The 68,031-nt window shown below is 37.3% G+C and overlaps 9 protein-coding genes across 14 annotated transcripts; 8 read left to right on the forward strand and 1 right to left on the reverse strand.

Annotated features, from left to right (window-relative positions):
* Nucleotides 1-754: 754 nt before the first annotated feature.
* Nucleotides 755-4,914, forward strand: LOC114719834 (pentatricopeptide repeat-containing protein At5g15010, mitochondrial-like). The gene is made up of 4 exons (XM_028905379.1): nt 755-869; nt 1,627-1,728; nt 2,014-3,740; nt 3,879-4,914. The coding sequence occupies exons 1-3, from the start codon at nt 755-757 to the stop codon at nt 3,576-3,578; spliced, it is 1,782 nt and encodes a 593-aa protein (XP_028761212.1). The 3' UTR covers nt 3,579-3,740; nt 3,879-4,914.
* A 6,042-nt stretch (nt 4,915-10,956) lies between these two features.
* On the forward strand, nt 10,957-15,434 carry LOC114719830 (nucleoside-triphosphatase-like). The gene is made up of 9 exons (XM_028905376.1): nt 10,957-11,215; nt 11,326-11,454; nt 11,560-11,616; nt 11,708-11,800; nt 13,943-14,148; nt 14,230-14,321; nt 14,433-14,647; nt 14,746-14,935; nt 15,081-15,434. Exons 1-9 carry the CDS (start codon nt 10,991-10,993, stop codon nt 15,221-15,223), a joined length of 1,350 nt encoding a protein of 449 aa, XP_028761209.1. The 5' UTR covers nt 10,957-10,990; the 3' UTR covers nt 15,224-15,434.
* Nucleotides 15,435-19,830: 4,396 nt separating this feature from the next.
* LOC114719833 (nucleoside-triphosphatase-like) lies at nt 19,831-24,237 on the forward strand. Its single transcript, XM_028905378.1, has 8 exons — nt 19,831-20,127; nt 20,208-20,336; nt 20,430-20,486; nt 22,135-22,230; nt 22,983-23,280; nt 23,394-23,605; nt 23,706-23,895; nt 23,997-24,237. The coding sequence occupies exons 1-8, from the start codon at nt 19,870-19,872 to the stop codon at nt 24,137-24,139; spliced, it is 1,383 nt and encodes a 460-aa protein (XP_028761211.1). The 5' UTR covers nt 19,831-19,869; the 3' UTR covers nt 24,140-24,237.
* A 6,045-nt stretch (nt 24,238-30,282) lies between these two features.
* LOC114719831 (NAC domain-containing protein 1) lies at nt 30,283-31,589 on the forward strand. Its single transcript, XM_028905377.1, has 3 exons — nt 30,283-30,484; nt 30,590-30,894; nt 30,980-31,589. Exons 1-3 carry the CDS (start codon nt 30,322-30,324, stop codon nt 31,574-31,576), a joined length of 1,065 nt encoding a protein of 354 aa, XP_028761210.1. The 5' UTR covers nt 30,283-30,321; the 3' UTR covers nt 31,577-31,589.
* Nucleotides 31,590-33,522: 1,933 nt separating this feature from the next.
* Nucleotides 33,523-36,020, forward strand: LOC114719839 (ricin B-like lectin EULS3). Its single transcript, XM_028905391.1, has 4 exons — nt 33,523-34,314; nt 34,563-34,685; nt 35,224-35,452; nt 35,722-36,020. Coding segments are annotated over exons 1-4 (933 nt in total). The 5' UTR covers nt 33,523-33,735; the 3' UTR covers nt 35,724-36,020.
* Nucleotides 36,021-43,548: 7,528 nt separating this feature from the next.
* Nucleotides 43,549-45,637, forward strand: LOC114719829 (NAC domain-containing protein 87-like). The gene is made up of 3 exons (XM_028905375.1): nt 43,549-43,895; nt 44,044-44,324; nt 44,504-45,637. Exons 1-3 carry the CDS (start codon nt 43,706-43,708, stop codon nt 45,215-45,217), a joined length of 1,185 nt encoding a protein of 394 aa, XP_028761208.1. The 5' UTR covers nt 43,549-43,705; the 3' UTR covers nt 45,218-45,637.
* A 6,007-nt stretch (nt 45,638-51,644) lies between these two features.
* LOC114719836 (U11/U12 small nuclear ribonucleoprotein 65 kDa protein) lies at nt 51,645-57,381 on the forward strand. 6 transcript variants are annotated; one of them, XM_028905383.1, is made up of 14 exons: nt 51,645-51,897; nt 52,357-52,424; nt 52,534-52,732; nt 53,078-53,149; nt 53,397-53,621; nt 53,948-54,029; nt 54,169-54,351; nt 54,731-54,922; nt 55,096-55,266; nt 56,182-56,269; nt 56,446-56,504; nt 56,811-56,876; nt 57,159-57,279; nt 57,371-57,381. In XM_028905383.1, exons 2-13 carry the CDS (start codon nt 52,385-52,387, stop codon nt 57,240-57,242), a joined length of 1,461 nt encoding a protein of 486 aa, XP_028761216.1. In that variant the 5' UTR covers nt 51,645-51,897; nt 52,357-52,384; the 3' UTR covers nt 57,243-57,279; nt 57,371-57,381. The 6 variants fall into 6 exon arrangements, with proteins under 6 accessions (XP_028761216.1, XP_028761215.1, XP_028761217.1 ...); XM_028905382.1 differs by lacking the exon at nt 57,371-57,381 and having other exon boundaries at nt 57,159-57,311; XM_028905384.1 differs by lacking the exons at nt 52,357-52,424; nt 57,371-57,381 and having other exon boundaries at nt 51,646-51,897; nt 52,497-52,732; nt 57,159-57,311.
* An 896-nt stretch (nt 57,382-58,277) lies between these two features.
* Nucleotides 58,278-60,266, reverse strand: LOC114719837 (tyrosine-specific transport protein 2-like). The gene is made up of 3 exons (XM_028905388.1): nt 59,036-60,266; nt 58,821-58,996; nt 58,278-58,356 (listed from the first exon to the last, which is right to left on the reverse strand). The coding sequence occupies exons 1-3, from the start codon at nt 60,176-60,178 to the stop codon at nt 58,278-58,280; spliced, it is 1,398 nt and encodes a 465-aa protein (XP_028761221.1). The 5' UTR covers nt 60,179-60,266.
* Nucleotides 60,267-62,070: 1,804 nt separating this feature from the next.
* On the forward strand, nt 62,071-64,292 carry LOC114719838 (thioredoxin-like 1-1, chloroplastic). Its single transcript, XM_028905389.1, has 4 exons — nt 62,071-62,567; nt 62,740-62,916; nt 63,030-63,194; nt 63,614-64,292. The coding sequence occupies exons 1-4, from the start codon at nt 62,289-62,291 to the stop codon at nt 63,941-63,943; spliced, it is 951 nt and encodes a 316-aa protein (XP_028761222.1). The 5' UTR covers nt 62,071-62,288; the 3' UTR covers nt 63,944-64,292.
* The last annotated feature ends 3,739 nt before the right edge of the window (nt 64,293-68,031 follow it).

The following is a 68,031-nucleotide window of genomic DNA, read 5'->3' on the forward strand; positions in this document are numbered from 1 at the left end:
TTCTCCGACGGTATAATTATCACCCAATAGTCCTCCATTTTTTTTGCCCAAAAGCCAATGGTTTTGCTTTTCTGAAAACTATGATTTTAGGTTTCAAAACCATGACTTCATCAATTTCTTATCTGTTTGGCAAATTTTGGATCCAAACCATGCATTTTTCTGCTGTCTGCCAAACAGGCCCTGTGACTGAACACCGACGATTCCAGCAAAATATCATGCTTCCTCTAACTGTTGGGACACGGATGGATCTAACAATTATTCATGTGGCTTAAAAATTTTATTGTTTTAGAAAATAAGTGTATAAAAAGGAAAAAAAATCTAATGGTAACCGCCTTGAGATTTTATTTTTAGGGTGGCAAGTTATGATAAATCCATTTATATACATTCTAAATTTTAATAAGAGACTTCGTGAATTTCGTTAAGATGTGGGTAACATAGGACAAACTTCGGTAAATTTTACAGATGAATTTATAAATATACACGTCTTTTAATAATTGATAATAACAAAATAATAATTATCATATTTCGTATCTAAGTTTATAAATGTGTGTACGATCTAATCCCTAAAAATAATAAAATAATAAGTATTTATATGAAATCCTAAAATATATTATGAAACATGAAAGAAATGGGCATTTTTCAAGTCCTAAATCCGAATGCTCACTCTGAACGACGCCGTTGCTACGGGAAAACACCGCTAAAGCCAGATTAGGGGAGAACCCCCTGTTCTCGCCGGTCTTGAGCCTCTCCTCGAATGCTCTGGGTTGGGTCTCTCGCCGTCGCCCCACCAGCCCACCGTCATTCGTCAAGTGGCTTCTTGCCTCACAAGTTCGAGGCTTTTCATCTTTCTTGTCTCTCACCCTCCCCAGGTGAGTTGAGTGCCGTTCATGTATTTTGGAAATTTTTTGTTGTGGCTTTTTTTTTTGGACATTACTCTTGCTGCTGGAATAAATCAATTCACATGGTCCTTTAATCTAGATCATTGGCATTCGGGCATCTGAAATAGATATAATACTTTTTCAAGAGAATTTTAATCTAAATGTCCAGGTATATTTGATGCTCAACATCTGATTTGGATTGATGGTAAATGCATCTCGACAATATTGATCAGCTTGGACTAAACACAATTTGAGAATCTATTGTTCTTTTCTGCTCCATACCCTTTCTTACTCCACGAGACTAATTGTGACAATAGAGCTCTTGGATTTGTTGGATTAGCTACCGGCTGTATAGTGATTTAGTTTGATATTTGTATGTGTAGTTAACTAGTTATGATCTCTATTTGTCTCAGCCTTATAAGTTATCTGGTAAAAATGGATTTTTTGTTTTTAACTTGAATGCAAAACTGTATCCTCTCTCTTCTCTTCACTTGAATTTTTAGAAAGTTGTAATTGTTGTCCTCTCAAATGCAGAGCTTTTTAACTTAAACGGAAAAGTTGTATGCCCAGGAAGGACTATTTTCCTTTATTGATGTTTTCCCCCCTTTTCCAATGCCGGCTCGTTGGCTTGCTCCTTTAACTTGGGCATGCTGCTTTGATGGTGCTAATATTCATTCTTTCACAATATGTTTGCAGACTTTGGCTCTGTACCTACTAGCGAGCTGCTGACTCTGACATTGTGATTGAGTTTCTGCAAAGCATTTAAAAATCTTATTCCAGGGGGCACTAAGATTTGCAATATACAAACATTTTGTGCTCCATGATATCAGTTTGGATTGCATTTCTTTCGGTAATTCTCACATACTTCCACTTCAGTTTTACAAATGAAGTGGTGATCTACCTATGCAGTCCTTTCATTATATGTCAGAGCCTTTTTTATCATCATATTTCTATTTTAACATACAGCAGTGATCTTTGCATTTCTAATTTCTACCACACATGATCACAATTAGATCTAAGCTATCTGTTTTTTCTCTAATGGTACCATGCATTTATCAAAACTTACTTCCAGTTAGTTTCAATCATATAGTTGAGCGGCCCCTGACTTCTGCCTTCAATCCCCCTTACCCTTTAGAGTCTGACTCCTCCACCACTCCAACAAAGTTGGGTTTTTCGCTTCTGTTCTTTTGTTCTTCATCTCCAACCAGAAACTTTGGGTGGTCAACTGATTCCCCTAAACTCAGATTGGATGAGGCCTTAGGTGATGAGGAGGAAGATGAGGATAAAGATAAAGATTATGAAAGGAATGATACCCACGTTGGCCACTGTAGGGACGGTCTTGCTGAAGATGTGAAAACCATTTTGAATATAATACATAACTCAGGGCGCAGAGCGTCTGAAATTGAATACAAGCTTGAGAAGTGCAATATTACAACATCATCTGAGTTGGTTGTGGAGATCCTTTCAATAATTCGCAATGATTGGGAAGTAGCTTTCACTTTTTTCTTGTGGGCCGGCAAGCAACCAGGTTACACTCATTCCATTCAGGAGTACCATTCTATGATATCTATCCTTGGCAAAATGAGAAAGTTTGACATTGCTTGGGCATTAATTGAGGAGATGAGAGGAGGTAAATCTGGTCCATCTCTTGTCACTCCTCGAACTCTCTTGATCATGATTAGACAACATTGTGCTGTACGTGATGTTGGGATGGCTTTAAATACATTCTGTGCTTATAAACAATTTAACTTTCAAGTTGGATTAGAGGAATTTCAAAGCCTTCTTTCTTCGCTTTGTGAATACAAGAATGTACTAGATGCTGAGCACCTATTCTTCCGCCTTAAAAGTGTATTCCCATTTAATACCAAGAGCTTTAACATTATCCTCGATGGATGGTGTAATGTGATTGTTAGCACATTTCATGCGCAGAGAATTTGGCAGGAGATGAGTAGGAGAGGAATCAAATATGATGCCGTCTCATATGCCTGTATTATGTCTTGCTATTCAAAAGCTTTTAAACCTGTTAAGGTGCTGAAACTTTTTGACCAGATGAAGAAAATGAACATTACTCCAAATAGGAAGGTTTATAATGCCGTCATTTTTGCTCTCGCAAAAGGTAGGTGGGTAAAAGAAGCTGTCAACCTTGTGAGAACTATGGAAGATGATGGAATTGTTCCAACTGTTTCTACGTACAGATTGTTGATCAAGGCTCTTTGCAAAGCTCACTTGATTGAAGAAGCTAAAGTAATTTTAGATAAGATGGCGGGGAAGGGCCTATCCCCTACAATTCAGACTTACCATGCTTTGTTCCGTGTTTTAAGGGCTAAAGAGGAGGCATTTGAACTTTGGATCAAGATGAGAGAGGCGGGTTGCGAACCAACTATTGAGACTTACATAATGTTAATAAGGAGGTTTTGCCAATGGCGCCAGCTTAATGTTGCCCTTAAGTTATGGAGTGAGATGAAGGAATACGGGTTCAACCCTGATCGTAGCTCTTACGCTGCACTGATTCATGGCTTGTTTTTGAACGGAAAATGGGAGGATGCTTACAAATATTATTTAGAGATGCGAGAGAAAGGCTTCCTCCCAGAACCTAAAGTTGAGAAAATGATTCAGGTATGGGTGTCTAGGAGACAGCAATCAGAAGATCCAATGGCAGTCTTGCTGCGTTCTCATCTAGGGCATAATACTGTGAGATAGAAACACAAGGTTACACCATATAAATTTGATCAATAAAAATGTCGTTCACCAACATGAGACCAGAAGAGTACCAGGAGGCCGGTTTCTCTTCTTGGGATCAGTAGATTCATATGGTACAGAAAGTCCCAGAGGTGGCATTCTCTTTGGAGATTACACTCGTCGGTAAGCAACCTTGTTAAGTTGATTTTATGGTTCAGCCCGAAACTGATTCAAAAGCTCTGTTCTCTATTTTGACTTCCACTTTTAACAGACATCTCGAAGTATGGATTTTATTCTAACGGCCTTTTTGGTTGCTTGCAGGGAATTCTTGTATAGAACTTCTGATCAAAATCAGAATGCACACACCAATATTAGACAGGGAATTGCCAGTGAAGACGTTTGAAATTTGTGCATCTTTGGGGGATTTTCCATCAGTTTCTTCCAAGTCCAAGCATGGTTTTTTGGGCTCCCCAAAAACAATGTGTGATTTCCTCAGCTCCACGTGCAAACAGTGCACGGAGGAAGCAGCCATCCTGGAAAGCCGTACAGGAAGCAGTTCCCAGCCAGCCATCCCCTACCCATCAGACGGTCAATAAATAAGGGAAAGAAGTAGAAGGCCCGCGGGTCGTGAACTTCTTTTCCTGGAGAAGTACTCCGCTCTCTTTCATTCTTACAAACCACAGAACGTCCATGTTCTCTTAATTGTTTAAAAACAGTTTCCCAGCCTTTGTCGTGCTGTGTAATATGCATGCAGGCATGATATGAACATCAAGTTTCGCTAGAACTCGGTAGAGCCGAGAGGACGTTCTGCTTCTACATATCCTCCAAGGCTGCTCAGAGACGAGAAAGCTGTGGAGTTCGAGTATAGGAATCAAGCACACGACCAGGTTCTTTAATGCCGACCTTTAGGATTGGTGCGTGATGAATCTTGCTCAAAATATAGGGAACTGCGAAGGAAGCTGGGCTGACTTCTTCACCGTGACCTGTTGGCTGCTTTGGAGATACCGCAATGAACGCCAGAGCAACGTGGTGGAAGGTCCCAGGCTGAGAATGCTTGAAGGGAACGCCCCTCCTCTTGAGATTTGGGCTTGCATGTTGGGTCGCGATTGGGAGGTGGCACTACATCATCTGGAAAGAGAAATTATCAAGGAAGCGGACTGCCTCGCTAAGCGTGCCCTGGGTCACCCTCCCCGGATGTCTGGGCTTTGTGGCATGATTGGTAGCCGGGAAGGAAAAAGAACTTGATTTCCTCTGCATCTGACATCATCAATTTGGGCCTCTCGAGAAATTGTCGTTACCACTATTTCCTACAGCCCGTGCCTATCGGCTTCCGATTGAATTTTATAACTTTTACAAACTCGCCGGCCTAACTGAACTCGTGAAACTTCTTTGAGGTGGTGTTTAGAAAGAATACCCTTAAAATTCTTTTAAAAAATACTTCTTAACAAAACGGTAAATTTTTTCACATTTAATTTGTATACTCTAAACCTACTTTTAAAACTATGGTTAATTTCCATGCAAATATTTCTTAAATCAATTATCACTATCTCCACGTTTGTTCATTATTTGCTTGTTTATTTGTTTTCAGAATAAAATATAGTGTGTGTTTGGATTATTTTTTGGAGAACAATACTTGAAAAGAATATATTTGGAAACTGTGGCTTGCCTGAAAGTTGTACCGGTGTGCTTCACTGAAATTATGTTTTTGGGCCCTAGAATTGATTTTGGATTTTAATGGGTGTTTGGGTAATCTGTTTTCAAGCCATGGCTTACATTTTTTTTTTTGAAAAAAAAAAAAAGGTTTTGGCATCCAATCTAAGCATGCTTTTTCAGTGCTTTTTCAGTGAATATTGGTAATGGTAGCGGGACTGTCATTCCTGCGGAAAATATACTCCTAGTTTAACTTTTTATTGCATTTAAATTGTTGGTTTAATCTTTTAATTTTAAAAATATCTTTTTAATTCTCTGATATTATGGTTTTTTCAAACAATCATTATTATTTTGGAAATTAAATTTAATACGAAAAAGTATTTTATTGACATTTAAAATTTGAACATCAATATATTTGACAGGGTTAGGGTTAAAAAGTTTTTAAAATATTTTATAAAATTAAAGAATCAAAATAAAACCACCAATCATTAGTATAAAGGTACTAATATTTAATTCCCGATAATATTTGGCAAAAAAATATATCTAATTAATAAATCTGATTCTTCCTTGCAGATGTTTTTGTACTTCGGTAATGAATTAGGCGATGATAGGGCATAAATACATTCGTGCGAATCGGTGGGTGAAATCACTCCGACTCTTCAGACTTCGGGGACTGAGTTTGTTCAGATTTGTTTGAGCACCAACCCCAACACAAGTCATAATAATTATAAACAGACAAATTTATCACGAGGGAGTAGTCAAAATCAACGAAGAAAGGCATGCCTATAGTTTTTTTTTACTTGACTTTAGAAAGATAGCCCCTATTATTTTATTTTATCACGGCCAAAAACGTGAATATCGTTTCACATCAGCGGACAATATACGATTGCTTCATTGCCAAAAAAAGTTATTTTATGCTTTATTATTGATTATCGCGATTATTTTATTACCCTCGTGATTGGTTATCTTATTATTCTAATCCCATGTTTGACGGGAAAGTCTTGGAAGATCCCTCCTTCGGGATTAAAAAACTGGAGGTTAAAAATCTTCCATCCTTCTACCTTCAAATTGATTGATTTTGGAGAAAAATGTGTTAAACTTTGGTTATAACCATGAAACAGATTCCAACCCTTCTTTTATCCCCTACGTCAAGTCACAAACTAATGGATTGGGTGAGTCAATGTATTAAAAGCGTTTTTCATAATTGGATGAATTAAGAAAATACTACAAAACATTTACAACTCAGTAAACTATAAAAACGAGGTACATTTACTGATAAAAATGGTAACATATGATTAACGATAATTAACGATTTTTAGCAAGGCATAAATGAAACTAGTAATAAATACGTGGCATATCTATCGCATCGAACAACTCAGGCTCTTCGTGGTGCTGGGTTTTTTCAATCGAAAAATACTTACATGCTCTGAGGGTACCAGATCATCTATACTCTCTCCAATCAAAATATAACAGCTCATATAATTGGTATCAAAGCCGCCAACTTTTATGTTATTTGCTTGTTTTATATTGCTTTACTTTTGAAATAATAATGTATCTAAAGTAAAATCCAATTTGCATAAACTATTTTAATTAGTTTATTCATCAAATCTCTCTCTTATCCTAGAGAATCTTGTCTTTTTTTCGTAAGAAACTGTGTCGCTAACAGGTAACAGGGGGTTTCGTGTGGCTGCTGCACTGGTGAAGTCTTAGCCTCTCCATAACCTCTCTCTCCCTTTCTTGAAACGGGGCGGCAAGAAACACAATAAGAGCAACCATCGCTTTTTTTATCCTATCTCTGGTGATAAAAACAATCTGATTTTCATCTCAGGGAGAAATGTCAGAAGCAAGAGTACCAACCTCAACCTTTGGAGAAAGTTGACTACAATGAAACTAACAATGAGGTTGGAGGTAAAAAGAGGAGGAACGAAGAAGTTAAAGACGTCGGAGTTGACCGAACAGTGTAGAAACCATGGAGTCTGAGACCGAAGAAATTGATTTCCTCGACAGGTACGATTGAGACCGAAGGCAAAGCCATCAGCTAGTTTGCTAACTAATCAAAAGCGACCACATTTAGCAGCGAGGTGCCATCAACAAATAACAAGAGAAGAAAAAGAGTGGTTACCCAACAACCCTTATTAGCAACGGAGCTTCATAATACTCCTCCGGTCCTTATTATAAGACCCCATTTGACTTTTTATTTGGTCCTAATTATAAGACCCCAATCCATTTTGTCTCTTATATTTATGCATTTTTTTCCAAGATAATCCTTATAATAATGATAGTTTTAGCCAATATACTTAATTAGTAAGGATATTTTAGGAATGACAATACTTATTTATTATAAATAACCAACTTAACTTACTTCCTTAATCTCTTCAAATAAGTCAATTGGGTCTTATAATTAGGACCGGAGGAGTAGAAAATACTCCTCCGGTCCTTAATATAAGACTCATTTAACTAATTTGATTAGATTAAGGAAATTAGGTAAGTTAGTTAATTATAAGAAAAGTGACACATTTTTCTTAAAACACCATAATCATCTTTCTTAATAATCCCTCTCTCTCTTCTACTTGATTATAGTTGAGGGAATATCTATAGGGGTAATTTAAAAAAATTGATAAATATGAAAAATAGGTCTTATATTTAGGACCAAAACCAACTCACTAATTGATCCTATATTAAGAACCGGAGGAGTATGAGGTTTTCTATTTTGTCGAAGAAGATGAAGATGGAGGAGAGATTTAATTAACGAATTGTGAAGTAAAATAATTTATTCAAATTGGTATTTCACTTTAAAAGCATTATTTTTCAAAAATAAAATAATATAAATTAAGTAAAACACATAAGCTAGTAGTTAGGATAAAAATGAGTGAGCTGTTGCATTTTAGTTAGAGAGAGTATAGATGATGTGATACTCTTAGAGAGGATGTTGTAAGAATTTCTCTTTTTTAATCTTGCCTCAGCACAACTGTGGTGGGGACACCAAAGAAGTCATTATTGTGAACGGACAAAATCACTACGAAGACCGGCGCTTGCCATTATTATTTAATCGTGTACCGCGGCCAAAAGAAAGAAACGTGAATGTCATGGTTGCATCCCACTCATTACCTCATTCCTGATTTTTACTGATCATCGTTATTATTTTATTTTTTATTGATTAGTTTATTACTCTAATCCAATGTTTGGTCAGGAAGTTTTTTTTTTCCTTCGAGTATAAGTATCCTCTTTCTATAAACAATTATGACTGATCGACCCTCCTTTCTGTTTGTATTAAAAAAATGGTGGTTAATTCACCAAAAACAAAAATGGTGGTTAAAAATCTTAGGAAAAATTATAAAAAAAAGACTGTCAGAATAAAAAAATTACATATAGCACTTATCTACAAAAATTATTGTTACCATACATACTATTGTTGTCAAAACTTATACTAATATTATTATGAGTTCCTATTTATAATTTTTTTTTTATTTTGACAGTTGTTTTTAAATGATTTTTCCAAAATCTTACCTCCTCCTCCCTTCAAATTGAGGAGCTTTGGCCAGAGTGTTGCATTCTAGCTATAATTTATTTATCTCTTGGGCCAGACAGTAAATGATTAAATTTTCTTAACTAAGGGTTCAGTTTCACTTCTAATTTTATTTTGTACACTAGTATCCTGATATTTTTTTTGCTAAGTATAGATAAGTTTCTATTCAAAATACTGTTGAGCACTAAATGCAGCCGCATCTCTCAGTGGGAATTCAAACCTGTGAAGAATCAACCCTTTCTGTTAAAACTAACCTTCGTTGGCAGTTCCTATTTTTTTTATTTGTACAATATTGCAGCAAAATAAAAAATTATAGACAAAATTGTGCTATTAAAAAAAACTAAAATAGAGAAATAAAATTATAAATTTCCTGTTGAACCCGAAAAAAGGGCAACAAGGAACAAATCTGAGCTTCCTTTTTTTTTTTTTACGGAAAGGAACAAATCTGAGCTTGCATAAAATGAAACCACGTGAAATCATATGTGAATGCAAAATATTAAATATTAAGGTGCGAGTCGATCCGCGACCCGAGAAGGGCAGATCCAGCACTCCCCTTTGTTTTTATTGGTAATTGAAAGGGGGCCACAAGGCCTGTCAATCAATCTTGTTCCCTCCAAATTAAGGGTGTGTTTGCAATCACATCTAGACCTTCAAACTGACTTCTTTACCGGCAAAAAGAGCTTTTTTTGATTTGGGATGTGTTTGGAATCACATTTTTGCAATCTGACTTCTGTCACTGAAACGGACTTATACAATAAGCTCAAAAAAGCTGCTTTTATCCAATCTGACTTCTGTAAAAGTCAGATTGAAAAAAAAGTTACTTCTCTGCCGCTAATCCAAACACACCTTAAGTCCAGCCCCTGCTTTTCCCACCACCTCCACAAAATTTTCCCCTCCCAATTTTTTTTCTTTTTTTTTTGTTGGCGAACAATTTATCCCACCAAATTAATTAATTACTTAATTCCGATATGGTCAGATTATATTTTCTTTTTGCCCGCATGGTCAGATTATATTTAAGGGAAAGTGACCCCAATAGTGAGTAACCAATACGTGAAATTTAATTATTTAATGAAAAAACGAATAACTCATAAGCAGCCCCAAGAGGCAAATCAAATACCTTGCTTCATTAACGTCTATATCAGAAAGCTTGGATGGCCTGTCAGTGATTATGATCTTAATGAGTACTCTAAACTCATCAAATTTGAATCGTCTATATCTTATTTAAACAGTCCTGATTTAAAAAGAATTATTTTTTAAAAGAATTATAGTTAATAGATTATCTTTATTGTAGATTCTATCTATATTAAAATAATCATTTTAAATAAATAAAAATAAAAATGAAATCAAATCCAAATTATCTAAATAAAAATATAAATAACCTAAATTTGATAAGTTTAAGATGCCTGTGAGCACTGGTTGCGAAATGTTGTTTTGGATGTACTAATAATCAAACTTTTACACTGTCGTGTTGGGTGTTGAAAAGTAAGACGAAAAGAACACGTGAGCCCTACATGCTCTTTTTTGTCTTTTCAACTTAAAATCGTTTCATTAATTTTTTTCACGTTCTCTCTCTCTTTCTCTCTCTGTAAAATATAGTTTAAATACAAATATTGATATGATATAATTTTAGAAAATTTTAATAGTAAAATGTAAAAATGACATAAAATAATTATAAATTTAAATCAAAATTATATCTCGCTTCATTTAGTGACATATTACTGAAATTATTTATTCATACATATGAAAAATCAATTTTATTATGTGTAAATTAACATTATTCTAGAAATAGCACGGTTACCTTTGTTGAATTTAATAATTTTTCTTCTCCATTTTCTCGTGCTTTTCCAAGTGTAGGAGAGAAAAAATCGATCACCCTCCCAACTTGGCACTTCTCAACATTCCCCCCCCCCCCGGGTAGTTATAGAAATTTATAATTTGTGGGCCTTCAGATGTAATTGTTTCTGCCTTCTAGAATTAGTGCGAAAGGATAATCTCGTAATCATAATAAAGTTGACTCTGCATATATATCATATATATCACGCCAGATAAGTAAATAAATAAATTCCATATGTACGTCCGCACATGACAATTGTTTATTGAATTGGTTTTCGCTAAAAGGATCAATAATTGAATAAAGCATAAGAGGTGATCATAAAGCTAGAACTATATTTCATCTCTATATAAAGGAGGCCGTGGGGATGGGCTTGAGGCGAAGTTAGAAACAGAGATAGAGAGAGGCGGGTGAGGGATTGGCATAATGGAGTCACAAGTGTTAACTGCGTTAATGCTAATAATATGCTTAGTTCCTTGCTGCTCTTCCCAGATGCAACCGATGCTGCTGCATCGTAAATCTCCGAAACCCACAACCTCCTACGCTGTCATCTTCGACGCCGGTAGTACTGGTAGCCGTGTCCATGTCTTCCACTTCAACCAGATCCTAGACCTCCTTCCCATCGGCCAAGATCTTGAGTTTCTCGACAAGGTCTCCTTTCTTACTCTCACTTTTTCTTTAATACTAATAATTACCTTCGTTTGCTTCTTTGATCGCTTCACTGTAATATGATGCATGCATGGTGTTCTTCTTGGCTGCAGGTTAAACCGGGTTTGAGTGCATATGCTGAGAACCCAGAAAAAGCTGCTGAATCTCTCATTCCACTTTTAGAGGAAGCCGAGAGTGTTGTTCCCAAGAGGGTGCACCACAAGACTCCCCTCAAACTTGGGGTATGCCTCATCAAATCAGAGTCAAAATATATATGTTATGCTTTTCTGATAATATATATGGATCAACGTACGTAACTGTGTATTTATGCATGTGTACAAGTGCAGGCAACCGCAGGTTTGAGACTTCTGAAAGGAAATGCTTCTGAATTGATCTTGCAGGCGGTAACGAATTGATTTTGTTGCTCCATCACCATCAGTCTCTCTTCTTATAATATTCGCAGTTTTCATTAATTCTCATACCTCTGTTTATTAGGTCAGGGATATGTTCAAGGAAAGAAGCACTTTAAAACTCGAGCCTGATGCTGTTGCTGTTATTGGTGGAACCCAGGAAGGCTCTTATCTATGGGTATGATTCGTGAAACCTCTATCCATAGAGTTGTTTCTAGTTTAAGTTCAAAACGACGATCCGTTCATGGAAACACACTTTTTTTTTTGGGTTCTATTTATAAGATATAGAATAAAAAGAAAAAAATTTTCAGTTCTATTTATAGGAAGAAAGAAAAACTTTTCATATAAATAATACATTTTTTTATCTATCATTTATTATTATGTTCATTTTGTTCTAAAAAAGTATGATAGGTAAAATTAAAAAGTTGTTAAATTTCAAATAAAATTTAATAAAATTTAAAATTTTATTTTGTATATGTGAAACAGGTTGAAACTGAGTCCCGTGACTGAGTGGAATTTAAATTAGTCATTACATTATACGCTTCAAAATTTGGTCACTGCTTAGATGCAAGTGTCGGGTTCTTAATTACGGCCTATGGTATTAGATAGGATAGTACGAATTTGGCAAGGGGGAAAAAAAAAAAGATAAGATAGTACGAATTCAGAAAAGCATCCCAGTAGACGCGTGATCCAGAGTCCAGCCAGCTAGAGCCAGGAAAACGGGTCGAGCCCATCGGGCCGGTCCATTTAAGTCCTGAAATTATAAAGGCCGAGTTTAATATTTTTTTCTTAAAATAAAAAATAAGCCCTGAAAGGCTAGCCCTGAAGGGCCGAGGACTTAAAAGGGCCAACTCTAGAGGGCCGAGGGCCGGCCCTTTTAAGCCCTTTTATAATTTTTTTTATTTTTTAAATTTTTTTATATAATATTAATGTTATTAATTTTTTACATTGTTAATAATATTTCAAATATTTAGTTATTATTATCATTTTAAAATTAAATTTAGTTTTAGACAATAATTTATCCAATTAAATTTTAAAAAATAGGTTAATTTGGACTTTAATAATGATTTGATTTATATTATATGCGTTGATATTTTTAAACTATATATATATTTGATAATAGAATATTTTTATACTTATATAACTTGTGACTCTATAATTTGAATTAGAAATTCATGAGTTTCAACAACAATGTTTCTCACATTAAAGTAAAATAATAGTTAGATTGTAAAATTTAAAAATAAAATTCTTATAAAGAAGAAAAACTTGATATTTTTGTTACGACAAAAAAGCATACTTACAAAGAAAAGTAATTAATTATAGTGATGATGAAATTTCAAAAGATTAATGATAGTGTTTATTTATTGCACAATTGCATTATAGATAAAACTTTTAGATGTTGTTATCTTGTTAATGAATGTTTTAGATGTTCTTAGATGTTGATGAATATTTATATATGATGATATTTTATATTTGTGACTTAATTTTATTCATATTTATGTCTTTTATTAATAATTTTATTGGTTTATTTTTATATTTTTATAAAAAAACATGATAAATATAAAAAATAGTATTTTTTCTTAAACGGGCCAAAAGCCCGCAGGCTGGTCCTGTAGCTTAAGGACCGGGCCTAGCAAATTAGGGTATTTTTAAAATTTTAGTTCTGAAAAGCCGGCCCTTTTAAATCCGTCAGTCCTAAAGGGCCGACCCTGGTTCCCAGCTCTACAGCCAGCTCAGTAAATTAAAGAGCCCTGCCTCTGGGATTCTATTTACGTACTACAGGCTACAGTCAACCGAATAATATTACCCCTTTGGAGAAGAATATTGTACAGCTGTACACAACGACGTCCTTATCCCCAGATCGATCCACGCTTAGATTACATTGTGGGATTTATTAATCAGAACCCTCGGCTCTAACAAAGATGGCCAAAGAACGAAAAATTTGTTCGTTATATCACTCGTATTCTTATTATTTATGACTTGGAAAACAGATTTTAGTCTTTTTTTTATTTGTTATTTATATTTTTTTAATGTTTTATTTTTAAGTATGTTCTTATGAAGTATAATAAAGATGAAGAAAGAGAGAATAGGTAGGAGAAAGTATATTAGCATTTATCATATTTTTTCTCAATATACAAATCTTTTTAATAAAAATAAAAGGAAAATATTTTATCTACGTAATAGAGAGGACCAAAGTGGTGTAGAGTGAGTCCTAAGAAGTGGCGCCTCAGCGTCACAGTCAACGGTATTATTAATTACATGTTTAAGCTCAAACAATAGTGAGAAGAAGGCATATCTGAGATGGAAGTGAACAATACAGGTGGCAATAAACTATCTACTGGGAAACTTAGCAAAAGAATATGGGGAGACAGTGGGAGTGGTTGATCTGGGAGGAGGGTCAGTTCAAATGGCATATGCCATCTCAGAGGAAAATGCTGCCAAGGCTCCCAACGCTCAACAAGGAGACGACCCTTACGTAACCCGGATGTACCTTAAGGGAACCAAGTATTCCGTCTATGTTCACAGGTATAATATATCATCAACACCCACTTCGATTTTCATTATTTCGATCGATATATTTATGTTGATGTATATTGCTTTCATCAGTTACTTGCACTACGGGAAAGAAGCATCTCGTGCAGAGATCTTGAAGGTGACCCGTGGTTCTAACAACCCTTGTATTTTAGCTGGTTTTAATGGTAATTACGACCAAGCTTTCCTTTAGAATTAATATATACTCTACAGATGTGTGCCTTGGGGAATAAAGCAATCTCTAAATTTGGTTGCTTTTCATATTTGAAATTGGAAAGGGTCTTATGTATACGGAGGAGTGGAATACCAGGCGTCAGCCATGCCTGGCGGGTCGAGCTTCAGTGAATGCAGAAACACAGTTCTGAAGGCTCTCAATGTGAACGCCACATGCCCAAACGAGAACTGCACATTTGGTGGCATCTGGAACGGTGGAGGAGGACCTGGCCAGAAAAACCTCTACCTCGCCACTTCTTTCTATTACTTGGCTACTGAGGTATATACTTAATAACATTATGTTATATATATTCAACCTGTGAATGGTAATTATAACAATCACTCATGGATTTGCAATGCAATTCATTCATTATATAGTCTGGCATTGCCGATATAAAGAAGCCCAGCGACAAAGTTCGAATCGTGGATTATAAGATTGCGGCCGAGCTTGCTTGCAAGACAGCATTAGAGGAAGCCAAATCCACCTTCCCACTGATGAAGGACAATGTGCTTCAATATGCGTGCCTGGATCTTGTATACCAGTACACCTTGCTGGTTGATGGGTTTGGTAGGTTTTCATATATAACGAAATATCTGGTTGGTGGAGGATCTTGAATTATTAATAATTCAAATCAACAATATATAATAATGTAGATGAGTGAGCACTGATAATTGCATAAATTAGTATATAAAATGATTGTGTGGTGTGGCAGGGCTGGATCCATGGCAAGAAGTGACGGTGGTGAAGCAAGTGAAGTATAAAGATCATCTGGTAGAAGCAACCTGGCCACTGGGCACCGCCATTGAAGCCGTATCATCTTTACCCAAATTTGATCGGCTCTTGTACTTTGTTTGATTTCCCGTTTCTTAGCCTTCAGCAGCTGATGATCAGATGTTTCCATATTGGCCATATGAGGTGGAAGTAATAAGAGCAATCTTTTTATATCTCGAAGAAATGTATGCATGGAAACATTTCTTATCAGTTTAACGTCATGCTGCTTTGCAAAAACTGAGTGCTCTTTTCTGTTTAAGAAAGAAAAAAGAAATTTGGATGGTTTTGTTCAGCTTCACATACTACAAAGCAACCTAGATGCAATTAGGACGGAATTTCAAATAACTATACAACTTAGCGACGAAATTTTTTTACTTGGTTTTTGACTCTCTACGTTTTGCAACAGAGAAGGGATTCAGACTCGATATTTTTGGTGTGAAAATAACTTGATGGGAAAGTTATATATTTAAATTTATTAGTATATAAATAGAAAAGAATATTTTGATGCGAGACATTAATTGAAACCGTATCTTCATCCGCTCAACCACGCGCCTTCGATCGACTCTCACACCCAAAATCTAGGTAACGTACATTTCCCAAACTTTGAACCTCGAATCTTTTTTTTTTTACGCTTAATTAACAAAACGACCCACGTGACCGGTACCATTTATTTATATCCATAACTTGACACTCAATTGAGTTATATATTTTTAATTTTTATCAGAATAATTAAATAAAAAATGTATTTATTTTTTATGTGTTTTATTTTAGGGAAAAATAACAAAAAAAAGAAGCTAAAATTACTGCATACCAGATAAGAATGTCAACAAAAAATTGTTATCATTTACAAATTCTGTGTTGTCAATATCAAATAAAATATTAGGGAGAATTAATTTGTCAATCCTTATAGTTTCACCCAATTTTAAATTAGGTCCTTGCAGTTTTTTTTCTTTTTATCCAATCCTTATTGTTTACACTGTTATTAATGTTAATCCTTCTGTGCTTCTGCCGTTAGTTTCAATTGACTAGAGATGATATGGCATTTGACTAAAATCTGAGTAAGCATATCCCAAAAACAAAAAACAAAAAACAAAACTGAGGAAGTAACCATCTTCCTCCTCCACTGAGTGCCTCTCCCCACTCTAGCGAACACTTTGATCTCACTTTCACAGTTTATACTCTCTCTCTCTCCCTCCGCTATCACCCTCTATATCTTCTCTTGCATATGCTTTCTACTTTTTCTTTCTTTATCTCTTGTTGTATCTCTTCGATGGCAGCAATGCTTCAAGGTTGCCACACCTCAGCCGGCTCGACAAGCAAGCTGCTAATCCCGTTGCTGTCAATGTTGCCAACAACAAAAATGATGACCTTTTGCTCCAGAAGTTGCTATTGCTTCCCCTTCGATGGTATCACCATAACGACGCTGTCGCCGACTCTATCCCCCTTCTCTCTGACGCAAAGCTTCGTTTGAATCTGAACGAGTATGACTGCTTCAGGAGGAAATCACGACTGCCGCTGAATCAATTGTCCTCCACATTCACGTGGTTCTTACTTAGCGATCGCTCTTTGTTGCAAGGAGTGATCTTCGACACTAGAGAGTGAGCCACTAGCGATGGAGCTTGGACTGGGGTCCATAACAATCTATGCAAAATCATGTTGTCCATCCATCTGAGACATTTTATCGATTTACACAAAAAGTGTTTATAGGTGTTTTTAAATACTATCCTAAACAGACTTTTAGTCGTTTGGTCCTACGGTGAAATTTAAAAACTGTGATTATAATCCACTAATTTGTCACATTGTAGATCCTCAAAGAAATTCTCCGTAAAATATAAAATTCACACTTGGCCATATAGTAATTTTTTTTTTATTCAAAAGGTTACGTGGGGTTCCAAAAAACTAATGAAACATCACAACAAATCTCTAGACTGAAAAAAAAAACTTATAAATATGTTTATAAATTATAAATTGTTTATTAATAAGTCAATCAATAGCAAAATTTCAATTTACAGGTAAAATACTTACCATTTTTTAGGCCGACAACAATAAAGTTCTTATCAAAAGTATATCATTAACGAAGCATCCTCCAACCACCATATGGCTTTATGTAACTTTTATATGCTTTTAATACCTTTTACGCGTCTCATTTGGCCGCACACAAATGTAGTTTGATTCCTGTGGATATTTTATATTTATGTATACAATTTAATGGGATCAACTTATATGTTAGAAAAATATTCCCGCGACCTTTAAGAGCTTTTTAAAAGGCTATCTCTTTCTTTCAGCTATATATGTATGGCGCAAAGTTATTCGTCGTAATAAATAAGCACAATTTTTAGAAAATAAATTAATAACAATAAGGCAATGTTTTGCACATGTTTGGCACATAGGTAGGAGACAAATAGGCGGGGCGTAAAAAAAGGCTAGTGCGGTTCAAGAATTGGCCCCGCACGGCCATTGTTGGCCTCAGCTGAAAAATAACAACCAAGTGTTCCTTATTTTAATTTTTATGGTCGCAATCTCTGAACAAGCGATAAGATCTCTCATGGCGCCATACGCATCGCAAGTTTATTTTTTTTAAAAAAAAAAAAAGCTGAGAAGTAATTGACCATATATATGAGCGGGGACATATAATTAATTATTGTAGGTGCCAAATCATGGCTCCATCGTCTCAATCAAATAATTACTCCTCCGATTTTAAATATAAAATTAATTTTATACTATAAATTATATTATAAAATAGGTTTTATATTTAAAATAAGAGGAGTAATTTTTAATCAACAAGCTTGGCTTGGACAAGTAATAATAACAAGTGATCTGATCTTGGTACTATGTGATGATATATGTGTTGTGAGTAGCGAGGAGTTCTTGGCTTAGAGTTGAGCATCAAGTCAAAGTGACAAAATATATGTATATTACTTCTGTTTCTTATTATAAGAGTTTGTTTAACTTTTAATTTGATCTTAAATATGAGATATCAATTTACTTTGTCTTTTATATTTATTCATTTTTTTTAAAGTAGTCCGTAAAGTGGTTGTACATATGAAATGTTTTATAAAATGGTAACTCTAAGTAATATGCATGATTAACAATAATGTTTTAGAAAAGACAACACCTATTTATAACAAATAACTAATTTAACTAATTTTTTTAATCTCTCTAAATTAGTTAACTATATTTTATAATAAAGACAAGAGGTACTCTATGTGCATGTGTGATTGTATATACAAGGGGTGTTTAGCAACCTCCAAACTATGGTTTCGGAAGCATTTTTCTGCAAAATGAGACAAATTTCTCTACATATTTACTTCGTAAACTATAAAAGTACTTCTGAAATTATAGTTTGATTTCTATCCAAACACCCCGTAATATCAAAGGTCTTAGATCTGATGAGATGCGACGCTTGGGCCTAAACTGCCGCTAGATCAATTGCAAAGAGAAGCCATTTCTTCGTTATAGCAGGCCGTATGTCCATTAATGAATATGCTCACTTTTGTCCGCCTATTCTTGAAAGGGGACCGTCGGTTGAAGAGCAACACAGCTTTATTGGAAGCCTTTCAGAGCATCGCGTGACGCGTCATCAATCATAGTCAGGTACAATATATTAAAAAGTACAAAGAGAAAATTAATTTTTTGTCCGCTTAATTTTTGACTCTGCTGTAACTCCATCCTTCGATTTCAATTTGGTATGACTTAGGGTGGGTTTGGAATGGCGAATTTGGAGGGAAGGAGAGAGAGGAAAGGATTTTAATTTTTTTTTATTTGACAATACACAAATTTTAGGAGGAGAGGAAAAAAAATTTTCCTCTCCCCTCCCCTCAAAAATTGGAAGGATTTGGATAGAAAAGGTAATATTTTACCATGTTATGATCATTATACCTATATTTATTTTTAATATCTCTATACTAATCATTTTCTTCTTGTCTCCAGACGCCACTCTCTTATTTGCATGACCAAATATTTTATTCAAAAATGGGATGCAAGACAAGTTGTGGCTGAATATTACTTCAACTTTCTTTTCAATGATATTTCATGCTTTTGAGTATATTAGAATTTTGGTATAAGTATTGCTCAATATATTAAATGTTATTTACAATTCTATTTTATTAAACATTCTATAAAATTTGAAAAAATAATATTAAATAAAATAAGGGCAAAATTATCTATGTTAAAATATTTTTCCCTTCCCTCCCCTCATGAACCAAACAAGATAATATTAAAACTCCTCCCCTCCCCTCCTTTTTTATAAATCTAAACAAGGTAATATTAAATTCCTTCCACTCTCTTCCCCTTCCCTTTCCTCCATTAAAATCTCTTCCCTTTCCTTCCTCTCATTGAGTCAAACAGACTCTTGGTATCTATAACTTTAATTCATGGTTATAACTCAACTCTTAAATTTTTTTTGTTAAGCACATATATATTTTTATTGGGGTATATTTTACTCGAAACACTGTGGAACACTAAATATAAACACCTCTTTCAATAGAATTTGAATTTTAGTTTGTCATACAAGAGACTAGTCTCTTTTTGCCAAATCCAATCTCTAAATTTTAATTCAACGTAATTCGGTCTATATAATTTAATAATTTAAAATATTAGCCCCCTGTATTTAAAAAAAAATAGAATCCCCTTTGAGGAGGATGAAGCTGCCCAATATATAAATTAGCTAGCGTGGCAATATGAGAGGCTAGAAGAGCAGGAGTGTGGAAAGGAAAGGAAGTGGTGGAAGCATGGAATGGCGAGTAGGAGTAGCGTGGATATGGTGCCTGTTGGTGGTGTGGACAGCGCCGTCGTGCCACGGCCATGTGCATCGGAAATTGGGGGCTCTCCGTCAGGGATCCAGCGGCGTGAGTAGCAGCTCCTCCAGCAACTCGTCATACGCCGTCATACTGGACGGTGGCAGCACGGGGACTCGCATTCATGTGTTCCAATTCGACCAGAGCTTGCAGCTGCTTTACATCGGCAACGGTTTAGAGTACTACTACAAGGTTCATTGTTTATTAGTTTGATTTATGTTGATGATGAGTTTGAACGGTAAGAGTAAAGAATGAACAAATGGATGCAACAGGTGACGCCGGGGTTGAGTTCGTACGCAGATAATCCGGAGGAGGCGGGGGAGTCGTTGCTGCCATTGCTGAGGAAAGCGGAGAATGTTATTCCGGAGGAGTCTCGCTCCGCCACGCCGCTCAGGCTTGGGGTCACCAGCTTTTCCCTCCTCTTTGTCTCTCTATATGTATATATAGCTTCATTCATTTGTTGAACCAGCCGCTGCTTCCTTCTCATGATGCAGGCTACTGCGGGTTTGAGATCTCTGGGCTCCCATACTTGCGAGCTCATCTTGCAGGCCGTAAGTAACTCTCCCGCAAATCCCCATGCATTTACACACCTACCTTGTCTTTATTGTTTTAGCTTATTGAAACAAGGGATTTTTAAGGTTAAAAAAAAGAAGAAGAAAGAAACAATGGGTTTTTAAGTCATTTTAAAGCAGTATGAGTTCTTCATAGGCCGTTCATATAAATTTTAGTTCAGGTTTGAATTAACAGCGCCATGACCGTTTCTCCCCCCCCCCCCCAAAAGGTTATTTAAGCAGATACTCTCCCAATATAGGACCCAATTCTTAGGTTGGTTTTAGTTCTAAATATAAGACCCATTTTTTATATTTATTAATTTTTTCTAAATTATTTATATGAATACTCCCTCAACTATAACCAAGTAAAAAAGGAAGAGGGGTATTAAAAAAGATTATTATGGTGTTTTAAGAAAAATGTGTCACTTTTCTTATAATTAACTAACTTACCTAACTTCCTTAATCTAATCAAATTAGTTAAATGGATTTTATATTAGGGATTGGAGGAGTATTATATATATCTGACCCCCTCCAAATTTATACAAACTTAAAATTATGTACGTTTTTCAACTTCGACCTACCCATCACTAAATCCAAGCCACACGCATGTATCTTGTGATGTGCTGCTATACATGTCTGGGGTTATATTTTTCACATTTTTAAGCCACCATATTTTAGCAAGCACGCACAACTTTTTAAAGTCGTAGAAAGAAAGTAATTTCTTGAATTTAATGGGAAGTGGTTTTCTTTAAATTACTTTTTGAATCAGGTAAAAGTATGAACTAGTTTTGGTACTCAATACATATAGTTTTCATTGTGATTTTTTTTACCTTCGTCTTTTTCAATCACCAAGTCACCCCCTAGTTTCCTGAATATCTGGAGAATTGTATTTCTGGATTGTATCTTGACAGTAAAAATGTTGATATCAATATAAATGTTGATTTTTGTATATATTATTTATTTAAATCAGTGTTTGCTCACAAATTCAATTTTTTAAAAAAGTACAATGTCGGAGGCAGATCAAACATGATCTAAAATTAATTTGTTTGAACAAGAAAATTTGATAGTAAAATTTTAAAAAACATTTTAAAATTAATCGCCGAGCTTCGATTCCTCTCCCAAAAGACATTATTGGATTAATGATGCTGATACGCTTTAAAAAATTTTCTCGCACGTTGGGCCAACGAACGAACCGTTTTCAATTGTCGTTTCTGGACAGCGATCAGTTTTCTGTGTCATGGACGCGCGTTAAAATAACTAGGGGGCCACCCCTTGTCATTCACATTATTAGTAGGAAGAATTATATGGAGGTCTCAAGTTAGGAAAAAAATGAAAAAACAAGTATCAAAGATTGTCATTCTCACTATAAGATTTGTTATTATAAGCTGTTGAGGTTGTTATTAAAATTTTTTTGTAATTATTTTTCTTCTGTAGGATTTGATTATAATTCTCCCTTACTAGTATGAATGCATGATCGTGACAGGGAAGCATGAGGACCACGTTTTTGTCGCTTACGCTACGATATATTCTGCTCTTCTCAGTGGCATAAATAATAACACGGATCAATAATTATCCTTTTATTCTTGTAAATTTTAATCTATTAATAACAATACTAATAATAAATTGCCTTCAATTTAATTTCCCAAAGGTTAGGGATGTCGTGAGGAGCAATAGCTCGTTTGCGGTGGAGTCTGATGATGCGATTGCCGTTCTTAGTGGAAACCAAGAGGGATATTATCTATGGGTAAGCTCATCATGGCCTTCATTAATTAATTATATTTGCATCCCCACAATGCATTCATTCGTTTGTGTCTCCTTGGACCTCATTATTTGGCTCGTGTAAGGAATCGTCCATACATAATAAATTGATGATATAGCTACGTACCATCAATTATACTCATACCGACTCTCTTCTTATTTATAAATTACTTGTATTTCAAATGTAGTAAATTTATATTTTTTTTCATATTTGCTTTTATTAAAGAAAGGGTATTAAAAGTACTTCTATAGTCTTATTTATAAGACACAAAGAGAGGAAATTTTTTTGGTCCTCTTTATAGGATAGGGAGAGAAATTCTCATATAAACATATAATTTTATCCTTTATTTAATATTGTTTTGACTTCGTTCTTATAAGATATATTAAATAGGGATAAAATTAAAAATTTGTTAAATTTTAAGTAAGAGTTAATAAAGTGTAAGATTTTTTTCTTAGTTTACGTGAAACACGTTGAAAATGACTTATAAATAAGATTAGAAGAGTATGTTTTATATCTTTTCTCACATATTTATCTTATCTTTCTCTATATTTATTAAGTCCAGAAGGGAAATATTGGAAAAGGCTCATTACTTATGAATTTTTTTTAACTACAAGTCACTTATAAATAGATTAGTAAGGGAGTGACATGCTTATAGCTGAGGTAGACATCTTAATTAATACAGTGGAACTTGATAAAAAAGATGAATTGGGAATATGATGGGCATGAAATTGGAACAGGTGACGGTGAACTATCTGCTGAATAAGCTGGGAGAAGGGTATGCAGAGACAATAGGAGTGGCAGATCTGGGAGGCGGATCTGTTCAAATGGCTTATGCCATCTCAGAGGATGTTGCTGCTAATGCTCCTCAGAATGCACCTAACGGCGACGCTTACGTTACTAAGATTTCCCTCGCTGGTTCCACCTACCACATTTACGTTCACAGTTACTTGAACTTTGGCAAAGAAGCATCCCGTGCACAGATCTTAAAGCTCACCGGTGATTCTGACAACCCTTGCATTTTAACTGGCTTCAATGGTAATGATTTATCTGACACATCCATCCCAAGTTATAACTTTAATTTCCCTTCTAAACTAAAGAAACCTTGCAACTGAACTCTGATTTGTTGATTACTGGAAATGGGAATCAAGGGACCTACGAGTACGAAAACGTGAAGTACAAAGCGTCGGCGCCGGCGAATGGGTCAAGCTACAGTGAATGCAGGGACACCGTGCTGAAGCTTTTTGATTTCACCACATGTGCGCACAAGAACTGCACATTTGGGGGGGTTTGGAACGGTGGAGGAGGACCGGGCCAGAAAAATCTCTACCTTGCCACTTCTTTCTATTACCTAGCCATCGACGTATACATATATGCCTATCCCTCGTATTAGTTGATATTGCTTTCATTGCTTTATAATTTACAATTGTTCAACCCCTGCTAATTCATATATATATATATAGGCGGGTTTTGCTGACCCAAACAAAACGAGCGGCCAGGTTCGTCCGATAGATTATAAGATAACGGCGGAGCTTGCCTGTAAGACAGCATACGAGGAGGCCAAAACCACCTTCCCGCACAATGCCGAAGACGTGCTTGCATATACCTGCATGGATCTCGTATACCAGTACACCCTGCTGGTCGATGGATTTGGTACGTCTTGGGGATTCAATATTCAATATGATAATAATAATATAATTATCACTGTATCAATAATAATGATGGGAGGTTCTAATTAATGGCTTGGTTGGCAGGGTTGGATCCATGGGAGGTGGTGACGGTTGCGAAGGAGATAGAGTACAAGGGCTCCTCCTTGGATGCATCGTGGGCCCTAGGCAGCGCCATCGAGTCTATTTCTTCTGTATCTGAATTCCAACCACTAATGTACGTCCTGTAATGTAATATGCGTGCTAGCTGTGTTGGTAAACCATCTGTACTGGAATGAAGAGCTACCTGCATGAGTCTGTTGTGTCAGACATGCATGATGTGTTCAATAAAGCTCCCCCTTTTCTATTATCTCTCTCAGAGGTCCCCGTCTGTGATTGAACAAGATAGCCGTGCCGTGATGTTTTGCATCATTCTGATTCACCTGTCTCGTCCTCGCCTACCCCATGCGTCTCTTTTTAATTTATCAGCAATCTTGAATTGCATAACATAAACATAAAAATGAGTTAAAAGATAATAAATAGATAGAAGTTGAAATTTTTTTCCTCAAAATATCATTATTTTTGGGCAGGGGGAGTATAAGAGAGAAAATTAAAAAATTGTTATAATAGAGAATTGTATTAAAAAAAAAGAGAACTTGAATGGAGAGATTATGGTCCGAAAAACAAGATAATAAATATATTAGATATTAGAATGTGTAATTAATAAGGGTAAAATAGAAAATTTGTTATAAAAATCTAAAACAACTTGTAGATATTTCTTATATTTAGAGATAAGAAGAGAATGATAGCTGTTGTTTATAATAAAAGACGAAGGGAGTGCTATTAATTTATTATTGTTTTATACTAAGCACTATTATTTTTTTATTGGAGACAATTTTTTTTGAAATATTATTAGATATTTAATGTGGGTACAAATCTCAGTAAAATTTAAACACTGATCCGTTAGATTCAGCCCCGTTCGGTGCCTGCTATTTAAAACACATGAGAAATGAAATCTTTTGTAAATTAGTCATGGATAGGAAAAATGAGCTGTATGACCCAACTGCTTGTCAAGAAACAGCCTATACTGGAACTTGCATGTTGGCCCAGAGCAACTAGAAGCAGTTTGGGCAAGAAATGAGCGAGAAGTGAGCCGCGTGGGACGACGGACACTGTGGGTGCATGATTGTTTTTGGGTCAAGTTTATTCACATGTGGACGTGCTTCCTTGACTTGACATTGAACTGGGCTTCAGACAAGCTTCCCTTGGGCCCAAATTGGGAGTGAATGGGCTGATTGTGAGGGCCCAAGCCAGTTGCATGATGTCAAGTTTAAACCCATCGTACAGAACAGGATGCTGGTTGGATAAGCAGAGACCAAGTCAAAGAGTTGGTGGATTGTTCCTTCATGGCATAACTGAGTTGGCTAGCAATTAGGAAATGATGTGGAAAATCACAGGGATCGGGTTCTGATTCATATCCTACCATTACATTATTATTCCATTCGAATTTGTAGACCTGTTCGATTCTCAACAAGTCCATCCCTCTAGAAACATGGGACGACTCTTCACTGCTTGGCAGAACATCAACAGAATGTTTTTCATATCTATTTATTTAGATTTTGTAGCTAGTAGAACAATTGAGAGTCCTCAGTGACTGATTTAATTTCTCCCTGGTTAAAAATTTGTTGAAAATACATAATTTAATTTATGAGAACATAAAAATTTGTTGAAAATACATAATTTAATTTATGAGAACAATTCTAGAAAAAATTGAATTATTATCATTTGATTAATAACTTTTTTGATGTCACTGATAAACTCAAATTGACAGTTTTGAAAAAACATAATCAAAGGGTTAATTAAAATGAAAATTTTCATGATGAGAAGGAGCCATAATCAATCAAACGTATACACTATAAACTGGATTTGGATATCCTCTCCATCAGACTTTTCTCTTCTTACTAATTAATTTAAGAGTAAAATACTCTGACCTCCCTTCTCTTTTGTCTTAATTACATAGACCTCCTCTCTATTTTGATAACATATATTTTAGTCCAAGCCATTAACATGATTAAGGAATATTCTGAAAAGATTCTTTATATATATGTTTTTTAATTTAAAAAATATTAGAATAAACCTTGTTTTCTACTTTACCTCTTATTATTCTAAACTATTCGCTCAGTTATCTTTTTTATTTAACCATGCGATTAAATCACTGATTATGACCTTAAACTAAATATACTATTCATTTAATTATTACCTTAAAAACATTTAATTATTAAAAAGTGTATACTGAAGTGCCGGTAATAGTAGTAAATATAGAGCCATTAAATAATTGAATGAATGGATAAGACTGGATATGAAGAGAAGTATAGAGGGGAATTATGAAGAGGGTCAAGATCGAAAATTTGACTTTGAAGATATTAAAAGGAGACAAAGTTCTAACAGGATTAGAGGCCCTTCCCACTTTGTTCTTATTCTATTTTTTATTGAATCGTCGAACGATAAAATTATATATGATTTGCTCTACATTTTACGTGGTTTCACTTAGTTACTATAGACAGAGAACACAAATAATTTCTCACTGTCAGAAAGTGCTTTGCAAGCAAAGCATCTAGTAGCTAGGAGGGGTCAAAAGAAAAAGCAGAATAAAGTTAATTGGATAGTTTTGACGAGGTTAGGCACATTGACATAAGACATGAATTAATGCATATCCTTGTAGATTAGGTAATTACACGTGGAAAACTACATGGAGAGGTCTTCGTCATGACTTTATAGTAGTTGGGAATTAACTAACTGAGTATTTAATACATATCCCACTTGTTATATATATTTGACTATTTTTCACTCATTTATGCCAATGAACTCTCCATAATTAACCCCCCCTCAAAGGAAAAAAAAAAAAAAAAAGACTTTAATCAACGTCAAGCAGCCTCAGTGTCCTCTTAGAATTCAAACGATATAATCGGACGTCCCATAAAGTCTGATTCTCTTCTTCAGTCTCCGACGACCACAAAAATCAAACGGGTCAATATCACACTGGAAATTAAAAATCTGCTAACACAGATTGAGTTATAGTTAGTGGATTGATCAGTAATGATTTAGAGGTATAACAGGACAGGCTGAGGAATCTACTCCCTCCTGTTCCAACACTTGAACGACACATTAATTATTCATCTTTGTTCAATCTTCTAGTTAATTAGGATTGATTTTTGTTTGCGCACACAATTTAATTTCTGGTCGGTCTAATTCAAATATACTCGCTTCAACTTTTTTTTTAAAAAAATCACAACTACTTCACTCGCAGCCTAATTGAAAAAAGCCTGACCAAACCATATGTAGTTGTCTCGAACAGGTTCAGTGAAGCCTAAAAAATAAAGCACGAAAAAGGATGGCACGAACGAAGTGATCGACCTTCCTGATATAGTAAAAGAAACGGACTCATTATGCACATATATACATGATTCAATGAATATTCTGAATTCAATACCTCCTGCTGAGCTAACTCCATATATCCCTTTACCTGAAAAACTTAAGAGCATATATTCATCAAGTTTATGTGCTTGGCATTTTTTATGTAACCTGGTCAAGATATTTTGTAATATACTATGGGCTATGCCAGAGAGGAGCATGTAAAGTGAAAGAATTCTCGGTCAACAAGTTACCTAGCCTAGCCAGGACCGAGCACATATCCGGTGGAACAAGGCATTGCCATTTGCCAATGGCTACATCTTTTTCTTACTTAGGCTGACACAATACCCCAATACTTAAGCAAACGTGTGTAGAGAAGCGTTCGGCATGGGTGTCCTCATCAACCAAATTAAAAGCATCTTTGAACAATATTAATAGGTCTAGCACAAAATCGTATTCCCCCGAGTTCAATACTTGGTGATAACATCGCCTTTTTCCTGGTATCATATTTTTATATCCAAGTTCAAAGGCCCCGCATTAATTATCTCCACCGAGTTTGGCTCTTTCTCTCAACCCCCCCCCCCTTTTTAAGTTCAATGCATAGAACCAAGACTCTCCGTACACATTTTATCCACTTTTGGGTGAGCTTTTAATTTGACCTTTTTCTTTTCGCTTTGCTGCTCTCAACTTTTCTCTCTATTTCGAGACCATGCTGTATATCTACAAGACTCAATCATGCACGTCGCAGCTTTTGTACCAGAGATAGATTATATATGAGATGTGGCTATGTATATATCGCAAGAGAGTTATCCGATCGGTACATTAGGTATACAATAATTTCAGAAAAGTTGGATGAATGAGAGTTTTAATTGTGCGAGAGGATCAATATTACCAGCCAGGACCACCAAAACAGATGAGGATAACTGAGAGTACAACAAGATATTGCCATCTGGGTCGTTATGGGAATGACGCGTTGGCTGAAGCATGGCCTTGGCTCATTGCTTTTCTCTTATCTGTGGTTAAGAATGGAGCATCACTTCTTAACGTCGTTGATTTTACCTAATGATATAGAGAAGACCACGTCACGTGGCTTCCTTTCATTCAAAGTTTGACTCTCTCTGATACTTACGTGTCTAGCTGGCTCCTAGTTAGCCTTTGCAGAAATCATTGTTCTCAGGAACACAATACCAGTGATATTGATTTTTTCTTTTTTCGTTCAAAGGTATTTTTCTTTTGATATAACAATTGGTGGCAAAATGATCGTTATATGCTCCAAGTAACATATATAGTCTTCGGAGACAAAAACATAGAAAATGTCATGGTCTTTAACAATAATGGGTGTGCCGTACGTAAGTTACTGATCCACGAGAACTAATATGAATGCTACCTACCTCGCATAGGACCGTGATTGAGCAACTTCTACTTGAATTCATACGCAAGTATTTCGTCATTCTTTGATCATAATAATAGATTGAGAGAATATGAATCTTGCTGGTTTAGATTAGAATAATGTCTCTCATTTGTGGTGAGCAAAACCAACTTATCTGCAGAAATGCATATATCAGTATTTGACAGGGCCAGGTTTTCTCAGAATTAATGGCGATGGAACAAAAGCCCTGATGGATGTACAGATGTGTGTAGGATATTTAATATTGAGCTCCGAGATTTACATGTTATAATTGTTTTTGTTAACTAGGTTTTGGTGAATAGAATAATTACATGTGTATATCAGAAATATCTCATATGATGAGAAAGTTTCCTTTTGAATTAAGAAACACCAGAGTGGCGAGAATGAAAAGGACTGGTGTATGGACCACAGAGAGGGCACTAACGATATTTTGAGGCGATGGTATTTTCCAAATCCCAATCAAGGAAGTAATAAGTGGCCGTGCACAGAAAATTGAGAGAGATAGATAATTCCACTTGTTTCTTTACTTTCATGATTGCCAAGTGGACCAATCGGCGAAACCCACTTGTGGGGTCCTTGTAATTTCTGGCTGGAAATTCTGTGTTAGAGACGAATATGCTTTTTCAAATTTTATTTTTCTTGCTGGTTTGGTAAGGACTAATAAGCGAGGGGAGATCACTGAGGAGTGATTTTGATTGGGAATAAGAAGAGGGAGCATCTTCTTTTACACGAACATCCACGGGAACTCGTTAGTGGTGCGATTGATGATATGGAGAAAAGCAGGCCCCCCAGCAAAGTGCCATGGACACTGATTATTGGGTATTTGACTTTTCAATCCAATGCTCCATTTTCACATACTAGTCCCCTTGCCTTTTGTCTTTGTCTTTGTCCCTTTCTAAATGCTCTATGTCCCTTTTATCCTGTCTACATACATAATTAAACCATCCTTTCCTCCATCTCTCCTATAATTGCTGCTTTCTTTCCATTTTTATTGATAAAAATCTATCTCAGATATTTAACATCAATCTGTATGTATTTGGTCAGTTGTTCATTTATTATCGGTAACACAAGTTGCTGACCCACCTGTCCCTCCTCGTGCCATGGTATTTTTTTTTGGGACAGAACAGCTGTGGCTTTTATAATCTTATTCATGTACGTGGAAGTGGTGCAGTCAAAAGGGCATTTGGTAGAAGCTGAGCATGCAAAATTTGTGGCGTAGTAATGCTGATACAGAGGGCATTAGGACAAAGCTCATGCTGCCACTAATAATTGTGGGATTTGGGGGGGGGGGGCTGTGGGGGTCAGGTAGACACGTGTCGACAGGTCATCTGAAGGAGTGTGATCTCAGAGCACCGCCGCCATCAATGGGGGAAACGGACAAAATGGAAGTGTGGGCGTGTGAACATAGGGGCTGCTTTTGCTATGAAGCTGTGAGAGATGGACCCCGCTTTTGGAAATTTTAGAAACTGATCCCCCCCCCCCTTGCTCGTCCTGTGGTAATCTCCAATTGGCCCCACCACACGACAAATTTCCCACCTCCTTATAACCCCCTTCCCTTCTTCCCATCCCAAAACTTTCAACTCTCTCCTCTTCCTCTGTTGTGATCATAACATTATGGCCAGCCCACAGTCTAATTTACCTCCTGGTTTTAGGTTTCACCCTACTGATGAGGAGCTCATTCTCCACTATCTCAGGAAGAAGGTCGCCTCCATGCCCTTACCCGTCTCCATCATTGCCGAGGTTGATATCTACAAGTCTGATCCCTGGAACTTACCTGGTACTCTTTCTTCTTCTTCTACTCAATTGTCTCTCACACAGACATACATACATATATGGAGTTTTATGATGACCTGTTGATGAGTATTGCTTGTGTGTATAACAGAGAAGGCAGCGTTTGGGGATAAAGAATGGTACTTTTTCAGTCCCCGTGACCGCAAGTACCCAAACGGGGCGAGGCCAAACAGGGCAGCTGGTTCAGGGTACTGGAAGGCGACGGGCACTGACAAGACGATAGTGGCATCGTTGCCTGGAGGAGGAGCGACGGAGATCGTGGGGGTGAAGAAGGCCCTAGTGTTCTACACTGGAAAACCCCCCAAGGGCGTCAAGACCAACTGGATCATGCATGAATATCGCCTCCTCGACAACACCAGAAACAGACCTGTCAAGTTCCATGACTGCTCCATGAGAGTAAGTGATTCCCATCACGAAACCATTATCTGTTTGATTTTATTCATCGTCCCCTCATTTCTTCTTCCTTTCTGGCTCATGGCAGTTGGATGACTGGGTTCTTTGCCGAATTTACAAGAAGTCCAAATATGCAGAATCTCCCACTGCAGAAGCAGAAACGACCTTGGTGGCTGACCAAGATACCGCAGAAGAGCAGATATTGCCGAGCTCTCAATCTCCCTCTCCTCATCAAAACATTCTGATTCCTCAAAAATCAATGTCTTTCTCGAACTTGTTAGATGCCGCAGACTTCTCCATGTTGAGCAGCTTATTGTCTGACAACTATTCCACCCCACCTGGATTTGAATCAGGCGCAGCTGCTGCTAGTTCTAACTCTGAAACTATCAATCTGGATCAACAATCATCCCAAAACACTCACGCCAACAGCAGTTTCTTGCTTCAGAGGACCCCCCAATTAAATCCCTCCATCCAAAGCATGGAAAACAATATGCACAAGCGTCACATTTCAGGCCTGGATGAGGATATCTCATACCCATCAAAAAGGTATCTCAGCTCTGCTTCCTGCAGCTTCCCTACCAACAATACCAACCAATTCGAGAATCCACAGTGGAACTTCCTCCTCAAGCAGTCGTTGTTGAACCAGCAGTTACTTCCGGGGCCTCATCTTCGCTTTCAGGGATAAATCCAAACACTTCTAAAACAATTTTTTCAAGAACACTATCTTAGGTGAGATAAGTAAAATATCTAGAAGCTGAGCCCGCAGGGCAGCGCATCGTCTGATCCATCCGCTCCTTACGTATGGATTAGCACGAAAAGATATTAGGGGTCGCTTTTTTCTCTCTCTCTCTCTCTTTTTGTTTTTTGTTTTTTTTTTGGAAGGAGGTAGCTAGGGAATGAAATGGACAAGAGAACTGTTTAATTGATAAGGAACTGAAAGGGGAGATTCTGGCGTCATGAGTGAGGAGACTGTTTGGGGGGGGGGTGGCGGATCAAAATTCAAAAATGATTCGTGCACAAAATTAATTAATGATCTTAATTTGTACGCGTTGGGCTGGCGGGTAAGCTTCAAAAGATACCTGTATTAGATAAGGGATTGCTGATTGTGAAATGTGATGATATGTGATTCTTTTCCAAGGAAAAGTCCTCAGTTTCTCTGTTTTAGAACTTGATTCTCAACATTATCTCACTATTTCCGTGCTTTGCTTTTGTCATGCAACCATGCGGATGCAAATCCGAATCAGAACCAAACAAATTAAAGAACATGCACGTTCTGCGAGCTAAGAGCACCGAAATATGACTGTGACTAACTAATAAATATAACCGAAGTACCCATGAAAGGGGAGGAGGCTGTGAATAAAAGAAGAGAAGAAGAGGAACGTGGAAAATGGGGAAATTATATTATGTATTGAGTATATTGGGCATGCATTAAGGAAAGCAGTTTCGGAGTTGCTAAGGTTGCATGAATGAGGGGCAAGTAATCCCGAGGGAGCGTGGTGGTGTGGTTGTTGAATAGTTTAAGTGAGCAGTAAACACATGGCATGGGTTCTTCGTGCCTCGGTTCCCATGCGTATTTCTATCTCTCCACGTTAATTAATTGCCTCCCCTAGCCTACCCCGCCCCCACCCCTGAGCTCGCACTTGTCTCTTCGCCAAACCCTCTCTCGCACACGCTCTGTCCTATTCGTCATTCAATTTCAACTTATCATTCAATCTATCCTCACTTTGTCACTTTTGTTTTGTTCCATTATTCGACTCACACCCCTTCTTTTTTCCACCCACCAGATTCTTTAAACCAAACAATACAAATTAAGAAAATTAACATTAAAATTATTTTATAAGAAAAGAATCGTGTAAGAATATAATTACCATTCATTGAATTTTTGAATTCCATCATAAAATAAAATATGCCTCGACTAGGTAAGAGAGAGGGTTATAAATTTAACTATGAAATATATAAATAAACAAAACTTAAAACCTTCCTTGGCGGCCGCGACCCTTCATTGGTGGATTACTTGCAACAAAATTTCTATTTTTTTTTTGGATTAAATAAATCCGCATCATCACAAACACGATCATCAACAGTTTATAATAAGACTCGACAGGATGGGGTTACTTAGAAATAAAAAAGCATTGGGCCTGGGGTGAAGCCCAACAAGACTGTTCCCAAAGCCCAAGAGGAGGGGGGAGGATCCAAGACGCGTGTCGTTCCTCGTGACATTGTCTAATTGGTTCTTGTTTAGGGATAATTACACAAGCTGATGATTGGGCCAGAATCATGAATGCCCACCGCTTACTCTCTCTTTAGAATAAGAACAACACACAGATTATGAAAAGCTTGTTGCGCAAATTGAACAACACAAGCGCTGTTGTGGTTCCATCAGATCTCTACCCATTTCAACGACCCCCTTCACAATTATGTCACTTAATTAACATGTTCAACGTCTCACCTTACCCAGTCCTCAACCACCAAGGCCCCCATTGAGAACACATTCAAACAAACCTCTTTTCATTTTACGAAATAAAACCTTTTCTTTAATGTAACGTAAAGTTATATTAAAAATACACAAACACCTGGCAAATGGCAAATGGCAAATGGCAAATGGAATAATAAGTTGCCCGCTCCTCTTGACGTTCGTGCGAGGCACGCCGATATCAGTTCAGACCCGCCCCTCACAATGCATACGCTGGCCACGTGTCCACTGATTTCGCACCAGAGGGGCCCACCGTGCTGATCACCATCACGCGGTCTGGTTTCATTTTCACATCGCCGTTCTGCTGTTCCTTTTCTTTCCTCTATCCCTCGCTCATTCGTGTCATCACAAGAAACTGAAAGAAATCCACTATGGAGTTCCCCTTTGGCCATCCCTCGCACCATCACTCCCACCATCACAAGAGGGACGATCAACCTGAAGATTACCCGCCACCGCCATCCAATTTCTCTGACCTCCATAATCCTCCTCCTCCTCCGCCCCCTTCGTTCTACGGCGGTGATCAGCCGCCTCCTCCACCCATACCTCACCCAGCTCAAGTCTACCACACTTCTCATGTTCCATCTCAACCACCTCCCTACAACTTTAACTACTCTGATCTCCCTCCTCCTCAATCGGGTCCCCTCCCCTTCAATTACTCATCCGAGGCACCGCCTCCGCCGCCCCGCGTTCCTGCTTACGCCCCCCCGCCCGGCACCGCAGTATCTGTGCACCATGTTTCTCATGAAGTGGAGACGTATGAGACCCACCACACCAATCGCCCCCATTTGCCTTCCTTCGTTCATCATCATACTCATCACGAAACCTCTGCCACTGTCTCTTCCAACAGGCGCACTGTTAGGGTCTTCTCCAGGGCTGCCCCCAATTTCTCCCTTACCATTCGGGATGGCAATGTCGTCCTTGCTCCATCCGATCCCACCGATGACTACCAGGTAGCACTTACCCGCAACTTCGATTCTTACTGATACCTTGGATTTAGCTGCCGGCGTTTGAATTTGGGTCATTCCTTTAGCTAGTGTTGTCAGCGTATATTGGGTCCGGCTCTTTGGAGTTTCTGCGTATCTAGGACATTCTTATTTTTCAATTCGGTACAAATTATGAAGATAGGATCATCCCTGAATTTGTTGACTGTCTGACTGACTGATTTGACTGTTCATGCTGTTCATTATTATTGTTGCAGCATTGGTACAAGGATGAGAAGTACAGCACAAGGGTGAAGGATCAAGAGGGGTGCCCCGCTTTTTCTCTGGTCAACAAAGCTACTGGTGAGGCCGTTAAGCATTCCATCGGCGCCACTCATCCGGTAACTTCTCTTTCTCATCAAAGTTCGATTCTTTTGCTGCGCCAGTCAAAGTTATTAGGGAAACCAATCAAGCCATCACATGAGCTAAAATGAATAATATCGCTGGACTGTTCAAAACCGTACCATTTCCTGATGTTATTCCAAGTACCTTTCTAGAATTTACAGTATTGTGTTGGCTTTTCCATTTCCAGCATAATTCGCTTGTGAACTCTGCCTTGACGACTTTTTCTTGATTAGTTGATGATGAGCTCCGTGCAGTTCTATTCATGTTCATTCGACCGAATAGCATGAGCAGTGGACTGTGCTGGTCCAATACTCAAATGTTGAATTCAAAATTTGATGAAATAAAAGTGTCGTATCATTTTCTTCCCTCTTAAAAAAAGAAAATTTATCCGCATCAATGTGCTTTCCGTACTGATTTAGGTCTTGGAATGTGATCAGTGATTTCTCTTGTGCATGCTCCTTCCTGTTGCGTCGTGAGAATAAGCAGAGGCCCTTTTTTTGCTTAAAAAAAGAGTCTTTCGTAAATGTCTTGCAGGTTCGACTGATACCTTACAAGTCTGATTATCTTGATGAGTCAGTTCTGTGGACTGAGAGCAAGGAGATTGCTGATGGTTATAGAGCTATAAGGATGGTTAACAATGTTCATCTTAATGTGGATGCTTTCCATGGTGATAAGAGGTCTGGGGGTGTTCATGATGGCACAACTATAGTCCTCTGGGAGTGGAACAAAGGTGATAATCAGCTCTGGAGGATCGCATCCTACTGTAAGTCTTTCCGAGACCTAAAAAGAAATTTTAAAAAAAAAAAAAAATCTTTCTACGTCTTCTACTTGCTTAATAACTAACTATAATATATTCCAAATTCCTTTACCACCATCCCTTCATTGGTAGCTTATAACCCTGATCGGAAATAGCTTCAGTTTTTATCAATGCTTGATAGAACTAGGATTTATCAACAATTGACTAAATCACTGGTGAGCAGTATTATGGGTTAAAGAAATAGCATTTATATTTATGGTGGTGATTAAATGCAGGAGAACGAACTAAATTTATTGGAGAGAATGCCGTGCCCCTCTGAAGGTGCAGTATCTTTATGAACTCAAGATGCGACGACTGCTAGCTCTGCTGTTTGAGTGACATTTATGTCTGGTATCTTATGCATTTACAAATGGTTTTTGCTGCATTTACATTTATCAATTACCTGTCTGTGTGTGACTGGTGGGAGAGCTGTAGCTGTGTGTACACATGATGCGTTGAGCTGTTACTGTTGCTACTGGGATGGAACTGGTGTTCACTAATTATTATTTCCGTTACCATCTTACTATTAAGCTGATACGTGCGGGTTAGGGTAAACCACTAATTTATCTTTATTTGTCAGAAACAGTTTTCGTAATTTTCTTTTTGAAAATTGATCATTAAGATATGAAATAACCAAATGAGGTTGGGATGGGAAGAGTTCATTCAGAGGATAGAAGAACTCCGATTTGATACAAAATACAAAGCAAATGTGTCATATACATGATAAGTCAAAATCCACGTGCATGTGTAGAACAAAGGAAAACATCAGCAAAACATAGAAAAATGAGCAGAGAGCTTTTGGAGATCATAGAAGATTGAATTAAAGCTACGTTTAGTAGAAAGTATTGAAAATGAAGAATTGAAATTGGAATTGCAACTGAGAAAATCTATCAAAAAAGTACTTAGTATAAGAAATTAATTGTTATATGGGATTAATCAAATCCATGTATGTGAGGTTGGAGAATACTATAAAGAGAAGTGGTATCTCTCAATCTCATCTCTATGGGTTTGTCTAATCGCATATATTAAGTAATTACTCATGCTAAATATTATTTTAATAAATTTTTTTAATTGTAATTCTAATCTCAATCTTTCATTTTTAATATTTTGTACCAAACGGGATCTAAGATCATTAGGAAAATAAAGTAAGTTTGTAAAATTTTCCAGTACCGCTCTGATACAATTCGTGTTTGAAATTTTAGACGCGCAAAAGCTGGTAATATGGTGCTTCAATTCACGTAACACGATGGGGAGATACAGAGAGACAGAGAGAGCTTGACTTTGTCAACCTTGAACTTCTTGCTTTTGAAACCGAGACAATCTGGTTGCTTCTACGCTAGCGTTCATGGCTTGGGAATGTTGTCTTCTTTCCCATTACAAGCGGCGATGGAGTCGGTCCTTTCCTTTGGATTAAATTCATTGAATTTTCAATTACTTATAATCTTCTGGTCCTTTGACTGTACTGCCGTAAATTCTGGACCTCTTTTCCCCCCGATATTACATCAGTTGTTATCATTTACTCTTCCGATAACTAATCAAGCAAGGTTCTCACGTGTCTCTTGTATCTGCAAGATGATCAAAACGAAAATTTTTCAGCATAACTTATAAAAAAAGAAAAAATACGGGATTATTTACTGGAATGTACGGTGTTGAGGGAGTCGTCGTCGTTTCTCAGTTTCAAAGAGGAGAACATATCCCATTCGAAAATTTATATAGTAATTATTATTTGGTTCTTATCCAAAGGCATAAAAAGAACTTTTGATTCACACAACTTTCATAATTCAGGACCGCATAATCTGCAGGAGCCTTTTACCCGAGTTTAAACGAGTAATGGTCTCGCACACGCCTTCCGAAGTTTCGTATGACTCTTCTTTTTAGTTTTTGAAAAAGTGTAAAGTGTTCTTCGAGTAAAAAAAGAGCGTTTGAGTGAAAATAAATAAATAAAAACAACCTGAGATATAATCCTTACGGAATGATCGGCCTTCCATTTTTGTTAAAAAAAAATATATTAGAAATGAAGATGGGTAGACGTACATCCACGTCCGGGGAAATAAGATTCGTGTCCAGGACGGGAATATTCTTGTAGTAAACTTGTTTGACTGTGTGCCGCGAGTTCGATACTGATTTGGAAATCCCTTGAAAGAAGCATCTGCTTTGGCAAAAATGAAACCAGTGGGCCGTACTTCAAATGAGGCTGTCCTGATGGGCTTCCACATCTGTCCAAAGCTTACCAAATCTTGGCGGATGGTATCTGACTAATCCGTGCCACTCTACATTTTGTTTCCATTCTAATTCCACCGTTTCCCATTTTTCAATCTTACCATTGCAATGAGTTTAATTATCAATGAATCAGGTTTGATGGAAAGGACTAATTTCTCACAAACGAATCAATGTTTGCATTTTTACTGAAAGATATGTCCATATTTAGCGCGTGAAATAAGATTGCCTCCAGAAACAAAAAACTCTAAGGTGAACTCTCTCAAGTCTGAACCCTTCATCGTGACGAATAAGAGCTAGCTCAGAAAAACGTCCCGTGCTGAATATTAGTTTGTCATCACTCGTCTCCGGTCAATGCCTGCAATATGCATGCCTGCCTCTCCAAATTGATAGGAGCCTATCAGTGTGTGATCTCCTGAAATGCCTTCGGCTGGCTGCCTTCTTCTTGTTTTTTTCCTTTTAATTATTTAGGTGGCCTGCGAGGGCCCCGACCACGCCCTGGCCTTCCCTCATCCTGATATGGACACTCTCGTGCCACCTAATTAATCTCCCTTTGTTATTATTATATCTCATTCGTCTCCCGCATGCCTGCCTTGGTTATTTCAAACTGTGAAAACAGAGTTTATCATTTTTAAAATACCATCTTAATTGTTTAAATTATCCCCCAACCAAAAGCAATCCAAAAGCTACAAAGTAAGTAACGTACGTGCCCTGCTGATTCATGGTTTCAGTAAATTCCGCACCCCTTTCGCGTCTCTCCCCGGTCAAATACGCCTGTTTTACCAGTGCCCCACCCACCTCCACACACCCCCGCCATCTTTATCTCTCTCTGCTAAAAACTAAACTGTGATATATGGACAGAGCACTTGCGTACGCACCTACTGATTTGATCTGCCTAATTAAAGACGATGACCTTTATGGGGTGCTTTTTAATATTAATTAACTCATGAGCGTTACAATAGAGGCTTGCCTAATGAAGTTAGGATGCAAAACTACCCACATCTCAGTTTCTGTTCTTTATTCTAGGGTGGCATGATTTAGTCATCTGTGTGAATGAGACTCTTTCTTCTTGACCTAAACTCACACACACAATTAATATAATAAAGTTAAAGGAAGGAGGGCAGGAAAAAAAAACAGATTTTTTTTTAATCCCACTCGTCCGCGAATGGATATGAATGACACTCTCTCTGTGCGTGGCATGCCCACTTCTAGATGCTTCGTTCCAATTAAATACGATTAGCCAGCAGTCATCTCGATCAGCATTAATAAATCAACCAGTTCCCATTAAATCCAATGATTTAAAGTGAAAACGATGTTCTCTCGGCTACGTATTGCGAATACTAACCTCCACTGCTAATTGTGCAGCCTAACTTTTGTTGATTTTTCTGTGCTAATTAATCTCTGTCCCTTTTGTTTCACAGTTAATTATTCAGGAGAAAACGAAACAGATAACAGTACCATCAAATATTTGACTTTTAGAAACGGGGAAGAAAGGCTATATTTATTTTGTATACACACATGACGGATAGATCAGTATTTATATTATTGGCAATGAGTTGAGTAATGAATATTGAGCAGGAAGGGAGGAAGATGATGAGGGAAATGAATTAACTAATCAATTAAAGATGAAGCTGATATGGAGGACCATTGGGAAATGAAGGAAGAGGCAATAAAATAATGGGCAAGTGTCTGAAAGAGGGCCAACTGTCTCAACCTATGAAACAGTGTTAGGTTTACGAGGATATATGAAGAGGGCCCTACACACTTATCTCAGATTGCTGCGCTTTACGTTAGTAAATCACCAATAATTGCCACCCTCCCCCCAACCCCACAACCTCACTCGCAAATCTCAATGGCCCACCATTTTCCTTTTTTTTTAAAAAAAAAATTCCCCTCCGAATCTTCATGGCCAGGATGACAGCTTTATTTATGTTTTTTGGTTCCTGATTTTTTTTTGCATATTAGGGAAGGAGATTAAGGATTAAGAGGGAGGAGGCACATGGGCCGGGTCGTTTCCGGGTTAAAATCTGGAGTGGAGTGACGTCAGGGTATGGCAATCCAAGGGTGGAGATTGATGGCGGAGAAGCAATGATTCAGAATAAAGGCGAGGATGTTTTATATGTGGACTTAGGGAGGAAGGAAGCACACGACGACCAATATTTATGTTTTATATGCGCCGTTTCCATGCGTGGCGTCACAAAACGTCAGACCGTTTTGCTTTGCGATTGCGGTTCAGTTTGGTTTGGCTGTGCATAAAGTCAGGGCCGGTTTAGATGCCCAAGCTAACACTTTCTCCATCCTTCCATTCCAATCCAATCCATCTCCGCTCCTTCTTTTAACAGCGTATTATGACACAATCAATGACTGGGGGAAAAAACTCTTACAGGCAATAAATATTCATAATTATTCAAGAATCAAAATTTGAACTGTATACAAAGTACGCGTACACTTCGCGGTCAAATTTAATATACATATAAACAACCCCTCCACGTGGGCTGTGTGCACATCAAACTGAAATATATATATATATATATATATTGTCTATTTCTTATTTTTTTGACCGGTAACAATATTTTTCGCGTTTGGGTGTGAGGGCAGTGAAGGAGATGGAAATAAGAGATAGATAGGGTACACAGGGGCAGCTTTTTTGAGGATTAAAAAAAGGGAAAAGATAAAAAGGAGCATTAGGATAGATGATGGTTGTTTATGTTGTCTGAGGCAAATAATTAAAAGGGTGGAATCGCTAATAATGATATTTTGTTTTTCAGAGGGATGATGCCTCCCGGGGGGGATGGGGTCCACACGCTTTGGTTCACTATATATATTTTAATGAAATTTTTAATTAAAAAGGGAATATATTCCCATTCCGAAAGCGGTGGGGATGGTGGCGGCAGAGTGCCTCCTCTTCTCTTCCCCTATTTAACCTTAATCACATCCTTAATTAATTCCAATCAGACCTGAGAGCAGCCCCAAAAAATACTATATGCTCAATTGATTTCTCAACATTCATAAATGAGCCATCCCATCTCTCACCATTATCGATTTATTCATAAAAAAAAATAGGCGTTGATTTTTAAGGGAACAGTGATTAAAGAAGCATGCATGAAGGTAGTACAGAGATAATAAACAAAGGCGGGGGATGAGGAAGTCAGTTAATGCGGTTGATAGGGGCATTAAACAAATGGGGAGGAATTTCAATTCAAACCCCCCCCCCCAAAAAAAAAAACGCCTTCGGCAACAACACAAAAAATCCTAATTCCTAATCCCAACTTGGCGTCTCGTCGTTTCATCCCTTCGCCCCTAATCCTCCTTCTTCTTCATCTTCTCTTTTTATTTTAAGGCTCTGCTCTATTTATTATTATTATTTTCTTAAATAAACAAAAGTCGCTGATTGTAAGTTGAAACCAAGGAAGCTTCTTCGTGGGATTAAAATAATAAGCAGCAACAGGTGGCTGATCGAAGGCCAATTGTACTGTGGCCCCGAGATTCTCCAACGCGCTTTCACTTTGAACGCAGTATCACCTCACTTGTCTTGGAGTAGTCCTGGTGTGAACGTATCATCCCAGCTCCCTACTAAAAGATAAATTTGTGCATTCCTGTAAACTATTTAATGACATAACGTATCGATAAGGTTAAAAAAAAAAATACTTTCTTCACTTTATAAATAGGATTTGATTAGTATTCCTAACCATCCATACTAATTAATCCTCCTTTTTAACTCTGAACATGCCTTCCCATAAAGTATTAATTTTCCATTTCATCTCGAAGTATTCCAATAATTCATGTGTGTAACTTTAATCTTCATTCATTCTGCTCCACATGAGGATCAGCCGAGCGGAAATTAAACTCCACTCATTGTGATGATCAGACATGTATAGAGCGTGCTGACTCAGCTCGGATCATTTCTTTGGGGTTCAAATAAAGATTAAAGTCGGTCCCTTAATTTGAGGCTGGTACCTGTCACTTCAATCCCCCTTTAACGTTATTAATTAGTTATTTCTTCGCAGTATTCATTTAACTGAATGTGGATGCATATTTTTATCCATTTTCCACGCCCAGCTAAAAATAAAGCTCAGTCTCGTGAGGTCACTTTATATAAAGGATACGATTTCATGTCAAAGATACGAACGTGACTTTAAAGTTCTTGGGAAAAAATTAAAAACGATAGATTCTCGTTTGTTACATAAAAAAGAACAGTTATTCTTTAATCGCATTTCTGCATATGTATATGCAAACTTTACATGTGAATCTCAATATACGTCTGATTACCCCCCCCCCTCGGAAAAAAAAAAAATCAACGATCGCTCATTTAATTCATACTTGATCGAATTGATTTATGATATATTAGTTATTTGATCCATAAATCCTGTGGACGTAGCTGTATTTTGCTTAGTTTGCTTGGCCCGTGAAACGTCAGAAAGGGACTAAATGGAATTAATTGACCGTTTTGCATTTTGGAAATACTGGGGAATGAAATTTCAAGGAAGTTGCGGAGATAGTGTCAATCCTCAGCTTTTCTCCATCTGGATAGTTGCTACTCCGTCCTGTTCATTCATAAGAGACATATTCCAAAACTGTACTAATAATATCAATTCAAACGAGATAATGACAAAGATATAAATATATATATATATATTTGTTTCTCACGGCCCTACCAAAATTCAGCTCTCCCCCCGCCACAGCCTCTCCCAAATTAATTACCACCATTACTTTTAATTCCAGCTGCACATATGACCGATTCATTCCCTCGATTTAATTTTGACCTTATCTTTCATCAGTTGATTAATCAATTCGGAGGGGTATTAATTTTAATCCTAAAATGAAACCAGTAAAAATTAAAAAAAAAAAAGAAGAAAAAGAAGATGGAATTACCGTGTGTCGACACATGTAGGCACCACCTTGCCTGAGATGTTGCCATCGTGGAAAAGGACGTCGTTGTTAATATTAGTGAGAAATGAAGAAGAAATTATTGGTCTTCACAGGGCATCTGAAATCAAACATTGAGAAAGTTCGCATATCGTTTTTAACTGCCCCCTACTTCTCTATTATTGACTCGCAGGTGTGAAAGGCCTTTAAACAACAGGAATTGTATTGAACCCACTATCTTTTAGTCATGTGCCATCTTGTACGCACGGAAATATAATTAATCTTCTTTTGCAGAGCCCGTGGAAATCAGTAAGATTCGCCCCCTTACTTTTTTTTTTTCAACGAGGTGCGGAGACAAGTATAATGTAACATGTGCACTGATGTGAAGCAGCCGATCTAGGAGCCAACAACAAAAGAAGAACAAACTAATTAAACTGCCACACACACCTAAAGCTGCTGAATATAGGGAAACTATATACCAGTAAGCAAATACAAAATCAAATTAAACTTGTGCTGGCTAGGTGTTTCTGCAATATTCACACGCACTCTGATACTGAAGCTTTGAATTGGTGAAGATGATGGGAAGGGGGCAGTGAAAATGTGCCCATGTTAGGTTGAAGGTAGCGGATAAAGTTGTTATTGTTCATTTGAAAACAAGCGGGTGGGACCCACCTCCGTAGAAAGGCTGCCCCTTTTTTGCCATTTCTTTCTGGGCATCCGTTTTCAAAGAGGGTAGCTACAGAGCGAAGCTGCCAACTAGATGGGACATACGTCACTCCATTAAAATTAGACGTATATATCCTTCAAAATTATACAAATTTCCACACAGAAAAAAAAAAAAAAAACAAGTGGAGGCTTCCCCAGGAAGTGCCTTGCATGCCACGCATCTTACACACCAGCTGAGCTGTTTCTACGCGCTCCTCTCTATTTAAGCCCACCCTCCTCTCTTGATTCTACTTTCTTAAAAGCCCTCTTCTTTTATTATCCTGCCTTTCTCTTCTTATTTCTTCTTTCTTTGTTTCGTTTTTGTGTGTGTATATAATCTGGGTTTTGGTATATACTGTGGGTTTGTGTGATATCTATTTGAATCTTTCATCAAACCCGTCTGTTTGTTTCGTTCTTTTGGAGGACTCGGTCATGGAAGAGCCGGTCGTGGTGAACAAAGGGGAAGATCAGCCTCTGGATTTGCCGCCGGGGTTCAGATTCCACCCCACCGATGAGGAGATCATTACTTGTTATCTCACCGAGAAGGTTCTCAATAGCAGTTTCAGTGCAACTGCCGTCGGAGAGGCTGATTTGAACAAGTGCGAGCCTTGGGACTTGCCCAGTAAGTTAATTTGTCCCTGGCCTTTTCTTTTCGGCACTTGCCGATATATATTATTCATGAACAATTCATGTTCCTGCTTCGATGATTATTGATTGGGTTTTGAAATATATTTATTGAATAATAGCCGTGTGAAATAACGATTGTGCAGAGAAAGCCAAGATGGGTGAGAAAGAGTGGTACTTCTTCTGCCAAAGGGATAGGAAGTATCCGACGGGCATGAGGACAAATCGAGCCACCGATTCCGGTTACTGGAAGGCCACCGGAAAAGATAAGGAGATTTACAAAGGGAAAGGCAACCTCGTTGGGATGAAGAAGACCCTCGTCTTCTACCGAGGGAGAGCTCCTAAAGGAGAGAAAACCAACTGGGTTATGCATGAGTTCAGATTGGAAGGCAAATTCGCCACTTACAATCTCCCCAAGGCTGCCAAGGTATTGATTGTTGTTCTTTCATCAATTTCCGCTCTTCCTTTTTTTGTTGCTTTTTGGAAAGCGGCTTTTCGTGTTGGTTTGAGAGTTTCTTTCATGTGTGGTCCTTTGATTATGGCCCCCTTTTTTGCTTTATTCAGTTTAATTGTCAACAGAATCTAACATTTTTTATTAATTGGCAGGACGAATGGGTTGTAAGCAAGGTTTTCCACAAGAACTCTGATGTCAAAAAGAGCCCAATTCAAGGCCTTTTGAGGATCAACTCTCTCGGTGATGATTTGCTCGACTGTTCATCACTCCCACCTCTCATGGATCCTTCTTTCAAGCCTTCCTATGGCGACGGTGCCTTCAAGGGGACCAACCCATCCCCACCCGTGTCATCATCTAAACCATCTGACGGCTATTATGTTCCCAACCTCTCCATCATCAACAATCACCAGCAGCCGCCGCAGCAGCTGATGATGAAGCCTCAAGCTATGATGACGCCCACCAATAACAATTACACCATCAATCAAGCCACTTCCAATTTCGTCAATGACTCGCTTTCGCATCCTCAGATTCAAATCCAAAATCCGAGCTTCTCCTTTCAGCAGAATAATCCAGGCTATGTGATGAGTAATGACCAGCAGCGGGCGTTTCTGAGGGCATTTGCAGCCAATAACAACGGCGGCTTGTTCGGGTTGGACAAACTCTGCAAGACGGAGCCGTTGGTGTCGTCCGGCAATCAATCTGTGGTGAGCGTGTCGCAGGATACTGGCCTCAGCAACGACAGAAACGCCGACACTTCCTCGGCTGTTTCCAAGCTCGACATGGGAAGGAACAAGGCATTGTACGAGGATCTTGAGGCTCCACCAGCTGTGCCCCTTTCTGAGTTGGAATGCCTTTGGGACTACTGACGAATCATGAGATATGAAGAGCCCGCAGAGAGAAATCAAGAGCTAGTTTGCCCGATCGTGGTTTTATATACTTAGGATATATTACCTCCAATATATTGCAGACTTTTAAACAGGCTTTTTCCCCCCCTTCTTTTTCAAACACCGATTTATTATCATATCAGACAGGATAGGAAAGTTCTTGGATGCAAAAATATACTGTATAGATTTCTGTTATCCAAGTCTTTTCAGGGTAGATTTTCATCCTTAGATCATACCAAAGGACTTGATGAACTCATGTACATCTATATATTCTTTGTTTCTTTTTTTTTTTTCCTTTCTTTCTTATAATAATTAGTGGGTTTGTTTTTATTCTTTTATTCTTTATATTCAGATATAATATAAACCGTTTTTGTCCAAGTTAAATAGATGTGTACGATTCCAGTTTTGCTGTGTATTATCGCACAAAGTAAACACTGGTTGCTATACATGCCTTTCCATATGGAATTCATCTCAGATGGTTCGTTGGTGTTTGTTCTCATAATAATTATTCCTTGCCATCGCATATCTGTGTGACGCCCCACCAATACATATATCTATATAGGGAGGAGCATTAATTCGATTTCCATTTTTTCAAAGTTTGAGACGGAAAGGTTCTACATCAGGTGTGCGCCAGTGCCTCCCACTAAAGGCCCATGACTGTTTGCCTTTGAAATTTTCTGGTCTTGAGCACCAGCGGCACATGGCGTAGATATGACTATGGAAATTCTCTCTGATCTTATTCCTATACGAATTAAAAGAGCATAGCTGTATCTGCAACCAGCTAGTCTCAGGCAATTAATACACATTATAATCTATGGCAGCAGTAATCTATATATATTCAATAATTCTGCAGAAGTACTGCATCCCAGTGCACGTCAGGATATAGTGTCCCAACAAGAGCTCCATGCGTAATAGCGTCTAATTAATTGCCCCTATCATCCTATGAATATAATGTTAAAAAGAAAAAAGAATACTATAGCGATATACACATTCCTTGAATATTGAAAAATATATGTAAGAAACCGATCAACTTGTGAATGTCAGTACAGTATATTAGTCGGGTTGATTAATTGTAATTAACAGCGAAAACATTAATTAATTGATTATTGTTGATTTAAAAAACATAAGTAGTGAGTAGTCAATATCTAGCTAGCTAGATTAATGGAATCAAACCAGTGACACCGATAAATCAGGTTGTCCAAGCATGTGAATAATTCCCTGAATCTGTGCAGAAGATGCCTCTGGGGAAGGGTATTAGAAGGATATATTTAAAGGGCACGAAAAGGCTCATAGCTATTATATATATATATATATATGTATATATATGAGAAAACAGCAAACAGTGGTACAGGTTTTCTTGGGAGCCCCCTGAATCTTGTATCCAAAGGAAAAAAACCTAGTCCTCATCACATGCGCCTACCCCAAAAATATTCCATGATTCAGCTCCTAATAATTAACTGTGTGCCGCCAGAACGTACAACTTTCTGACGTTTGTACACCAAAAGAAAAGAATAATGCACAAGAAGACTCGTATACATACATATATACATGGCTTGTACGCCTTTCTCAAGCTGCCTCTGTGTATATATATTGGACATATACGAATGTACATGTGTATATATATATATACGTGCGTTTCGAAAACTTTAATGCTCGTAATTAATCGCATAGGTGTCGTTTAGGTAATAACTGTTGCTGAAAGGATAAGATCGTATTTAGGAAGAGGATCAGAGACAAGAATAACACAAGTGAATGTGAGTGGGAGAAGGAACTGAAGATAGATAGAAGGATTCATAAGCAAAGAGAAGCGAAAAGGAGGTTAAAAGCGGTGAGATGAGAATAGTGAGTACGCCAAATCTGGCGGAGAATTGGGATAAGGGTATCGGTTATTGGAAGTGAAGAAAGGTTTCATCATGTGAATTTAAGGTTCTTTGATCATGTTCTTTTAAAAGGGAAAAGAAATAAAGGAAAAAGGTGAGAGTCATATCTTTTCCATTCAAAGCAAAGCTTTTATAGGGGTTTTATGCTTGTGGGCAACTTAACCGCCCCTTTTGGGTTTACATGCCTTCCTCTTCTGCTATCTTTTTATTGTTGCAATGATCTCTCTTGCTAGGGCTTCTTTTCCATGGAGGAAAATGAGTGCAAGCATAGAATGGTTCGAGGGATAGTGATCAGCATACTTATAGAAACAGGCTCGTGAGAATCCCACACTTAGATTATTAGATTAGGCAGGTAATAATGACCTACATTGTCCTTCAAATTCACAAGTTATTGAATTTTAATTATTTGTCATGTGTAATTTGCTAGAATCACAGATTTTGAGGTGAAAAGAGCAAATAGTAGTAACTTTTTAATTAAATACCCGTTTCCTATTAAAAAAAAGAAGAAGATGATGATGATAGGCTTTTAATTTCCATAGCTGCTTTTTTCATTTAAAATTAGTTGAAGTCAATTGTTAAGAATATATATATATATATATATATATAATCAGTGCAGCAAAGCCTATAGATTCTTTTTTAATACTCCTCCGATCCTAATTATAAAACCCAATTGACTTATTTGAGGAGATTAAGGAAGTAAGTTAAATTGGTTATTTATAATAAATAAGTGTTGTCATTCCTAAAATATCCTTACTAATTAAGTATATTAGCTAAAACTATCATTATTAGAAGGATTATCTTGAAAAAAAATGCATAAATATAAGAGACAAAATGGATTGAGGTCTTATAATTAGGACCAAATAAAAAGTCAAATGGGGTCTTATAATAAGGACCGGAGGAGTACTTCTTCGGTCTTAAATATAAGACCCTTATACACTGGAGGATTATTCAACTTCATTGTGAAGATACCTACGTTTTGTTTTGAGCCATCACTTGATGTTGCATCGTTTCATCTGTTTACCCTAACAAGTGAAATAATGTTATTTTGGAGCTTGGGTCTCATGACATAATAAGATGATAGACCAAAATAAACGGTGGAGATCTTTCCTGCAGGATTTGTTGAAATTATTCGTGTTAAGAAAATGTTGACATTTTCTACCCATATATAAAAAATGTTTATAGTCATTGAAATTCAGCCGCTCACAAACAGCCATTTCTTTATGATATATATATATATATATATATATATATATTGGGAAAATAATTAATCAGGTAAGAAGATTGACACGTGCACATCGCTCATTCACATCAAAAGTGTGAACACTTTTTTTATGACTTTACAAATAAACTAACACCAACGTTAACAAATCGCATTAAGTTTGTCATAAAATTGAGCTCCAACTTTTTATTTTAAAATTACTATGTGAATTTAACGGTATATGATTTTATTCGACCTACTTTTGAGTGTGGGTTCGAGTCCGTTTAATTCGAAATGATTCACAGTAATTCATAATTTTTTATAAAACTACGTTGCTTTCTTTTTTTTTGGGTGGGCTTGTGTCATCAACTAGGTTCTGCTTGATATGTAGCACTCCATTAGATTCTTAATATTAGATTTAATTAATTTATGTATATTAAAAAATTAAATAAATTAGTTAATTATAATAAATAAGATATATTTTTTAAAATATCCTTATTGTATAATATTACATTATATTATATATATAAGTTTATAAGTCGATTAAACTAGTTTGAATGAAAATAATAAATATAAAAAATGAAGTAGACTGAAATTTTATATTTAGAAATATATTTAACCACAGTCATGCAAGAAATTTGAAATGTAGATTAGAAAGAAAAGAAATAAACGGCATTATTCATTCACCAAAAGGAGAAGGAAGAAGGGAAAATTAAAGATGGGAGGGAATGAGAGAATATGCTTGCATCTGAATCAGAAAGCCCTGATTTGTTGCATGAAAACACGGGGCTGTGCGGCTTCAACCCACCAATCACCATCCTCCAACTCAGACTTCTCAATCGCTGCCCCAAAACCATACACAACTCTTAAATGTAAATGCCCAAATTTATATTTATTATATAATATTTACGTCATCCTCTACCATTCTTCTCCGTGTCCATTGAATCTGCCTATTTCCCTCCCACCCCAATTAATTAATCCCCTTCCACAAATAATTAAACACCACCAGTCCACCACCCTTTAAAATTTTTTTGGTCCTTTAATTCTCCTCTCCATTTAATTAATTCTGAAAAATAATGTATAGATCTATATACGGATGAGGCTGAGGATTTGATGATTTGATGTTTAATACCTACCAAAATGTATGTACCTGAAAATATCTATATCTTTATATATACACGACAGATATATAGGTGGGTTTCCTCACCTAATAAGAAAGAATTAATTCATGATTTATTAATTAATTACTGAGAATTGGAAAATTCTTCGGCCATCTCATCTAATTATTCATTTTAGTAATAATTATAAGTCTGGAAGAGTACTTCGCCGGGAATTTTTTTTTATTTGATTGTTCGTTCCTTCTCGTGACCAACACAAAATGATAGTATCTATGAAGAAGTACTATTGTTTTTTATTTATTTTAAGTAATTAAAATAATAATAATGATCGTTGTTATATGCAGAACAGTTTAAAATGTCCACTCGCAGTCCGCATCTTCTGAATTATTAATATATTCACATGTCAACTTGTTGATTGCAAAACAAGTTATAATTCCTGGATAATTGAGATGCAATAATGATCAGTGGGGGGGTGCATGATTCATTAAGGATGAGATCTAAACCAAGACAACCCTAAAAACGATGTGTCGTGCAGTACACAGTGATGTCGTTAAATCAGATTCTAATGTTATGGGTACGCAGCAGACAATATAATATCCAGTTTGAAGCATTAGTGCCAAATGACAAATGCTAAGGAATACGCAATGATGATTGCGGAGGAACACGGTGATTCGTGTGGCTACTTTTGTTTCAATTATAGTTGTTAGGTTTTGGCTGCAATTGTATCATATGTATCGAACCATTGCCTCAATCACAATTCGGGGCCCAACAATTATTATAACCCCATGTTAATTATTATACAAAGCTCAAATCATATTATGTTTTTGGGACATCACGCACCTTAATTATACTCTCCCATTTTCCGCATACACATCATGACAAAAACTTAACCTATGCTGCACTTGTGTCTTGCAGGCACACATCGATATTAATAATGACGAAATTCAATTATTGTAAACGACATATATTGTTTGGCACAAGCATACAAATCGATACATGATTTTATTTCTTGTTTAATTTTTCCCAAAAAATTAAAATGTGGATGCAATGGGGATTGGTGTGAAAGGCTGGGGTGGAAACGCAGGTTTTACTTTTCTTTTTTTTTTGGGGGGGGGGGAGGGTTTGATGGTTGACTTAATCATCATCTATATGGATTATTACTGATCAAATCTGAAACCTAATCCTTGAGCAGTTGTTTGACGAAACAAGAGAGAGGGCAAGTAATTATGGTTGTGATGTCTATATGTTGGACCTGCAACCACACACACACACACACATCATGAGGTCATCCCCATCCATGAATTATTGATCTATGTATCATCATTGTTAATTAGTTCATTGCCTTAGACGAGGTTCTAGATTGTCTTCGTATATAATTTCCCGTATAATTACCTATTATTACTTAATTACACACAACCACAAAAAGAAAAAGAGACACACACACGCACGCGCGCGCACAAATCACGAATAGGAAACACCCAAAGAATGTTAAATTTCCAACCGGCTGTGGACTTGGGAGGGAGCTCACTACCTATAACTTTTGTCCCTTGTTACTTCATCATACATATATATCGTCTTCTATTTGGAAACCATCTCTTCCATGGGATATCATTATGATTTGATTTGAAAACAAGAGTAACAGTGAAATTATAATTATAAAAGACTTCTTATATTCTCAAGAGGTTTGATTCAGCAGTAATTTCTCAAAAAATAATTTTTTTGGAAAAAGCAGTTTTTTGACAAGTCCGAGTTGTTGAATCAATGGCTGCTTCTTAAACTTCTTTGGCTTAAAAAGTACGACCCGCTAGTGGCAAAGGATTAAAAACACTGTAATCTTTTTAATGGTAAAATTAAAACATGTGCACATTGCATTAGTGCTAGTGGCGAAGTGAAAAAAAAGAAGAAAAGAATAAATACGACTAAGGGGTTCAGAGCGAACGAAAATTACGCGCGAGGGTGACGGCTACGCAGCAGTGAAAACGGGTCCAACTAACTTACCGGAAGGGAGGCAGGGTTACCTACCAACCCGCATTTGCCCTTGTTTAAGCGGGCTTAGAGTAAAAATCGGTGGCCCAATTTGAGATTAGCCCAGCTAAAATAATAAGGCCCAAGTAAGCTTTCTTGACCGGGCCCAAAGAAATCCACGCACCGATTTGCAATTTGCTCGACGACCCCCGCCCCCGCTCCTTGCCTAGCCTTTGATCGTCCCTCGGCTTCGCCCCGCGGTGCCGACGAAACAACACTTGCCTCCACGACGTGTAGTCGACTCCGCTTGGAGAAAGCCCAGAGAATCGTGAATTCTCTTTTCCCTCCTCCTTCATGGTCGAGCGTCTTCTGCTTCTCTGTTCACTGGGAATTCAAGGGTCTGACAGCACGGGCAGGTCTTCTCTCCGGGAAAGTCGTCTACCTCCGGTAACTGAAGCCCGCTGAGCATTGTATTGTTTTTCATTATGAAGTGATTTGAAGGTACATATTTTAAATTTTTTGGTGTCATTTTATGTCTAATCTTCTGTGAGCGATGTAATTGATATCGAAGAGGTACAAAAGGAGAATAGGACCGACAGAGATAACTGCAATGGTGCTCTTACTCGAGTAGTTGCCTTTTTTTTGGCCTTTTCCTTTCGGTGTAATGGAGTTATCTTGTTAACGTAACTCCGTAGGTGAGTCTGGGTGCATGAATATTCGCCCATCTAGAACTGATTCGCCTCAAACTAGCACTCCACGAGTCTCATAATCGTCTTCCGTCCTAGTAGGTTTCGAAGAGTTTCCGTTTACCTTAGTCTCCACGCATTCACCGTTCACGTCCATCGTTTTTGAGCAGGCTTAAAAGTTTTGTTATATATCTGTTGTGTAGTCCCTTGTGGTCTATCCTCCACCCATAATGTTGTGGGTATAATGCTTGGTCTGTTTATGCTCTCTTGGTAGATAACAAAGATAGGAAGATAAACTGCTAATGATAATACTCTACGTGGATGAAAATTCTATATGTATAGGTAAATTCTTTTGTTTTTACTATCATACTTTCATTAAATCCTTTTAGTCTAAAGGCCTGTCCATTTCTGAAGTTAGGGAAGAGGAAGTGATCAGTATTCTGGTTGACAGCCCTCCATCCTCTTGTCATTGCCAACATGGACCAGTTTGGATTTCAAGTCACCGAAGCACCAGAGTCAAAGCCTTCAGCTGGGGAGTCTCCAGTTACCCTTTTGATTAAGCACCTTCCTGAAGCTATATCTCATGAAACCCTTTCTCGACTCTTATCCCATTTTGGTGCTTCCTCTATTCGTCCTTGCTCTAGTGGAAGGTATTTAAGCTCTCACAACTTGAATTTTCTCTAGTGTTTCTGTTTACACTTTGAATAAAATCATAAATGGCTATAGAGCTTGTCGGCAACTTCTTTGATGGTTCGGTAAATGGAAAATTTTATCTTCTTAAACATCTGCATCTTACTTTTCTGGGCCATTCTCATTTATATACCTCAGTTCCTGGATCTCATGTTAATTCACTGATTACAACTTCAAGTCACTTGTACATGTTTATTGGGTTGATGACATGGAACAGTTAACTGCCCTTTGATTAACTACATTTGTTGTCAGTTTTCACTGTTAGATCATACATACGTGTTTTTTAATTGCTTGATCCAATGCAGGTTGAGAAACTGTGCTTTTGTAGATTTTAAAAATGATATGCTAGCTTCTCAAGCACATCGTCAACTAAATGGGTACTCCTTTAAATCCTATGCCTTTTCCCCCTCTAAAGCATTTTCAATTGATAATACTGGTGGCATATTTGAAAATAAGGTATCAGTGCATTTAGTTGCTATTCTTTTCATGCTTCCTGATTTAGTCACATGGAAAGACAATCTATTTAAATAAATGGGAATAAGTTTAAATTTTTATGGAAAATTTAAAACTAAACCCTTTTATTGATTGAACGTCTTTTATCCTGATTTTCTTGTTGGTTCTCAGGTTGAGATTTCTCAGTAAAGTCTTGTCAGTAGAGAGAGCTAGTAACCCAATTGAGAACAGCAAAAAAAGCAGTGGATCTCAGCTGGGGAAGGATTCTAAATCATCAGTGGTGAAAAATGCTACTGTCAGCAAATCTCTTAATGATAATTCTAAATCAGGAGCCCCTCCTTCTGAACCAATTGCTGCAAGACTGGGTGTTGACTACCCATTTCCTCCTCACCTTGAGTATGTGGCTTCATGTTATTCTGCAATTTTCGCTTTTACATTGATTTGGGGTTACCCATCCACTGCCCAAGTGTGCAGGGCAAGTTGACCATCTAACATTATGTAGATTGAGAAAAGGGCACTGCGTAAAAATTGCAAGGGAAAAAGCTAGCAAGTATCTATACTTCTATTTTGTTGAAAGGAAAGAATCTTGAATCAATTTGAAAGGAAAACCCTAATAATTTAGTATAACAGATGATAGATTAGTAGGTATTTGGGCAATTATGGAAAGTAGAAACCAGTTTTACTTGAAGGTTAATTGTTGTATTATGAAATATGTTTCGCAGGTATGCCTACCCACCACCTGATGGGAATATACTGACAAACATTGTAAATGCACTCATTGCTGTTCCCCGCTTTTACACTCAGGTTGTTTAAAAGCTAAATGAGGCTTCAATAATTTTATTTGTTTATTTTTTTTCCTGCTTGTTTAGCATTTTTTTTTTGTATGTCTAGGTTTTACGGACCTAACAGTAATGATCTTATTGGTTGCACCCCTCTGATATAGGTGCTACACCTAATGAACAAAATGAATATTCCGGCTCCATTTCGTATGGCACTGCCCACTCCACCTTTACCTGCACAAGTACCAGCGCCTCCACCTCCACCACCTCCTCCCCCATCTATAACCATGAAACCTCAAACTGCGGATCTCTCTAGCAGTGAATCGGAGATGGAATCTTCAGATGATGTAAGATTGATTTCTGTTCCTCTATCAAATATTAGGCTGTGGGGCATGTCTGTTATTTAGTGATCATTCGTATGATTGTGATGGTGCAGCTTGGCTAACACTTCAAAGTTGGCTCAATACGCTAATGTTTTAGTTATCATCCTTTTACAAATTTAATCAATATGCTATAATGTATATTGTTCATGCTACTGTGAAGAACTTTTCTGTCAATATAAATTATACTTAGACATCATGCTCTTGTTGTACTCATATTGAGAAATAATTAGGAAATTTTCAATTATTTGTAAATGGGTATCAGCTAACAAAATTATAGAGCTAGTTTGATATGCTTTTTCTTTATAATTTTTTATCAGAAAGAATACTAATATGAAATTTTTAGGAGGTTGATGGGAAAATGGGTTCTATTGGTCTGGCAAGAGCGGCAAAGTCTGGACAAAAGCGTGCTAGACATGAAACCATTATTGGCCCTGCCATTGATAAAGATGTGGCTCATGAAGCTGTTGGAGTAAAACCAGCCACGTTGGTTCCTAAAGAAATTCCAATGATTAAAAAGAGGAACCCTGTCTTACAGGTAGTTAATTTTCATGCGATTGGTCACAGGATGAAGTTATATTTTTGTATATTTTAACTAGAATATGGGGCCTATGCTCGCACAGTATTTTTTGGGGAGGCCAAACTATTCATGTTTGGATTTGATGCTATTTCTTGATGTACTGATATTTGTTCTTCTTGATGTTTTTGAAGATTAAAATTGCTCCTAAAGCAATTCAAAGTGAACATAAAGATGACAACACAACGGAAGAGTTAATGGAGCCAGAAAAAGAGACTTTAGGCCCCAAAGAGTTTCTGACTCCGGAAGAATTAAAGAGTGGAAAATTACCTCCAGAGGAAATTTTATCTCTTCCAATGTTTAAGGTACGGATTTAGAATATCCTGGCAATTACACAAAGATAATAGTGACGAGTGATTTATTGATCTAGTGTATGCTAATGGATTGAATGTTTTTTAATACTCTCATAGTCATTGTTTGTAGCTATTGACGAATGGATGAGCCTGACACCACTACGGCTCTTATCATGTTCTGCAGTGGTTTCGTATTTCACAAAAATGTGTCGGGCAAAAACATATTTCACTCAAATCCGTTGAGCAATATTCTTCCCTGAAGATATTTGCTATATATGCTTTCTGTTGGTCCTGGACTGCATAGTGGCAACTACTTGGTTTTTGTTTTTCTGTGGCTTCGGATTAACTTGAAATTAGTTTCAAATGGGAAGTCCATAGTTTTTTCTTTTTTTTTTTGGGTTTTGGAATGAAAACGGAGGATCTATCATAAATAAATGATGAACAAGATACAATAAAAAAGCAAAAACAAGAAAAAACCTATATTCCTTTCACAACCTCCTTCTAAGGAGGATTGTCATTAATCACCTCAACGTCATGAAGTCCATTAAGCCAACTCACTTCCAGACCTTTACATCAGCCTTTGATGGTAGTGATCACAGGCGAACGTACTTCCAGTAAAATCCCATCACCCATTGCTCAGTTGAGTTAGAGATCACAGCACCACAAGAACTAACTCCTATACGGCTTAGACGATTTATTTGGAGTATAAATTTCCCGCACTTGCTGTTGCGTCATTCTGATATGCAGGGCTATTGACCCTTCCTTCCCTTTCCAAATTCAAAGCATCATATCATATGTTGTTATACATTCTGATATGCTTGTTTGAATTCCTGATGATTTAGTTTAACAACGATATATTATGACAGATTATGTGGTGCAAAATGGGTTCTTATGGGACTGATTGTTTTGAATTGATGGATTTTGCAGAACTATACGGCTGGAAATCCAGCTCCTGTGTTGTATATAAAAAATTTGGCCAAAGATGCGATTGCTGATGATTTCTATTTCATATTTGGTAAGCTTCCAGACTTCAATATTAGCTACATTTCAACGGTATTCAGTTGCCTGGCGTGCTAGTTCACTTTGTAGTTCTTCTCTTGTAATTCGAAGGCTTGTAGAGCCGAAGTAAAAATGTAGGCAGGTTTAAGGCTTTATGTACATGGTTACCCTATCTTTCTTTTATTACCTCAGGGTCCTTGTTCGGAAGTACTGAGGCTGCAAGGTCTACTCTTCAGGTCAAGCTTATGCAGGTAGGATCTTGATTGGCTTTTTATCTGCAGGGGAGGAAGACTGATATTTTTTGGATGTTATTAGTACGTTGCTGCTGATATGCGCTGATGGTTCAATTTTGAGTGACTGGAAATAGAAAATCAAATTATTTAAGTCATTCTAATTCTCTAATCTAATTAATGTAGAAGTAGCAAAAGTAGAAATGCAATTCATTATTAAATTGAATACACAATCCCCAAATTACTTATTCTTTTTTTCTAAATTGAACAATACCTTCTTTTTAATCTCATAATCATGAGCCAAATTCATTTCTTTCTGAATTTCAGGAAGGAAGGATGAGAGGTCAAGCATTTTTAACATTCCCATCTATTGAATTGGCTCAGCATGCTTTGGTAAGTGCCCCTTGGGTTTGTCCAAACAGTTTTGTAGATTTTTTCTTTGTATTTTTCTTGTTCCATCCTTTTGTCATCAAATGTGTAAAGTTTGCGCAATGAGAAAATCAGTTAGTTGTGGGATTAGTTCTTGTAGATTGTTACAGCCATATTCGCAGTTCTCCATATTGGAATCATGTTTCTTTTTCCGTGAGTCATGCTGATAAATTATAATTTCTTAATTCTTTTGTTCTTTGTCTTGTTGTGCTCAAGATTAACACTGCACGTTACAATTGAGTGCAGAATTTAGTGAATGGGTATGTATTCAAAGGAAAGCCAATGATCATTCAGTTTGGTCGCAATACTGCCGCCGCCAAAGGAACATAAATCCGTGGCCAATAAGAGTAAAGACTGCTGCATGACGGTCAGTTGCTTGACGCTTAGTATTGGTAGCATGATAGCAGGATGGCTAATGCTCCTCATTGACTGGGAGGGGATCGTTCTCTCGATCACAGGTGCCCTAACAGTCAGGAAGGTAGTTGTGGCCTGTGTTCATCCTTTGTTTTTAATCAAACATGCAAGGATCATTCTTGATGCGGGCTTTGGGCTTGCTGGAGTAAGATGTTGGAATGTATAACTACTTTTTGCGCGTGATGGACCTAGGGACTGCACCTGGTGCGAGGGCTCCATGACATGCAGTACGGTTCTTTCAGAGGTCATTTCCGCATAATTTCCTTGCAGCGGCTGCGGCAAGGCCATCCCTCCTAGTGCATGCAGATGGTTGATCAGGGATTTGATCAAATAAACTGTACAAAAAGTCAACGGACTTGTAATCATTTTAATCATTAAAAGATAGTTATGGATAATATTCTGGTATCTTGTGATCTGTTGGCGTTGAGAAAGGATGGAAAGGGCAAACTAAGGTTTCAGGGTATGCTGTATGTGCTATGCGATTGCACTTCTGTTGTTACCTAGGAAATGTAAGTCATTTTTGGGAAATATCGTCAACTCACTTTCGTATTTATATTCGATTTTGATTAGTCTTAATTTTTCTTGAATTATATAATTATAATTATAAGTCCTTTTATCTTCTCTTCTTTGTTTCGCAGCTGTGATAAATTTTGGACGATAACTATCTGATATTTTTCTGTGGAAGTGAAAATGTAGAAGCCAGAAGATTATACTATATATATGAACTATGTTAACAATAAAACTAGTTATGGACAAGATGAACTGAATCTGGTCCTGCCGACAGTAATACGTCGTAGTTAATGAGAGCAAAACAATAATCTATCCGCTCGTTTTCTCATGCACGCCAAGAAACCATCTTCAATCTTTTCAATTTCCAAGAATTGCAAAAGCACGATAAATGCCCTTAGAGGTGAAGGCCGGGAGGTTCGCAGCAGCCATAACGGAACAAAGCTAATGCCAAATTCCTAAAATGACGGCAATAATGAAAAGCAAGAGCAGGGCCCCATTTCCTCCTGGAAGTATTGATGACCTACAAAATCAGAGAATCACTGTCAATGCCAAGGACCTTGGTCATTTATTTTTAAACAGGCTAGCATTGGGAAAATAATAAACAAGAATAGTGCTGCTATCAGTTAAAGTGAATTTCGAATAATTTCAAGAGAAAAATGGAAGTTTCATGACAAAAATATATGAGCTATCATCTGGTTGACTGTGTAATTTTTAAATAACCTGTCGGGAATTTGAGTATCAGAATATGTCCATGTACGTATAAGCTTGATGTTGGTATTCTAATTAATGCGATGCTCTGAAAGCAGGTTTTGGCATCAAGCATTTTAATTCGTGGCCTTACGCTTAGCTTCGGAGTTCCTTTATATAGGAAAATACAAAGGGAGAATTGCTACAAGTATAGCTTGTTTTTCCTCCGTTCAGACGTCAGAGCTTAGTTTTATTGTGTGCCCACTTATTATCTTTCTTTGAACTACTTAGCCATACCTGAGTTTCTTCTTGGACTGGTGTATGTAAGCCATCACAGGAGGAATAATACCGAACAAAAAGCAGTTGGCATAAACCCCGGCAAAATCGAGAGCTCTTGAAAATGTAGATTGAAAGAACGAAGCTATGAGGGTTGCAAGAGCAAGGACCGATACTGTCACAATCACTTTAAACGTCTCAAACAAATGGTTGGTTGGTCTTGTGTTAGATTCTACCATGGTAAAATCCCTTGAACTTCCGAGGGAAACCTTTCCTGGACAACCGATACCAGATTCTCCTGAATTAAAGGCCAATCCAACTCCTCCACAGCCATGCCCATTAGAAACGGTAGATTTTCCGGATATCAACTCCCATGTGTCAAGAAGTTGTTTAGGCAAGCTTACGGCATATCCTATCAAGCTAGTTGCCATAGCAGAGAAGGCAAAACATTGAACAGCAGATGAAGCAGATGGATTTACTGAAAGTAAAAGGGGTATAGGGTCATTAGAATTGCCTGAACTGGGCGTTCTGGTAGCCCCTACAAGTCCCAAGACTATCAAATTCCATGATAAAACCATAAGTAAAGGAACAGTCCCACCAATCAGTATAGCTTTTCTAGCCTCATGTACAGTATTCCCAACAATCTTACATATAAATGGAGTGATGACATGAAATCCCAATGTAAGTACAGCCACAGGTATTATCGGGAGTATTGATGAAAGGCTCCATGAGGCATAACCAAAGGAACTTATAATGTTAGTTCTTGCCACAGACATTCCCACACAAACCAATGCAGTTATAGAGAAAAGCATGAGGAAGCATAGCATCCGGTTTGCGAAATCAATAGTGTTAAATGGGAAAAAGACCATCAATATTCCAACAACTAGCGGAAACAAGGCATGAACAACCGAAGCCTTAAGCCAGGGGAACCAGGGAGAAAAAATGGCGCCAATGCCAGCAACACAAGCCACCAACAAGGAAAAACTCAGACTGGTGTAAACCAAAGCAACAAATGCACCAAAACGACGTCCCAACGCCTTTGTAGCTAGGCCCGTAAAGCTCACCTCTTGGATCCCATCTTCCTCCATGGTAGCAAAGCTGAGTTCTGCCACAAGTATGATTGAGGAGATGACATAGACCCAAGACAGAAGAATGACGATTGTTGAAGGAAATGGACCTGATTTGATAGTCAAAGCCGGTAAACCAAGCATTCCTGGGCCCACGGCAGTGCCAATGATTAAACTAACTGCACCCCAGAAGCTCTTCCCCTGGGTATTTCCATTCCCATCGCGAATTTTACCTGTTCTCTGATGCTTGCTGGGATTGTTGACAGTTATGCCATTATCTTCGGCTGAAGTCGCATGGGAAGAAAATGCCATTCGATCAAGAGATGCAGACTTTGCGAAGAGGAGAAGACTGTGGCCTTTAGCAGCGAACGAAGGAATTACCGTAGTCTTGGAATGGGGAAGTGGGGTGTGAAGATGAGTGCGATGCGGACGAAAATATATAGCGCCACTGATTCTTGGACGCGTGAAGGAACTGCTAGCGAAGGGGAGGGAGAGACCATGCTGCTGCATATTGAAGGAGTATAGGGATGTAGATGGGAGTTTCCTCCTTTGCTTTGCCAAGTGCCGGGACAAGAAGTTAAGGCTGTACCACGCTCAGTAATGCGTCTGCATGCTAGTGAGAAAGTGCTGGAAACCATGGAAAAGTGGAGGTCCAAATGAAGCTGAAAGAATGTGAAATGTGGCAGAACAATTAACAAGGAACCAATAGCTTCGGCCCCATATGAGTGGGAGGCGGGGAGGCGGGTGCAGGAGTCTTGAAAGATCAGAGCGAGTCGAATGCTCACCTGAAGGCACTAAACGGCTAGACCTAGCTCTCGTTCCTAATTATAAATTATGCACGTCTCGTAATGGAAGACAACATTGGGAAGGAAAAAAAAAAAAAACTTTGGTTGTGGATATAATTATTTCAGTGTGATTATGAATATCTCTCCTATTATTTTTAATATATTATCTCAGAATTATCTTTTATTATTATGTAATTTGTAAATTCTGTTAAAATTATAAAGCTGTGATTATAAATTCAGGGCATATATTAGGTATCTAGTATTTTAAATGGAATGAGAAATATTCTTATATTGTCTCCTCTCTAATTCTTTACTTTTCTTCCCTGCTCTCTCTTTATTCTATAACAAGTTCAAATTTTGAAAACACTGATGACACATGGAACATGTTTCCAACGGGTTAGCATATTAGCACTGCCAAGGATTCGGTATTTTATTTTGATGTCCTATCACCGCTGGTCTTGTTTTGTTGCGTGGGTCCAGAGTTAACTTGATGTCAGAGAATCCAATTCAAATTTAAGCAGGAGCAGGGAGGGATAACCGATACTGCTACTCAACTTACAGCTGATGCCTTCACCCACAGCGGAAAATGAAATACTACTTTTCGATTTATTTTAAGTATTTAATCACTTCACGAATGAAATATCCCTTATCTTGAAAATTTAAAATCGAGTTTATAAATTAAGATCTAAATAATTTACATTAAGATCAATTTTTTTCATTTAATATCTGAATAATCTCATCTCAAAAGTTATTTATTTTTTTTCATTTAATATCTAAATAATCTCATCTCAAAAGTTATTTAGCCTAATCTATTTAATTTAATTTAACCCAACTACTTTTTTTTTTTTGCTAAAGTATAGGTATCCTCCTATTGTGAGGAATTAGCCCCTTTCGTTAAACCCAACTACTACTATAACGGGTTAACTTGTTTGGTTTTCAGGATGAGGTGTGACCAATAGATCAAGTACAAATACTGAAAAGGAAGAAAGGGAGAGAGGTGGGCCTTGTAAAGGTCCACAGGTTTTATTTGCTGGGCTGGTCCATCAAGTGACCCATTGGCCCAATGGGCTAAGCACATAATTCGGAAAGACGGAAACTAAGTTGAAGGGCCCACAAAAGTCAACGAGGTGGCCGACGAGTTGTGCGTTATCCAAAAGCATATCCATTTACAGTTATTGTCATATTTCCTAAATCTAAGGTTAACTGAGAGTATCAGTGACACGCCACGTGTATGAAAACTGCGGTGTTCACGTACCTACTTTATTCACCATAGATGTAGCGGGCTTCTGCGTGACCCCAAATTTTTTCTTATCCATATCCATATCCTTGCCACCTGCCTCTTTATTCGCCTCGTCCCCATCTGATCATCACTTCTCACCGTTTGATCTTCTCGATCACAAAACGAATACAGGTCTGTCGTACGCAGTACATATTGAAAAGCGTTTTCGAATTCCTGCGGCACATTCCAATAGATCACTCCTTCACCTGAAGCCGATAGTTCGGCACCTCAGCTCAGCCATTTCTTGTGGATAGAGCTATTTTTCCGACGCTTTCATTTGGGTTTTCTACCATTTGCTTCCTTGGTGATCAGAAGCAGAGATATTAGATTGCAGTCGTAGTTGATCAGTTTGATCTAAATGGCTGAGGTTTTAGGCAAGACCAGTTTGATTTCATCTTGGAATAGTCAGAGGCACCATTGTCGCAGAATCTCTGTAGCTCCGAAGAACTTAAACTGCAAATCTGGTGTTTCTTGTTCTTTGAGGAGGTCCCCTTCTCTGCAACTTAAATCTCAAGTTCTCAGGTCCTCATCTTCCTCGATGCAGAGTGAATTTTATGGCAGAAAGATCGTCTTTGAGGTCATGAAAAGCACACCCTACAAAGGGATTTCCCTATACCGAGCTTCAACCGCAGCTCAGGTTGGTAATCTTTACTCTGCCGGTCTTTCCTCAGGCGACGAGTTGTGGAACTTATTTACAAATCCTTCAAATTTTCATAATATTTCTTCTTGAAACTTTAAAAAAAGAATTCGCGGAGGAATTTTATGGAACTTCTCTTTGTAACGTTTTTCGCTGTTATGGAACATTATAGATGGGCCGCGTATTCGGGAACGCTCAAAAATGGTGGGAGAAAGGACTTCAACCCAACATGAAAGAGGTAACTTCGGCACAAGACCTTGTGGACTCCCTGCTAAACGCAGGGGACAAGTTGGTCATTGTTGATTTCTTCTCTCCTGGTTGTGGCGGTTGCAAAGCCCTCCATCCAAAGGTATTTTCACCCTTAATCTGTTCTGATTTATAGATTTATCCCATGATTATGCGAGATCTTACTTTTTTCCTTTCAGTCCCAGATTCATCAATTTCCCTTTTGTATTATGGCAGATATGCCAGTTTGCAGAGATGTACCCGAATGTGCTATTCCTTCAGGTGAACAATGAGGAGCATAGGGCTATGAGTTATAGCCTTGGCGTCCACGTTCTTCCCTTCTTTCGCTTCTACAGAGGCTCACAAGGTCGTTTATGCAGCTTTAGCTGTACCAATGCGACGGTATGTGTATTTAACTTACTCCTCTTCATTCCATTTTTTTTGCTTTTCTTCGGTTACCTGCTTCAGTTTTGATTATTTCATATCATAAATTCTCCAAGTTTCATGATCTGGTTATTTGTACCCTCGATGAGTATTGATTGGTGAGCGATGCTTTGAATGGCATTCAACTAATTGTTCATGTTGCTCTCGCATGCCGAGTTTGGATTGCTAGATTGACGAGTGTTTTCAACCTGAATTAGAAGATTCAACGTAGCCCGAGATTTGGATCTTGGATGTTTATATGTTTTTCATATTCTCCATCGATTCTTGGCGTCATGTTCTGTGAACCCAGGGTTCATATTATTTGTAGGATTTATTTGTTTTTCCCTTGTCCTGGTGTTGAACTCAAAAACCCTGATAATACTTGATTTTGATTACAGATCAAAAAGTTTAAGGATGCATTAGCCAAACACATCCCGGATAGATGCAGCTTAGGCCCAGCCAAAGGGTTGGAGGAGAAGGAACTCTTAGCTTTGGCTGCCAACAAGGATCTTAACTTCACTTACAAACCCAAACCAATTCAACCCGTCCATGAACCTGCCGGTCAAGAGTTCCCAATGGAGCCATCAAAACTTACGCATGTCCCTACACTGGAGGAGGTGGTAGGTGATGATGCACAACCTCTGCATGCCGAAGAGTTGGCAGCTGAGGCCAAGGCCGATACGGTGAAGCTCTCCGAGAAGAGAACCCTGGCAACCGCCGGGAGATGACGGGGTCTTTTTGTGAGCCCTGAGTCCTAACCATATCCCTTGTACAGTTTTCTCTTCTTTTTTTTTTTTAAAGCATCTGGTGTGAGAATGAAAATTTAAGGTTGAAGTCGAGTAGTTTAGGCTTTGGTCTAGTGGTCTGTCTTCCCAGATTGCTTCAGGCTAATGGATTTACTTTTTGGGAATCCAAGCCTGCTGTTCTTTAACAATTCAGAAGCAGTCAGCTGTATGATTCCCAGTTCCTCTTTTTGTGTCATGGAGGAATCCGCTCAGTCCCTGCTGTTGTAAAATGCACATCCTTCTTTTCGCCAATGGAAGATTTTAGCTTCTGTTAGTTCTATTTCTGCTCAAATTATTTTTTCTGGTTCTTTTTTTTTTTCCAGTTCCAAGATGAAACTTAGAAATTAAAAGGATTAAATTTGTGGCTTAACACAAGGCCCGCATCAGCGTTACTGAGCCTGTGTAAAGTTAAATAATATCTGCGGGAGGGAAAACAACATTCACATACAAATTCAGTTGAGGACAGGGTTTGTGGATACAGAGGATGCCTTCTGTAGGGATGAAGACACAACGTTGTCGTCTCTTGCCATGGCAGGGTCCTAATGTACGAATGAAGTCCCGTCCGTCGCACATAATTCGGATGGGTAAGATGGAAGCTTCTGGAAAATCGTGCTTTGTGATTTCCAAGTGTATGGATTTTGGGAGATCTTTGCACAAACGGGGAACAGAATAGTGGTGTTGTGAGTACAGAGGGAGTGTGGAAAAGATAGAAGACAGAACGTGGCCTTTCTTTGCTTTGCGGTGGCGCCGGGCGTGCCTCAATTTCTACCCACAAAGTTCCAAAACGTCAAACCCTCCCAAGATTTCAAATCTCTGTGGGCCTTTCGGCAAAATGCGAATCCCTAGTATTTGACTGCTTGTGCCCTTCGTCCCCGATTTTCTTTTTCTGACCATAAAAAAATCAGCAAAAAAAGGAAGCTCTGACTGATTTCCTTCGTCCTGTTTATGCATGTTTAAGAAACAATGAAACATAGAAGTGAAAGATCCTGCTTGGCTTCTTCTTCCAATTAGTAGTAGTTATGATACGGTGATTTTTTATTTAATTACCCCGAAACCAAGGGCCTCTGACATTGCACTCAGTAAATATCGTAGTAAGACGAGCTAAAAATTCTTAAAGCGGTACGAGGCGTCACCTGATATATCAAGTTCAGCTTGATATGTAGAGAAGATGATTCCCCCCCCCCCGGGGGGGGGAAAAACAGGAACTTATTCTGCATCATCAGATATAACAAATCAAGTGCTGAAATTAATACCTAGGGAAAAATATGGACTCTGCAACAACTATGATTAAACCTAAATTTAATGAATAAGATACGAAGGGAGATATTGGTGAGTAAGAAGAATATGCGTGGTGTGATTTAGGGACAGAAACGAGTGTGTGATGAAATGACGAAAAAGAGGGAGGAGGAGCTGTGGGTTTACGTTCACCAAGAGAGGCTGGCATGAAGGGCAGAAAGAGGGACGGAGCCAAAGACAACTTGCCCGATTCATCCATTGGTGATGTGCAGAGAGACGAAATGAGATGAAATATATATAATGAATGACACAGAATCCGGCAAGTCATCCTTGGCTGCACCTTTCGTTCTCACCATTCATGCGAGCCTCTCTGATGATCAAAACTTGCTTCTGAATATATGCTGAGCATATACCGGTTTCTTTAATTATATATACACAGATATATATATATATATATATATAGAAGAATTGAAGAAGGAGGAGGAGAGTAATGGAATAGAAAGAGAGAACGGTGACCGCCAACATTGAAATGTGTAGCTTTTTTCATCATTGCACGTGACAAATGGTTCTAGATAGGTATGCACATGTCCGTACAGCTTTGCTTTGTTGGAGCGAAAGTTAAGTTGCAGTCGTTTGGTATACAGATTGATGAACCCACCAGGCCTTCATCGTCCGGTGGCCTGTTAATTACGATCGAGTAGTGTGGCAAATACAAAATGAACCCATATGTCATTCCTATCCAGGAAACACTTGATTAGCAGAAGGCACGGTTGTCGTGGTTTATACAAGCTAATAAGTCAACGTATCATATAGAATCACAGTTACTACTCCTGCTCCTTAATATAAGAGCTCGTTTAATTTTTCTTGTGATCCTAAATATAAAACCCCAATTCATTTTGTCTTTCATATTTATTAATTTTTTTCAAGATAGTCCGTACAATAATGATAATTCCAGCCAATATACTTAATTAGCAATGATATTTTAAGAAAGACAATACTTATTTGTTACAAATAATTAACTTAACTAGTTTTCTTAATCTACTCAAATTAGTCAACTAACTCTTATATTAATGGCTAGAGGTAGTAAAATAATTTTTCCGCAATTCATGTCTAATTTTTTTTAAAAAAATATGCATGACTTATTATCATTATTATTATTATTATCATTATTAAACGAATGAAGGAAATGCAAAATTTGAAGATACAGATGCAGAGAGCGGCGGAGACAAGGGTGCACGGAGATTGAAGGCGCGGTGACGGAATCGAAAGAGTTGGGAGGGCTTTGATGCGGGATTTGAAAACCTAATCCTTATCAAGTCAACGTGGATGTCAATTCCAATGCAATCAGAGATAGCCGCAATTATAAAATATTTGCGGCTAGGGCAAGCTAAATAATGTCCATATCTACTCAAGTTGCTGTTTGAAATCACCCATGATTTAAATTATTTATAAACATATTTTACTTTAAATAAATTTATGAAATAAATTTTTTTTATATATTTATCTTATATTTCGTCAACCTAATTAAAAAACTACTTGTAAATTATTTAAACAGCGCTGAAGTGCATTGCAAAAGTTTCTTTTTAGCCATGGCCTGCAAACACTAACATTCTCATGTTTGAGAAGAATATGGGCTGGCACAAAAAAACTACCATGATCTGGGCTCCTAAAAGCCTTTTCCAACCTTCCCAATTTTTTTTTTTTTATTACTACTATAACTATTTTTAGTTGCATTAATTACACAAATTTTTTTTTTGTAAAATATAGAGTTTAGTCCAATTAATTACTACCATTAGAAGTATTGTAAAAATATTTTAAAAATATTATTTTTAGATGAAAATTATATTAAAATAAATTTATTTACTATTTTACCCCTTATTCTAATAAATTCTTAAATTATTTTTTATAGTTATATAAATTTCATTCAATTAAGGCAAATATAAAAGATTTGATTGAAAATTCAACCAATTTTTTCAATAAATATATATACTTGACTGAATATCTTTATAAATTTTTTAACAAAGATATGTTGAAAGTTTTGAATTGTAAATTTAAAGAATTAATAATCTTTCAAAATTATATCACCTAAACTTTACAATAAACAAAAACTATGTATTTGAAAATGCTCTTACATTTAAAAGAAATCAAAGTAAATAATTTCTAATGAATGTGATAAATAAATTAAAACTATAAAACAAAAATTTTATGATTTAGATAAAAAAAATTTATAACATATTAAAAATTTTAAAAATACATGTATTAGAAGTATTTTTTGATTTTACAAAACATATTTTTGAAAAATATAAATGTCTAAATAATTATTAAGTTAAAAAGGGGCATTTTAGTCAAAAAAATTTTTAAAGTCAAACTTAATGGTTTAGATGGATGAAAATGAAATCTTAAATATAGAAGGAAGATTTATGTAACATATATTTTAATTATAAATGAGGTTTATATATATCTTCAAAATAGAGGGAATATTTTCGCAATTGAAATAAAATAGAAGAGTAATAAGTGTATTTTACTCTAAAAACAACTTTTGCTTGCCCTATGAAAAAAGAAAACGCTTTTGCTCCTACGTCCCTCCATTTTCTGAAAAATATATTCGTATCCATGCGTTCCGCGGGAAAGACATTAATTTAATAAATAAATGATAAAAGCATAAAACTAAATTTAATATAAGAGACAGAATGATGCATTCACGTGTGAATAGATTTTAAAACCAACTCATTAATATTAGTTATTTCATTATAAAAGAAATATTAGTCTCTTAATAAAAAAAAGGATCAAAAATA

Source organism: Neltuma alba, unplaced genomic scaffold (assembly GCF_004799145.2).
Source record: "Neltuma alba isolate B1F8T4 unplaced genomic scaffold, ASM479914v2 tig00011955_pilon, whole genome shotgun sequence".
In the NCBI taxonomy this organism is placed as follows: domain Eukaryota; kingdom Viridiplantae; phylum Streptophyta; class Magnoliopsida; order Fabales; family Fabaceae; genus Neltuma; species Neltuma alba.

What these genes read in the sequence shown, in the direction of transcription:
- LOC114719834 (XM_028905379.1), top strand. Translation starts at nt 755, where the DNA reads ATGCTCTGGGTTGGGTCTCTCGCCGTCGCCCCACCAGCCCACCGTCAT. An exon ending in TTGTCTCTCACCCTCCCCAG is followed by an intron (nt 870 to 1,626) that starts GTGAGTTGAGTG and finishes ATTGTGATTGAG; the next exon opens with TTTCTGCAAAGCATTTAAAA. An exon ending in TTTGGATTGCATTTCTTTCG is followed by an intron (nt 1,729 to 2,013) that starts GTAATTCTCACA and finishes CTTACCCTTTAG; the next exon opens with AGTCTGACTCCTCCACCACT.
- LOC114719829 (XM_028905375.1), top strand. Translation starts at nt 43,706, where the DNA reads ATGGAAGAGCCGGTCGTGGTGAACAAAGGGGAAGATCAGCCTCTGGAT. An exon ending in CGAGCCTTGGGACTTGCCCA is followed by an intron (nt 43,896 to 44,043) that starts GTAAGTTAATTT and finishes ACGATTGTGCAG; the next exon opens with AGAAAGCCAAGATGGGTGAG. An exon ending in ATCTCCCCAAGGCTGCCAAG is followed by an intron (nt 44,325 to 44,503) that starts GTATTGATTGTT and finishes ATTAATTGGCAG; the next exon opens with GACGAATGGGTTGTAAGCAA.
- LOC114719839 (XM_028905391.1), top strand. Translation starts at nt 33,736, where the DNA reads ATGGAGTTCCCCTTTGGCCATCCCTCGCACCATCACTCCCACCATCAC. An exon ending in ATCCCACCGATGACTACCAG is followed by an intron (nt 34,315 to 34,562) that starts GTAGCACTTACC and finishes TTATTGTTGCAG; the next exon opens with CATTGGTACAAGGATGAGAA. An exon ending in CCATCGGCGCCACTCATCCG is followed by an intron (nt 34,686 to 35,223) that starts GTAACTTCTCTT and finishes AATGTCTTGCAG; the next exon opens with GTTCGACTGATACCTTACAA.
- LOC114719830 (XM_028905376.1), top strand. Translation starts at nt 10,991, where the DNA reads ATGGAGTCACAAGTGTTAACTGCGTTAATGCTAATAATATGCTTAGTT. An exon ending in AGACTCCCCTCAAACTTGGG is followed by an intron (nt 11,455 to 11,559) that starts GTATGCCTCATC and finishes GTACAAGTGCAG; the next exon opens with GCAACCGCAGGTTTGAGACT. An exon ending in TATTCCGTCTATGTTCACAG is followed by an intron (nt 14,149 to 14,229) that starts GTATAATATATC and finishes TGCTTTCATCAG; the next exon opens with TTACTTGCACTACGGGAAAG.
- LOC114719837 (XM_028905388.1), bottom strand. Translation starts at nt 60,178, where the DNA reads ATGGCATTTTCTTCCCATGCGACTTCAGCCGAAGATAATGGCATAACT. An exon ending in GTTCAAGGGATTTTACCATG is followed by an intron (nt 58,997 to 59,035) that starts GTAGAATCTAAC and finishes CATTTGTTTGAG; the next exon opens with ACGTTTAAAGTGATTGTGAC. An exon ending in CAGTCCAAGAAGAAACTCAG is followed by an intron (nt 58,357 to 58,820) that starts GTATGGCTAAGT and finishes CTGATTTTGTAG; the next exon opens with GTCATCAATACTTCCAGGAG.
- LOC114719831 (XM_028905377.1), top strand. Translation starts at nt 30,322, where the DNA reads ATGGCCAGCCCACAGTCTAATTTACCTCCTGGTTTTAGGTTTCACCCT. An exon ending in TGATCCCTGGAACTTACCTG is followed by an intron (nt 30,485 to 30,589) that starts GTACTCTTTCTT and finishes TGTGTATAACAG; the next exon opens with AGAAGGCAGCGTTTGGGGAT. An exon ending in TCCATGACTGCTCCATGAGA is followed by an intron (nt 30,895 to 30,979) that starts GTAAGTGATTCC and finishes GGCTCATGGCAG; the next exon opens with TTGGATGACTGGGTTCTTTG.
- LOC114719838 (XM_028905389.1), top strand. Translation starts at nt 62,289, where the DNA reads ATGGCTGAGGTTTTAGGCAAGACCAGTTTGATTTCATCTTGGAATAGT. An exon ending in GCAAAGCCCTCCATCCAAAG is followed by an intron (nt 62,917 to 63,029) that starts GTATTTTCACCC and finishes GTATTATGGCAG; the next exon opens with ATATGCCAGTTTGCAGAGAT. An exon ending in TTAGCTGTACCAATGCGACG is followed by an intron (nt 63,195 to 63,613) that starts GTATGTGTATTT and finishes TTTTGATTACAG; the next exon opens with ATCAAAAAGTTTAAGGATGC.
- LOC114719833 (XM_028905378.1), top strand. Translation starts at nt 19,870, where the DNA reads ATGGAATGGCGAGTAGGAGTAGCGTGGATATGGTGCCTGTTGGTGGTG. An exon ending in GCGAGCTCATCTTGCAGGCC is followed by an intron (nt 20,487 to 22,134) that starts GTAAGTAACTCT and finishes AATTTCCCAAAG; the next exon opens with GTTAGGGATGTCGTGAGGAG. An exon ending in TCTATTACCTAGCCATCGAC is followed by an intron (nt 23,606 to 23,705) that starts GTATACATATAT and finishes ATATATATATAG; the next exon opens with GCGGGTTTTGCTGACCCAAA.
- LOC114719836 (XM_028905383.1), top strand. Translation starts at nt 52,385, where the DNA reads ATGATAATACTCTACGTGGATGAAAATTCTATATGTATAG. An exon ending in CGTCCTTGCTCTAGTGGAAG is followed by an intron (nt 52,733 to 53,077) that starts GTATTTAAGCTC and finishes GATCCAATGCAG; the next exon opens with GTTGAGAAACTGTGCTTTTG. An exon ending in GCACATCGTCAACTAAATGG is followed by an intron (nt 53,150 to 53,396) that starts GTACTCCTTTAA and finishes GTTGGTTCTCAG; the next exon opens with GTTGAGATTTCTCAGTAAAG.